The sequence below is a fragment of the Alligator mississippiensis genome, chromosome 5 (genome assembly GCF_030867095.1).
Source record: "Alligator mississippiensis isolate rAllMis1 chromosome 5, rAllMis1, whole genome shotgun sequence".
Taxonomy (NCBI): Eukaryota; Metazoa; Chordata; order Crocodylia; family Alligatoridae; genus Alligator; species Alligator mississippiensis.
Genome location: NC_081828.1, coordinates 171,578,126 through 171,650,214, shown reverse-complemented (window position 1 = coordinate 171,650,214; position 72,089 = coordinate 171,578,126).

Here is a 72,089-nt window from a genome sequence, read left to right as displayed (position 1 = left end):
TGCACAAACCAAACCCTGTCTCATTTTCTTTCTCCTGGGTTCTTCTTCAGCCATGACTGAGCTTTGTTTAGTCCCCGTGTGTGATTCCTTGCTTTTAGTCCTGGTTCCCAATCCTTGGTTTCCTGTTCCCTTTGCCTCACTCCTGCCTGCCTCGACCCTCGGCTCTCAGACTCCTGGTATTGTGAAGTCTCTGGAGTTCCCAGGCTTGTGCCCTTAGCCCAGAAGCCTGACTCGCATGATATCTGAGTCAGCCCCTGATAGTGTATACATTTTTAGACACCCTGCACAGTTTCCATTTCGACCAAAATTGCCTTTTCTTGCTCATCTTAAAATTTTTCTGACTAGCTCTGTAGTAGTACATGTCACAGAGCACTTAGGTTCCCTGCTCTTTTAAAGAGTGGAAACTGCTAGGCAAAGAGCCCTAGCAGTGAGTGGGGAGCCCCCAGTTGCTGGTTACCAGGGCAACCAGAGTGAGCTAGTGGCCCACACCTGCTGGAGGTCAGCTGACCAGAAGGGGCAGGGCCTGGCTCACATATAAACCCCAGGGCTGAGGCCAGGATGGCAGTTCTCTGCCAGCAGCCAAGGGGGAAGGAGCTCTCCCAAAGCAAGCAAAGGGGAGAGTCCTGACTGCAGGTACAGCCTCTGATACTGATGAGGGATGGAGCACCCCTGGTGTGGCTTGAATGGTGTTCTAGCTGGGCAGCTGGAATTTGTTACAGCCTAGGGGCTTGTGTTTTGTTTACTGTTTAAGACTGGTGGCTTGGATGAGGCTATTAGGAAAAAGAGGAGGCCTCATAGGGAACCCACAGCAGCATGGGGACCCCAGCGCCAGAGAGGGCGCAGCATTTGGGATGTACCACCCCCAGCACCACTTCGCAGGGCTGCGGAGAGCCCAGGCACCAGGGAAGCGTGGAGCAAGACTCGGCCGCAGACAGCCCGAGCGCCAGGGAGGCGCGGAGCGAGACTGGGCCGTGGAGAACCCAGGGAGGACAAGGGGGCCAAATTACAACAAGACCCAGACCAAACGATGTCAGTGCCATTTGTGAGGCTTGGGGTGTGGTAAAGGGTGGTTGGAGCCATGCATAGCCCATAAGACTAGGGTGCCCCAAAACACCCGTTGTGCCATCTATCTTGGAGCGGGACCCACCAGGCCTCCAGGAGTCCATGGGGTCAGTGTGTACAGCAAACCGTGTCCAAGAGGATGTAAAGGCAGCCTCCCATATATGTATTTTCCATCAAAGATGTGGTGGGCGAGAATCGAGGGTGCCCATTGTGCCAACTTGGCACAGCAAGGGGGCTTTGGGGAGATCACGGCCATCCTGCAGGACCCCGTGCCGTGACAGTACACAAAGAGGTTTTTTTTTGTTTTGTTTTTTTTCTTTCTTTCCCTGCTCACTATTGAAGCCTGAGGACAGGAATCATGGCTCTTTTCCACTCTCATGGAAGGCCATGAACATGGTATGCCCATTCCAACGCTTTTTTTCTTTCTATTCCTGAATAGAGGTGAAGAGATTTCTTGCACACTGGTTTGGTGAGACCATTTTTTCACTTCCTGTTTCTCTGATGTCTGGCTGAAGTATGCTAATTTAGGTAGAAATAGGTGTGCAGCTCACAATAGACATGTGAGCCAAATCATAGAAAACAAGGGTTGGAAGGGGCCTCAGGAAGTCATTTAGTCCAACCCCCTGCTCAAAGCAGGACCATCCACAACTAAATTATCCTATCCAAGTTTTTGTCTTGCGGGATCTTAACCTCCAAGGATGGAGATTCCACAACATCTCTGTGTATCCTGTTCCAGTGCTTTACTACCCTCCTAGTGAGAATTTTTCCCAATATTTAACTTAAACTTTCCTTGCTGCACCTCCAAATATAGTCTGCTGGCCAGATATTTTTAATATTCATACTGTTTTTCTAATGTAATGGTGGTGATTTTCTAGCAGTTCTTTCCATGTATACAAACTATTGTACCGAGTCTATTCTGTATTGTGTACAAAACAGGCAGATTATGGACCTGAATTATATTAAAATGTCTCTTTCTCTTGATGTTTTTAAGTAATTTCAGTCCTTGTATATCAAAGTAATATACTCATACAAGCACAGACTCTGAGACCTATCTGGGTAAAACTATTTCTACTATAAAAATTACTGAATCTGTAAGCATAGATTACTCATTGCCCTTCTTGTTTCAACTTTTTCTAGAGGAAATTAAATAAATAGTAAAAATGTAAGAGCAAAATCATGTTTGCTTCCAATTGATTTAGTTGAGATTCCTGACATGGGAAAACAAGAAGGATAAGTTCCTATGCCACAGTATGGTTTAAGTGTTCTGTTCAGAAAAGATATAGATAAATGTGTGTTGTCAGCAGTACTAGCTCAGCCACATTGTCTTCCATTTTGCTACACCTGGTTCTGTTCTCCACTCCTCTTTGTCTTACACAGGAAAAATCTATTGATTTGGTCAAATTAAATATTAAAATCTATTTGCTTAAACCTGGAATGTGCTATACTAATGTGCAAAATTAGCAAATGTGCAGGACAAAGTGAAACTTGAGATGGAGACCTGGAGGAAGAGCAAGCAGGAGGGGACAACAGGAGAGGTATTCTCATACTTCCTGAGAAATCAGGGCAATCTATTAGTTACCTCAGGTGCCTGTACAGAAATGCACAGAGCCTGGGAAACAAGCAGGAAGAACTGGAAGTCCTTGCACAATCACGGAACTAAAACATGATTGGAATACCAGAGACTTGGTGGGATAGCTTGCATGACTGGAGCACTGTCATGGATGGGAACAAACTGTTCAGGAAAGACGGGAAGAGGAGGAGGAGTTACACTTTATGTAAAAAAACCATATGTATCCTCAGAGCTCCAGTATGAAGCTGGAGATTAGCCTGTTAAAAGTCTCTGGGTTAGAGTCAGAGAGGAGAGCAGCAAAGGTAATGTTGTGGTTGTGGTCTGCTACAGACCACCAGACCAGGAGAAAGTGGTAGATGAGGCTTTCTTCAAACAGCTAGTGGAAGTTTTCCAATCACAGGCCATAATTCTCATGGGGGACTTAAATCACCCTGATATCTGCTGGGAGGGCAATACAGTGCTGCTCAGGCAACCCAGGAAGTTTATGGAGAGTACTGGAGACAACTGCCTGGTACAAGTACTGGAATGGCCAAGTAGGGCCCATGCTGTTTTTGACCTGCTGCTCACAAGCAGACTTCAACTAACTCGAGGAACACATGGGCAGGATCCCTGGGATGGCCTGACTGATGGGGAGAGGAGTCTGGGAGAGCTGGCTGTACTTGAAAGAAGCCTTAATGAGAGTGCAGAAACAAACCATCCCTATGTTCAGGAAGACTAGCAAGAATGGCAAAAGGCCAGCTGGGCTTAGCAGGGAACTCTTCAGTAAACTAAATTACATAAGAATGATTATAAGAAGTAGAAACTTGGACAAATAACTAGGGAAGAATATAAGAGCGCTGCTCGGGCATGCAGGGTTGAAGTCAGGAAGGCCAAAGCACGATTGGAGTTTCAGCTAGCAACAGATGTGAAGGGTTTCAACAAGTATGTCAGTAGCAAGAGGGAGGATCAGGGAAAGTGTGGGTTGTTTACTGAATGGGGGAGGCAACCTCGGGACAGAGGATGCAGAAAAGGTTGAAGTACTCAATGCCTTTTTTTACCTTGGTCTTCTCAGGCAAGGTCAGCTCCCAGATTACAGCACCAGGCAGCGCAGTTTGGTAAGGAGGCCCTCAGTGGTGAAAGAACAGGTTAGGGACTACTTAGAAAAGCTGGATGTGTACAAGTCCATGGGGCTAGATGGAATGTACCCGAGGGTGCTGGGGAAGTTGGCTGGTGTGATTGCAGAGCCATTGGTCATCATCTTTGAAAACTCATGGCAATCAGGAGAAGTCCTGGATGATTGGAAAAGGGAAAACACAGTGCACATATTTAAGAAAGGGAAAAAGGAGGATCTAGGGAACTACAGACCAATCAGTAGGCCATGCAAATAGGGAAGTATTCAATTCAGATTTGGCCTATTCAGAAGACAGTGATTTGATTCGTATCACTGTCCTGAATCAATTTGGCTAAATCAGCTTTGGGAATTCAGCCCTGATTTGGAGAGATTCGGTGATTTTTGTATTGCCTGGGGAGAGGCAGGCACAGCCAGGTGGGGGGGAGCCTTGAGAAACCCCCATGGCTGCCTCTCCCTGGGTGGGGGGAGCCTTGAGAAGCCCCCATGGCTGCCTGGCCCCAACCTTCCGGCACTTAAAAAAAGCCCTGCGCTCACCAGCTGCAGGACTGGTGATCAGGGCCTTTGGGCACTGGTGGCAGAGCCCCCCTGCACAGTGTGGACCAGTAGGGATAGCCCCCCTGCCTAGCACCTGCATAGCAGCTGCCCCATGGCAGCTCAGCGGGGCACCGCACACTGTCTGGGAGCTGGGGGTGAGTGCTGCCAGGCTCTGTCTGACACGTGGAGCACCCCAGCTCCTAGGCAAATCAAGCTGGAGGCTGGAGAATTGAACGGGGAGCTGGGGAATCAAACTGGTTTGATTCCCCAGCCCCCAGTTTGATTTGCCTGGGAGCTGGGGTGGCTCCACATGTCAGCCAGAGCCCAGCAGTGCTCAGCCCCAGCGGCCTCAGCTCCCAGACAGTGCGCGGTGCCCTGCCGAGCTGCACTGCATCCGTGCCACAGGGCAGCTGCTGTGCAGGTACCAGGTGGGGGGGGGTGATCCCCACTGCCCCACACTGTGCAGGATGGCTCTGCCAGAAGCTATCAGAGGCCCCGATCCATGCTGCCAGAGCCACTGAGTGCGCAACTTTTTTTTTATGTGCCAGGAGGCTGAGGCCAAGCAGGAGATGGAGCCAGGCACGTCAGCCATGAGGGCTTCTCCTGTGGCTCCTCCAGCTGTGCCTGCCTCTGCCCCAATGGGGGGAGCTTTGGGGGCTCTGCCCTGCTGCCACTTCCCAGCTAGCATGGGGGGGCAGAGGGGGGCTGTGATGCAGGTGTGGCTCACTCTGGGCAGCAGCAGGGCAGAGCTCCCAATCCCAGCACTGTCATGCCTGCTACGCCTGCATGAGCACTGGGAGTGGGGGTTCTGCCCTACCACTGCTTGCCAGCTGGTGCGGGGGGCACGGGATGTGGGTGCAGCAGGGCTGGGAGCAGGGGCTATGCAGAGCACCTGCTCCAAGCACTGCCATGCTTGCATCCCATGCCTCCAACCCCCCTCCCCGAGTAACACGCTCCCCACCCTGGCTGTCAGCTTGTCCCAGCCCCAATCCCTCCCTCCCCCAACCCCAACAGATTTACCAGCTAGAGGCAGCTGTCAGCTGCCTGTTTAGTCTATGGCCAAATCTCTGAATCAGTTAATTTTTTTTCCAAACCTTTTCCGAATCAGTTCAGATACTTTGAATTGATTCAGAGCTTTTACTTGGTCTCCTGATTCGATTTGGATTTGGAGATTCGGTCCCCGAATCGAGCCAAATCTCCTCCGAATCGAATCAGCTACAGAAGCTTTGCACAGGCCTACTCGTCAGCCTCACTTCAGTTCCTGGAAAAATCATGGAGCAGATCATCATCAAAGAATCAATTTCTAAGCACTTGGAGGAGAAAAAGGTGATTAGGCACAGTCAGCATTGTTTTACCAGGAACAAGTCATGCCTGACCAACCTGATTGCCTTCTATGATGAGGTGACTGTCTCTGTGGATGCAGGGAGACTGGTGGATGTGGTATACCTTGATTTTAGCAATGCTTTTGATATGGTCTCCCACAGCATTCTCATAGGCAAGCTAAGGAAGTATGGGCTGGATGAATGAACTGTATGGTGGATAGAAAACTGGCTGGAGCATCAGGCTTAGAGAGTAGTAATCAATGGTTTGATGTCTAGTTGGCAGCTGGTATCAAGTGGAGTTCCCCAGAAGTTGGTTCTGGGGCCAGTTTTGTTCAATGTCTTCATTAACGACCTGGAAGATGGCATAGAGTGCATCCTCAACAAGTTTGCAGATGACACCGAGCTGGGGGGAGTAGTAGGTATGCTGAAGGAATAGGGCTAGGATTCAGAGTGACCTAGACAAATTGGAGGATTGGGCTAAAAGGAATCTCATGAGGTTCAACAAGGACAAGTGCAAAGTCCTGTACTTAAGACAGAAGAATCCCATGCACTGGTACAGGCTGGCAACTGACTGGCTGGGCAGCAACTCTGCAGAAAAGGACCTGGGTATTAAAGTGGGCAAGAAGCTGAACATGAGCCAACAGTGTGCCCTTGTTGCCAAAAAGGCTAATGGCATACTGGGCTGCATTGGTAAGTGTGTTGCCAGTAGGTCAAGGGAAGTGATTTATTCCTCTCTATTCATCACTGGTGAGGCCACATCTGGAGTACTGTGTTTAGTTCTAGGCCACCCACTACAGAAAGGATGTGGACAAGCTGGAGAGAGTCCTGAGGAGAGCAACGAAAATGGTGTGGGGGCTGGAGGACATGATTTAAAAGCAGGGATCCTGGTTTTCTTTGATTTTAAAAAAATCCCCAATTTTTGTTTAAAAAAGTAACCCCCAAGTCCACATTTTTCCATGATTATAATGAAACAACGCAAAATACATACCTCTATATTAGTGACATTTCATTTAAATCATGGAAAAATGTGGATTTGGGGTTACTTTTTTTAACCAAAAATTGGGGATTTTTTTTTAAATCGGAGAAAACCAGGATCCTGCTTATAAGGAAAGACTGAGGGAAGTGGGCTTATTTAGTCTAGAGAAGAGAAGACTGAGAGGGGATTTAATAGCAGCCTTCAACTACCTGAAGGATGGTTTGAAAGAGGATGGAGCTAGACTGTTCTCAGTGGTGGCAGATGACAGAACAAGGAGCACAATAGTATCAATTTGCAGGAAGGGAAGTTTAGGTTAGATATTAGGAAGAATTTTCTCACTAGAAGGGTAGTAAAACACTGGAACAGGTTACCCAGAGAGGCGGTGGAAGCTCCATCCTTGGAGGTTTTCAAAACCTGGCTAGACAAAGCTTTGGCTGGGATGAACTAGCTGGGGATGGTTCTGCTCTGAGCAGGGGGTTGGACTAGGTGACCTCCTGAGGTCCCTTCCAATGCTAATTTTCTATGATCCCCACCACACAGGCAGGAAAGCCATTCAGCTAGGAAGAATCGCACTGTATGTCAGCTATATAAAAATCACTTTGGAATCTATGATAATTTTTAAAATACATTTTAATTACTTACAAAACACTTCTAAAGGGCTTTTGTGAAACAAAAAACTGAGAGAAAAGCATCAATTTTTAGAAGCACTTAGTAGACTTGGAAACCCACGCCTTGCATAAGCTCTTTCATTACCTTTTTTTTTTTTTTATTGAGCATAAAATAGCTCTCCTTCTTTAATATCATCTCTGAAATTATAAATCTCACTTTTTGTGCTCAGGACACTCAGATATTCCATCATGTATACAACAAAAGGACTGAGGTAGATATATAAACTGCCAAAGGTGAATTCCTGACGGTGCTTCATGGGTGCAGTGGGAAGGGAAGAGAAAAGACCTTTTTATGGCTTGGAAAAGCAGCAACCAGGCTCTCACCCTTGGGTTCCACTGTGTGCTAGGAGGGTGTAGTGATAGAAGTTATAGTTTACAGATGCTCCCTAACTACGAAGAATGAGGGAGTTGGGAACTGGGAGATGGCCTCTTGCAGTAGATGGTTGATTAGTGAGAGACAGAGGCTTGCCTACCCCTCCACAGTAAATGTTGTTTAGTTCTACTCATTCATGCCTGACTGTCTTTACTGAACCCTATGACCACCATGTCAAGCAGAACAGTGTCCCAAATGAATGTGACCTACTAAGTAGGAAGCATATCCAGTTTTTCTAAGGAGGATATGCACTATCACAAGCCAGATGCAGTAGGAATAAATGAAGCAAAGGTTCTGTGGGAAAATACCTACTCCAGTAGGAAAAGACGATCATAAAGCCAAGGGGGCAGGATAAAAACTGAATAAATGCCCTGAATGTTGGCATTCCCATTCGGGGGTCTGCATTGTTTTTGGGCAGAGTGCCAAAAACACCTGCAACCTTGACTTGTAAGATGTTGGTGTGCCAGGGGTGGATGGTAGGGGAGCCACAAGGGGCCTGACCCTTGTTGTGGCAGTGCATCCTCAGTCCCTTCCCCAAGGCACAAGTGCCAAGCAAAATGCCTTTATGTACCACACTCTGGCACGTGTGCCGGGGGGGTGCCTACCACTGCCCTAACTATTGAATGTTTTCCCATTAAATTCAGGAGTGTGTTTTTTAACATGGAACTAAGATTTAGTATTTGACAGGAAACTCTTCATTGGAAGGTTTAAATGGAGAGCCTATCCCAATGGATCTTGTAGTTGTAGGGCTTATATGAGTTAGGCAAACACTTTGGTGTGAATGTTAACTTTGGGCTTGTTTCCTGCACTGCATGAGTGTGTCCTAGTCACTCTGGATGGCAGACAAACTCCAAACAGAGAACATCCCTTAGAAGGTACTCTGGGAAATCCCTTTCCACTTAAAGGAGATTTGGTTAACCAAACCGATTCACAAAGCCATTAAATTCTTTCAACAATCAAAAAGAAATGGAAAAAGTCTAAATGCTTTGTTTTGACATATTCAAAATGGCATTTTATTTGGCATTTTACCTGAATTAATTTAAAAAAAATAGTTTAAAAAATAAAAAGATACAAAACATTGCATTTCAGTTTGGACAACTCATTTCATTCAACCTGAAAACAACTTTTTGTACTTTCCATTTTTCCTGAAAAAACAAAACAAAGCAAAAACTAAAATCAATTATTCAGAAGGCCCAAATAATATCCATCTGTGATTCAACATACTGATGCTGCTTTTGCCTTAAATTAGCAACAATATATAAAGAAAATTGTACAGTGTGTATAGGATTCCCCCATTTTGAGACTGGCAAGCAAAGATTCATTTTCTTAACAGACCCAGAAAGAAGAGCACAGGTAATTAAAGTGCTGACAGAATAGGTGAATTCCTCCTTTCTGCTAGAGAGAGTGGAGCCTCTGCTTAGATGCAGCAGCTGTCACTAGTTTTTTTTCTTTTGTCCTTTCAAGTCAGCTCTCTTGACAGTTACTGTTTTTTTTTTCCTAAAATGCCGCAAATTCAACTTACAAGACTTCTCAACTCTTCTTATGTAAAACTCAAGCCAAATTTCTGAGAAAAAGGAATAAATGCAGAAAGGATTTTAATAATTTCAGTATTAAACAGGAGATTTCCTAACTATTGCATGAATTAAAAAGAAAACAAACATTGCTTGGATTTTAATTTCTATAAAATAGATTCAGAAGAAGAATGAGAATTTTAAATAAAGGCCTGATGTATGCAAGTATATAGGCATAAGGATGATAATTTGTTCCTTGTCATTAATCCATAGTTTTATTATAATCAGTGAGATAATCTCACCGATTTCTCTTTCAACAGATGTGTTCAGTCCTGCACAAATATTTTCTTTCTGCCAAGCCAGGCATATGCAAAGCTCAGCTGCTTTCTTACATTTTTTATGAGTCCTCAACCACATGCATAGAAAATTTTTATTTTATGAGTGCAAAATTGTCTCCTGTGGATATTTTGCTTCAGAGATTAGCATAATGAGTATTAGAAGAGCAGTTTTATGCTGAGAGTGTTAGATTTTTCCTTAATTTTTAATTATAATTTCTGACCTTAGGAACCAGCTGTGCAGAGGGAATAGTCTTAGAGTAAAAGCACCTTTCTTTTGCATCATTGTCAGTAAACGGACTGTCTAGCAAAGCAGTGTCTATCTACTACATATGTTGCACTGGGTTACGTAGAGCACAACTCTATCACTGCCACAGAGCCCCAGCACAGGTATGAAAGGCAGCCTGCATAAGAGGAGAAGGGGAGAGCACGCTTATCATGTTCCAAGCATGAATACAACAGCTTGGCTGTTACAGATTCACTTGCGGTCGGGCAGTTACTTCATCCCCAGACCAAGAAGAATTGCACCTGAGTTGTTAGTAGGTGGGGAATCAGAAATTAAAAGGTGTCATGTGCCTTTATATGTATGTATCGCCTCAGACTGAGGAGCTGCTGCTCATACATCTGATCCCTCGGGGTTAGTGAGCAAGCAGCCAAAGCAGCCCATATCAGCAGATCTGAATTGGAGAAGAAGAAAATGTCTCCTGGCGATGGTTTAATTTTCCTGAAACCGGTAGGTGGTTCATAAGTATTCAGGCTTTGCAGCAGCTCCCAGAACTGTTTGCTTTCATCCTGGGACCTTTTATAATTTTCAGACTAATGAGACCAGCCTCCAATCCTGCAAAATCAATCGCTCTTGAGGCCTCAGAAAAAGCTGCTCTCCTCTGGTGCAAGCATGAAACAACTTTTTTCTATTGCTTTCCATTTATCTAGTTAGCATTTAGTCAATAGATAAATTGAATTTTGACCCATCTCAAATGATATTGACCTCACTCCATTGTAAACCTGAATTATACATAATCTGCACTGACTGACAGATTACATGCAAGATACCAATTACAAAGTTTAAACAAATATGGTATTTTATCCCAGCTAAGGTTTGGGTAGTGATTATACAGATTCACTTATCATAAGAAAAGAGAGACTGATTCATTTCCTTTCCTTTTCCTCAGTATTCACTGTATGTAGTTTGACTAATATGGAATATCGGTCGCACAGACTGAGTCTGACAATTCTTATCATTTCATCTCTCCACATAGATATTTCAAAAATTGATTGAGGTAGATGATGCAGGAAAACATTCAAAGGAAATGATAGGAAAAAAAAGATCTCTTCTGAAAGTTTGCTTTTCTTATATAGCAATTTCAGTGTCATAAAAATGTATCTTGTAAAGCTGAAGATAAAGTACAGAAGCACACAATGTAATTCTCATAAAGCAGTCCAGAGTCTTACATGAATGTGACTGATATTGTGCTTGTCTAACACTCTGTTCCTTTACATGTGGGATGCTTAATACTAAGTGGCAAAAAATGAGTCTAAGTGAGGAGTAAGGTAAAAACCAAATGAAGATTTCATACTTGGGCCCTCAGACAATAAAAAGAACTGCTTTTGTTAGGAGTGATCGAAATACCAGTAATCAACTGTGTGCAGATCAAAAAAATAGACTAACAGCAAGGAAACACTGTGGTTTTTTTTCTAGTCCCCATTACAACCTGCTAAAAAATATCTCTTGATAATAGAAAGACCGACACAACTGTTACTGCAGGTCAGACCAAGAGAATCCTTTTATATTGTGTACATCTGGAAATAAACCTTTTTGCCCTGCTAGTACAGAATGTGTTTTCCTTTGTAGACTTTGCCAGGCATGTGACAAATACCACTTATTAAATAGCTGCCTTTTTGTTCTGCACTTACTGAGTATACAGAACATGGAGAATAGTTTCAATTCCACTTGTTGCTAGCAGCACCACTGTAATGTATTGGTTGGTTGTGCTAATAAAAAAACCCTCATCATTTCAGATTGTTCCCATTTTCTCCTCTATCTGGAGAATGTCTCATTCCCTGTTATTATTAAAGCATCTTAAATAGGATGTGGCTGATAAGCTTGGGGGAAAATATGATAGTTTTGGAATAGCCTTCCTTTTGGAAATAACAGAAATGGCATATAAACTTTTCTTGTGTTAGAGTTGTTGCTAAATCACTGAAACTTTAACAAATATTCCTTTTACAAACAAACTGTTTACACTGTATATCATTTCCCCAGGATTTTTTTCTTTGCTAAAAAAATAGCATTTGCTTTTGCTGCACACATCCTCCTGTGATAAAAAAAAAAACAAAACATTCAAGTTGCAGCAAGGGAGGTTTAGGTTGGATATTAGTAAAAACGTTCTCACTAGGAGGGTTGTAAAGCTCTGGAATGTGTTACCTAGAAGGGTGATGGAATCTCCATCCTAGGAGGTTTTAAGGCCCAACAAGACAAAGCCCTGGCTGGAGTGATCTAGTTGGGGATGGTCCTACTTTGAGCAGTGGGTTAGACTAGATGACCTCCTGAGGTTCCTTCCTACCCTAATTTTCTATTGTATGATTTATTGTTCAAAATTTAGCAATAGCCTTTTATGATATCCCATAAGGTCATAGCTTGTCATGGGACAAAAAAGGAAGCAATTAACATTAAAGATCTAGTTCAAATAACTCAGACTACTTAGTAATTAAGAATGAAGAGAAAGATACAGTTTCTTTTTTTTTTTCTTTTTCAGTATTAGTTGTAATTTTCTTAATTTAATTACTTCTTATTGGAGTACAATCCTAATGAAATAGGGAGGGAAAGGGAAAATATTAACTGCCTCTAGTTGAATAATTCAATATGCTGCTTCTACTTATGAGATAGCAAGTAGGCTCTTCCATTATTTCAGACTCTCCTGGTATGGAAGAGTTAATTTTGAAGTTTGAAAACTTCACATTCTAAACAGAAATAAAAAAGATCCCTGTTAGAGCTCCTCTAGATGTTCAGGTAAAGGCATGATAGGATCTGATGCGTGATCCACACAGTCATGCCTCCTGCTATGCTAGATGTGATGAGATTGTATCCCACAACTAACGAGGCTTTCAGATGTGGCAGCACCCCATGGACTGCTGGGAGTCCTATCAGCTGATGAGACAGCTACAGAAGTGCGTAGGGCACTGACATGTGCAGGGGCATGTGCATGTACAGGGGCATACCTTGTTACACATGCAAATTAAAACTGGATAGAAACCAGCTATCAAGTTGTTATACATTTTTCAGCTCTAACTTGGTAGTTGGTTGGACCTTCTTATGGTGTGACAGTAAATTTGCACATGTAGCTGATCTAAATTTAATTGTGCAGTTAACCAGGTAATTGCATAATATATGCAAAGTGTAGAGGGAGCCTCAGTGAAAGCATTCTTTTATCACTGAATACGAAAAAATGGATTTTAGGGTGAGACAAGTTTAACCAATTGAGCACCTGCTGGGAAATCAGTTGGAAAAAATGCTCAGGTTTTCTAGTGGAGAAAGGGGGAATGGAAACATTATGCAATGAAGTACTCTGCCCTCCAACAACTTCCTTGAATGAAGAACTTTTATATTCTATTGAGTACATGTTTACAGGCATTTTAAGTTTTTCCCTGCATATTTTCTGTACAGTCCACTTCGATTTTCACATGGTTTTTATGTGTTTTGGCCTAAAATGTTAAATCTTTTTCTAATAATAATCCTTTTTGACTACACTGTTTTATGAATAGTCATTTTCAAAATGTATTTTAAAACCATTGATGGGATTGGTTGTTTTAAGTAGTGAGACAGACTGGAGAGTGCACCTTCAGTACCTAAAGCAGGGGTTCTTATCCTTTTTAGATTCAAGGCACCATTTGTCAGAGTCAGAGCATGCCTCCATTACTGTTTTGAACTGATCAGCACCCCATTTAAGCTATTTAATTATTACAGGGTTTAGCTCTTCGCATGTAAGAGCCGGCAATGGGGGCAGGAGAGCAGCTAGGCAGGGAGAGACTGAGCCTGCCCTTATCTGCTTATCTTTTCATACCTGAAGCCTGAGCCTGTCACACCTCACTTATCTCCTCCTTCCTTTGGCACCTTTCAAAGGATCTCTTGGCACCCAAAGTACCCCAAAACCTTGGTTGAGAATCACTGTTCTAAAGGCTCTTATTAATTTAGCTGCACAGGAAGATGGGAGTCTGTAGTTCTGTGGTTCAGTCACCATGACAAAGCCCAAATTTTTATTGATAACACATACTGAAGAGACATGGAGAGAAGATCAATAATATAAGTATATGAGGGAAATTCTTTGTAGAGTTTCTATGAGACATCACTGGTTCATCTCGTAGAATAAAAGACTTTAAACTTTTACAAGTAAAGTAAACTTTACAAGTAAAACGATACAACAACAGACCTTCATCAAGAACACACATCTCTTAAGTATACCTCATCTGGAGAGACCTCACTCGTTTTAGTCCAAAAGTTACATACGTTCCACACACATTACTTAAGATTATTTTAAGTAACAATAAAAAACCTCACGAAAGTCATGAGAGAGAGAAATACCAGAGCAGTGATACATATAAAAAAAAAATTATAATATGTTCCCTTTTATTCAGCTAATTCTCCCTTACACAATTGTACCTGAAATATCTGCTGCACTTTGAATGCTAGGTAGAAAAACACATTCCATTATTGGTCCAGTAAAAAACATTTTTTTTTCATTTGCATGCCACTGTAACATTTACAAAAATAAATACCTCAGCAGAGGATGCCAGTACATTATGGAACAGAAAGCCAAACTACAACAGTTCATGTGAAGAATGTAAATTGGACAAATAGCAAAATGACAAAGCTTCAGAAAAACAAACCTAATTTTTATTCTCATTTTATCTTAAAACACTAAATAAGTTCACCTTCGCTGTGTTACAAGAATGAAATGCTTTGCAGTATATGGAATTTCCTTCCTTTTCCCTAGGTTAGCACTCATCTTAAAAATAATTGCTGGTGTCAGTTCAGGATAAGTTTCCTAGATTTTTTACTCAATGGTAATCTGCAATCAGAGGAGGACATCAGGGAATGGATAATTAGGACCTAAAAAGTCACAGTGGTGGCAGCAGTTCATTGATATGTGGATGACAATCTTCCAGTAGATAGGAAAGTCATCAGTGAGTCAAGAGATGACTGAAGAGGCCAGCCTGAGATCTTCATGTTCTCATACAGGCATGGGAAACAATTCCAGGAGGAAGTAGTGGGTCTTGGTTCTGTCTGGCCACAGCTTTTGCCCTTTGTCTCTAGCCTATTCACCTCCATAGTGAGGTGAGTTTGCTTGAAATGATCAATGCCTTGTCTTACTTCAAAGCACCATGGGGGATAATTCACTGCTGGAGTCTCCCAGGTTTTGATGTTAATATTACATTTCTTCAGATTGGCCTTTAAGATATCCTTAAATCTCTTTTGCCCACCTCTAGAGCTGTGACTATTGGCTAGTTGGGAATATATAGCCTCTGTTTTGGGAGCTGGTTGCCAGGCATCCTCAGGACACCTCGTGTCCAATGAAGCTGGTACCATATGAAGATGGCTTTGATGTTGATGGTCAGAAAGAACCTTAATATAACCATCTTCAAAGACGATTGAAATCTTTGGAAGAAACAATATAAAAAAAATGTCAACCATAAAGAAACAACTATCTCATTGCAACTCGAATTTTGTTGTTATTGCTTACATATATTATTAAAAGTGTTTCCTTTCAGAATATAAGTTATAAATAATTGATGGACCAAATTCTTTGTTTTTGGGCATATTACACCAAAATCAGTATCAGCAAAAGGGTTTCATGTTCATGATTAACTAATATTTATTAGTAAGTACCATTTTCTGTTGACCCTGACATACACATTCTTTTAACTCATTCACTGTATGTCAGGGTCAATAGGGCAGCATTTTCTATGTTTTCTTTCTTTTGGCTGTTGCCAGCAATGTGCTTTTGTTTCTTTGGGCAATTACAGTATAAAATAGCAATTATAGTTTCACTCTGAGTTTCATGTAGTACACTTTTACTCTCCTCATGTACAGATTGATTGGAGCATTGCTTGTAGTTAAAGACTTCCATAGACTTTGGATTTTGGCTGAAATTCCTAAAATTCTAATGCCCATGATGTTTTTCTAAAAAAAAAGGAAAAAAAATGGTACTTTTGGCTAGAAGAATTTAGTGTTCCTATTAGCTAATGAATAACAAGACTCACACAAGAACAGTGAGTGTGAAATATTTTTAAGGACAGAATAACTCCTGGTTATTGAGCTGGTGACGGTGACCTACCATACATGAAAAGGCAGAAGGGCCTCAGTATTTAATTTAGCATCTATCTTTTGGGAAAAGTTGCTGTCAATCAATATTTGGTTAGAATGTGGGAGGGGGTAAGAGAAAAAGTTACCACAATGATGGATTTGACTTGCATTTAATACTATTGGAAGGCACTCAGATATTCTGGTAATGGAAGGCAAGAAAAAACATGTATAAAGCAGAATATTTTATTTAGCTCAGTTTGACCTTTCAGCTTTGCAGATATTAAGTTTGTAGATTTCATAGATTTTCAAGACATTAAGGCTGGAGGGGACCTCAGAAGATCATTGAGTCCAGCCCCCTGCCCCAAGGGCAGGAAATCAGCTGGGGTCACAGGATCCCAGCAAGATAAATGTCCAATTGACTCTTAAAGGAGTCCAGAGTAGGTGCTTGCACAACTTCTGGCAGCAGTCTGTTCCAGGACTTGGGGGCTCAGACAGTAAAGAAGTTCTTCCTTATGTCCAGCCTGAAAAGGTCTTGGAGGAGTTTGTGACCGTTTGACCTTGTCATCCCTTGGGGTGCTCTGGTGAACAGGTGTTCCCCCAGATCCTGATGTACACACTTATAGGCAGCCACCAGGTTCCCCCCTGAGCCTGCGTTTTTCCAGGCTGAGTCCCATGGCTCTTAGCCTCTCATCATAAGACCTGTTCTCCTGCCCTCTGATCATGCACGTGGCTCTTCTCTGGACTCTCTCGAGCTTCTCCACATCCTTTTTAAATTGTGGACCCCAGAATTCAATGCAGTACTCTAGCTGGGGCCTCACCAAGGCCAAGTACAGTGGGAGGATGACATACTGGGATTTGCTACAGAAGCATCTATGGATGCAAGCCAGAGTTTTGCTCGCTTTGCCGGCTGCAACATCACATTGGTGGCTCATATTCATCTTGTGGTAAATCATGACCCCCAAGTCCCTTTCAGCCATGATGCTAGCAAGCACAACACTGCTAAGCTTATAAGCATGAGCCTATAAGCATACTGTGGCTTTTTCTCCCCAAGGTGGAGTACCTTGCATTTTTTGGTGTTGAAGGCCATCGGGTTTTCGTCCACCCGTTTTCCGAGCCTGTCCAGGTCGGCCAGGATCACCATCCTGTCCTCGGGTGTGGACGCTTTACCCCAAAGTTTGGTGTCATCAGCGAACTTGGCCAGTCTGCTCCTGACACCAATGTCCACATCATTTAATGAAGAAGTTGAAAAGAATAGGCCCAAGGACGGAGACTTGGGAGACCCCACTGGTTACGGCGCACCACAATGATTGATTTCTGTTGACTACCATTCTCTGGGTCTGACCTTGGAGCCAATTCCCCAGCCAGTGGACTGTGATGTAGCCGAGGCTGCAGTTGGCCACTTTTTCTATAAGATGATTATGGGATACCAGATCGAAAGCTTTTTTAAAATCAAGATATAGGATGTCAATCTTTTCTCCCTTGTCCAGTTGATATGTCACCTGGTCGTAGAAGCAGATAAGATTGGTCAGGCAAGACCTACCCACAATCAACCTGTGCTGGCTATCCCTCAAGATGTTGCCTTCAGCCAGTTTGTCAAGAATGGTCTCTTTGATTTTTTTTCTAAGATCTTCCCCAGGATAGAGGTCAGGCTGATGGGCCTGTAGTTCCCTGGATCTAATTTCCTCCCTTTCTTGAAGATAGGCACCACATTGTCCTTCTTCCAATCTTCAGGCACTTCTCCTGAGTGCCATGAGTTATTGAAGATCTGTGCCAGTGGCAGAGCTATGATGCTTGCCAGCTCCTTAAGTATCCTGGGGTGTAAGCTGTCTAGGCCAGCTGACTTGAAGGTGTCCAGCTTCTCAGGATGTTCCTTCACGTGGTCAACATTGATGAAGGGTAACACTTCTCCCTTGCCCTTGACATCCCATATCATTATTGAGCAGGGCCATTCCTTGGGGCTGGTGAAAAACCGATGCAAAATACCTGCTAAATAGGTTGGCTTTTTCCTGGGTGTCTGTTGTCAGTTGACCTATATGGTTTAGCAGGGCTCCAGTGTTACCCTTGCTTTTCCTCCAGCTCCCCACATAATAAAAAGTATTTTTTTTTATATGTCTTTGATACATGTAGCCAGTTGGAGTTCAGTCGCAGCCTTAGCTTTCCTGGTTTGCTCCCTACAGTTCTGGACCAGTGCAGAGTACCCCTCCTTTGGGGTGGATCCAGCCTTCCATCCTTTATAGGTCTTTCTTTTTAGATGCAGGAGGTCCACTAGTTCCCTGCAGAGCCAAGGGGGCTGCTGTGCCTTTTTGCTGCCTTTCTTCTGAGACAGGATAGACATTGCTTGAGCTTCCAGAATTGCTCCCTTGAGAAGCAACCACTTTTCCTGAGCTCCCCTCCCCTTTGGGTTGAGGTCCCTTAGGGCCTCACCAGCAAGCCTCCTGAGCACGTCAAAGTCAGCTTTCCTGAAGTCGAGGACTTCTGTATTGCTGACTGACTTGCCACCTTTACAGCGGATGGTGAAGGTGATCAGCTCATGCTTGCTGTCTCCCACCTTCCCTTTGATTGTTAGGTTGCTGCGTTAAGTCACCCCCCATTGCCAGTAGCAGGTTGAGCAGCGCTTTGGCTCTCGTCGGTCCATAGACTTCTTGAGTCACAGCTCATCCACACACGAGGAACCTTCTGCAACCATTTGGATGTGGCTGAGTGCTCTTCCCACGAGATGTCCGGGTAGTTGAAATCTCCCATGACAAGCATGCACTGGGAGTGCGCAGCCTCAGCTAGTTCCCTGGTGAATTCCTGGTCAAGCTCTTGATTCTGGCTAGGAGGTTCTATAGTAGACTCCAACCACTGTGTCCCCTGTGCCTTGTTCACCACAGATTTTGACCCAGAGAGTCTCCAATTGTTCCCCCTGGGTGCCAATGCCAGCTTGCAGGGATGTATAGCTTTACTTGACATAGAGAGCTACCCCCCTGCCCCTTTTTTCCACATGATCTCTCCTGTACAAGGTATAGCCATCTATACCTCTGAGCCAGTTGTAGGTGGAGTCCCACCAGGTCTCTGTTATCCCTATGAGATCGTAATACTTTTTGTTTAGCAGGGGCGCCAGTCCTTCCTGTTTGTTCCCCAAGGTCCTGGCATTGGTGTACAGGCATGTAAGTGTCCCACTGGGGGCCCTAGCCTTCCCTACAGATTGCTTTGGGGCTGGGGTAGGGCTGGGTTCCCTTGAGTGCCTTAGCCTGCTGGGTTTACAAAAGCTGCCCAGTGGGCTTATAGTGGTGGTAGTGCACCCATCCCCCGGTGGGCACAGTTTAAAGCCCGGTCGAGCAGGTCAGCAAGTCTGGCTGAGAAGAGCCTCCTCCCTGGCAAAGTGAGGTGGAGGCCGTCTCTTTCCAGCAGACCACTGCCTCTCTCACCAAGAGCAGACTGTGACTGTGGAAGCCAAAGCCTTCATGATGACACCAGCACTGCAGTCTTTGGTTGACTACCTTGACCCGTCTCTCCCTCCTCAGCTTATGACCCATAACTGGGAGGAATGGGGAAAAGAGCACCTGTGCTCCAAACCCCCTAAGCCCTGCTCCCAGAGCCCTGTAGTCTCTCATGACCCAGCTGGGATTGCTCCAAGCCATGTCATTCATGCCCACATGGATAAGAAGCATAGGGTAGTGGTTGGAGGGTCAGATAATCTTTGGGATCCTCTCTGCTATGTCTCAGATGCAGGCCCCTGGGAAATAGCAGACCTTCTGGGCTAAGGGGTCGGGGCAGCAGATTGCCCCCTCACTCCGCCTCAGGAGGGAGTCTCTCACAACGACCACTCTGCATTTTATTTAGGGAGAGTAGGGATGGGTGATCCTCCCTTGCCTGCAGGAGCTGGCATCTCTGCAGGCTCTACTGGGACTAAGAGGTTTGTACCTGTTGCATAGCCCCAGAGGGTAGGGGACCTTGGTGTGGCAGGTCTTGGGGCCCTTGACCACCTTGGTCCAACCCCCTGGTTGGACAGTATGGGAGATCCCTGAGTCCTCCCTTGTCCTGGAAGGTGACCTTGGTCTACCTGCCACTTCTAGGGGGTGAAGGGCCTGGCAGTAGGAGTCTATCTCCTGCTTACCATCAAGGATGGTGATCAGATTCTGGACTGTGGCCTGGAGCTCCTTTATCTGGCACCCCAGAGACTCCAAAGTGGAGCAAATCTCACAAGGGGAGGTGGCCATGCTCTCAGTCCCACGAGCCTGGAAATGTGCCAGGCAGCCCCCTCAGCCAAGAGCCAGAGGCTCCGTCTGCATGGAGCCCAGAACCATGGGTTCCGTCTGGGTGGAAACCTCTGAGGTACCAGAGGAGGAGGCCACAGACTCCGAGGGGACCCTCGGGGTGCAGCATGTGCCCATCCGCATCATGTCGCTGGTAGTGTGGCTACTGATGGGACTAGTTTCCCTAGGGCTCACTGGCAGGGCCACGGGCCCTACCACTCACCCTCCTGCACAAACTCCTGCACTAAACTCATGTGCCAGGCTCAGAAGCGTGCCTGTTTGCACATCTTGTTCGTGAGGCTCTAGTCGCATGGCTCCCTGGGGGGCAAGGCAAAGTAGGAGCCAGGCGGGGTGTGACCCTCCTTGGCTCCACTTAGCTGCCTCCCTGCAGCTGAGCTAGGCTACGTCCCACCCACCATGGGCCCCTGCTTACCTGCGGGAAGGCTGGAGCTTGTTGGGGGTCCTGGCATCACTTGGGGGGTCTCTGGGCTCATGGGGGTGCAACAGACTTACACCTGTGTGTCTCACACCAGAGCCAGGCCCTGAATGTGGCTTTTGCCATTGTCAGGCCCTTTTTTAATTGCACATGTGTGCAGAAGGGCCTGCCGGCACCACACCACTCTTGGGGATGCTAGGGGTCCCCCCCCACCAAAGGAGGGGACAAGTAAGTGCCCCCTCCACCCTGTCTCACGCAGTGGTCGCATGGCTCCCTGGGGGGCTGGGCCAAGTAGGAGCCAGGGGAGGCATGACCCTCCTTGGCTCTACTCAGCTGCCTCCCCGCAGCTGGGCTACATCCCTCCCACCATGGGCCCCTGCTTACCTGTGAGCAGGCCGGACCAGGGCTCATCGGGGGTCCTGGGGTTTCTTGGGAGGGTCCCTGGACTCATGTGGGCACAATGGGCTTGCACCTGTGCATCTTGTGCTGGAGCCAGGACCCAATGCGGCTTCTGCCATTGCCAGGCCCTTTTTAAACTTGCAGGTCAAAACACTGCATGTCAAAAACCCACCCAAGGCTAGTGGCCTACAGAACTAATATGCTTAAGGCACATGAGCTTTTGTAGCCAAGAGCATGCAAGGGAATGATATGCCAAGTACCATAGTCAGCCACCCTTGACCCCACAGCTTCTGACTAGCTACTTACTTCCAGGCTGTGTTCGAGGATTCATTTCTAGCCATGAAAACTTTTTACTGAGATCTGGCAGCACCAGTGTTCAGTCTGCAATTGCTCCCTGCTCCTTCTGACTTCCCAGGACTGGGGTAATCTTAGTCTGGGGAAGCATGGGCTGCTTCAATCCTCCCATGCTTAGAGGGACTGGAGCAGCAGGAAAAAGCTTCCTGCCTGCTTCCCATACTGGGGTCTCCAAAGTGAAAGCAATCAGGGGACTTGTGGCACTACTCCCTTTGCTTGGCTCCTGGTGCTCAGTGGATAGAACAGCAGGGCAAAGCCTACTGCCTGTTTGTCATTCCAGGTACTCTAGGGAGAGAGGAGCAGCCAGCAGCCAATCTACAGGAAGGATGGGAGCAGCTGCCCCCCATCCCTTCTACAGATTGGCGTGACCATGGTCTCCAGAAAGCAGAGAACTTTCCCCTCCACCCCACTCCATTCCTCCTGATCCCCAGGAGGAGTTAACTCATGGGAGTGTGTACAAAATGACTTCTGATTGGATTCAGGTTATTTTTCTTACAGAACTGCCATTTTTGCTTTGGGTAAAAAGCTGTAATATCTGTACCATCCCAGTTTGTACTGGAAGAGCAACAATTCTCCCAGTAGAAATCTATATGTGTCCATAGTTGGATTAACTGGAAGCAGCCTATAAATTGAAAATTAGACTGAAATTCAGACCTCCAGCGCCCTAGCAAGATGTTTTAACATCTCTGCTATTGTGTCCTAAATTTTTTTGAATAAAGCATCCAAACAGAAATAATGAAAATATATGTATTATAATATTTGTATTACTTTGTCCAATAAAGGTGACGTATTTTTCTAGAACCTGATGATTCCACTATAATGATATAATACAAGTAGTACCTACTTTTAATTTGTGTTACAATGCAAAGAAAAATGTATCTATTTATGTTATTATATCATTAATATCTTACACTATTTCATAAAATAAATCATACATAAAAAGAAAATAAATCACATAGACAGACTAAAAAGACATCCTATCTAGTGGTTTTAAAATAATCAACCACAAAAAATGGATCAATTTTAGAAGCCACTCTTTTCAAGCTGCTAAAAATAGTAAGTTGTGTTCAGTTATACCAGAAGCTAATTTAGCCATTTACATGCAGAATATGGTTCCAGCCATCATTGAATTCAATGGTGTTCTTCCCATTCAGGCTAGCAGTGGATTGGGTTCCAAATGTTTTAGACCTGTACTAAAAGAATCCAGAGGGTGGAAAATAAATGGTCTTGTTTTCAGAGTTTTAACCCTCAACGGCCACTGTGGCCACTGGCTGTTGTGGACACTCTTCGTATTGTGGGCATCATATACAAATGTATTTCTCATATGTAAAACACAAACATTCTTGTGGATGATATATTTTATTGGACCCGCTGCATGGCTGGATAGACATCGGCAAGCTTTCAGGTATTATAGTACCCTTCCTCAGACCTCTTGACCATTATGGCAACATAATCACCTCAACACTAACTTTCTCGTTATATATACTTGTGTTGTATTTTGTATAAGAATGTAACATAAGGATAGTTTCCTGGCTAAAAAAGTATGAATTATGTTCCCCCATTTCAAATGTCCGTGAACACACAATTCTTATGAAGAAGGCATAAGAAAAAAAGATTGTATATAGATGCATTGTTACCTGGAGAATATACTTTTCTAAATTCAATTTTCCAAATAAAAACATTTATGTATTTTAAGCCTGGTGCAAAATCTCTTGGTAATTTGCTAAGAAACCATTTTTGGGGTTCCCTTTAGTGTGTCTTTTTAGTGTTGTCCCTCATCTTCCTAAACCAAAGGTTTTACTTTACAGTGATTTACCTATTTCTCAACACAGGCAATGTACCCATCTATTTTGTTCTTGATCAAAATACTCCAGTGTCAAAATTCATGAATCTGTAGACAAACGCCCATGGATTTCTATTATATTATTACCCTCACACTCCTGTGAATAAGAGGTACTTTCAGCATGACTCCATTGACTTCAGTAATGTTAAATGTACTGCAAGAGAAGACTGAAATACCATGGTGATGAGAACAAAAAAAAAAAACTAGAGTAGAATCAGACTCATCATTTGTATGTTTGTGCATCTACTGAGAGAAATAAAAATGATTTGTAAAGTACTTTCATATTAAATGGGAAGAAAAGCATCTTAGTAAATGTAAAACATTATAGTTATTGTTATTATGCCCCAAGTGCATGGCACATGCCAGTGCACATAGAGAATATGACAATCATGAATGGCAGACCATGACTAATACTTGCAGGGGGATGATTTTGAGTAGTCCATGCTGTTTGTAGGAGTACAACTTTTTGAATGTTTGTCACATTTCTAGCATTCTTGGGCACATCCGGATGTGCATAGATGTTTGGTTCCCCAAGGACAAGTAGCGGCGGGGCACCTTGCACTACTGCTACTTGTTCCCAGAGAAAGCCCATGCCATGTGCACTTCGGCATGTGGCAAGTTGCCCCAGCAGCCTTACCTGGGGGCGATTCTGCCATGTGGAGCCTGGGTGGCCGTGGAACATAGCTCTGGGCTGCCAAGCTCTGCTTTTGAGCAGCTCACACTGGTCCAGCATGCGTTGCTCCAATTTTTTTTCTGCGGTGGCGCGCGCGCGCGCGTGTGTGTGTGTGTGTGTGTGTTATTATTTGACCCCTGAATATCCAGGGGTAAAAAAAAAAAAAATGGAAAAAAACCTATGCAGCACACGCTCAGGCATTGTGCCCTTCCAATGTGGAGAACACCAGACTGTGTGGTATGTGGAACTGCAAACGTGTTTGCAGTCACCACATACCGCACAACTGTGCTCATCTGGATGCATCCCTTGAGGCCTTTTCATTCAACTTGGTATAAATCCATTCTGCTTGAGACAAACTCATTAGACAAAACTGACTAGCCCCATTTATACAGCATAGAAACAATCTTTTGAGTGACGGGAAAATATAAGCAAAAAGCTGGAGTTAACCTCAGGATTTTGCTTGTCTGCATTAGGAATAAATTGTAATTAATTTTGGTCCTTCCATTTTGTAAATGCCAATTTTGTCTCAGTATGTTTCCCTTTCCTGTTGTAAATTCCTCATTCACTTCTCTTTTCTCATGCAGTAGATTAGATCAGGGGCACTCAACTCCTGGCCCATGGGCCAATGTGGCTCATGGAGCCTTGGAATCTGGTGCATGGAGCTCCCCAAGGGTCAGGAAATTTGGTGGTGGGGGAGCAGTAGTAGTTAATACTGCCACCCCTCCCTGCTGCCAAATTCCCAAGCCCCAATCAGTGGGTCAGAGCTGGGCCATGACCGTCCCTGCACAGGGCCAGATGGGGGCTCAGCAAAGACCCTTTCCCTCCATGTGGTTGCGTTGGAGCTGGGCCACACCTCCCACCCCCACCTTGCACAACTGGTTTGGGGCCAGCCCCTGCCCTAGTTTGGGTTGCACCCCCTTCCCTCTGCCCAGCCAAGTTGGGTCTGGGCTATGCCCCCTTCCCCCTGTTGGCCTGGGCTGTGCCCCTTTTCCTCCTGCCCAGCCAGGCTGGGGCTAAGCCATTCTCCCTCTCCCTCTGGGACTAGATTGGGATTGGATCATTTCCCCTCCTTTCTGCAGGGCCAGGTTGGGCTGGGTCAAGCCCCCTTTCCTCACATGACTGGATTGGAGCCTGCTGCAGGTGCTGGATTAGGTCCACCAGCCAGATCTGGCCTGCAGAGGGACCGGGCACTACCCATACAGTCTTCTGGATGAGAAGGTTGAGCACCACTGGACTAGACTGTATACAAGTCATTACTTATAGGGTAGTACCCAGAGATCACGGACTAAACATAGACATTGGATTTTTGATACATTATAATCTGCCTGGCAACTGACTCCCCAGCCCAGTCCAGCCCCTAGCTTCTTTACTTTTCATTCCATCCAGGAAGAGCACACACCAACTGCTGAAACTTCCTCTGCCTGACGAAGGGTTTTTGAACCTGAAAGCTTGCTTAATAACTATTCTCCAACCATTTGGGTTGGTCTAATAAAAGATATCAAATTCACCCAAGGAACCTTGTCTGCCTATGTCCTTAGACCAACACGGCTACAACCCAAACCCCTGCAACATGGAAGATATCGAATTCAGCCATCTGAAATGGAAACTGTACAACATGAAAAAGAAAGAAGCCAAACTCAACAGTGACATATATTTTCTAAGCCTTTGCAAGAAACACAACTTCATTCCCCGAGGACTAAACATCTACAATCCCCTGACTACTACACACAACTCCAAATATGCTGCACAGCTATGCAGAAGAACTTCAGAGAAAATTAGAAATCATCTACTTCACCTACTCTACTCCAAAAGAGACCAACTCAGGAAGGAAATTGCCATACACTACAACAACTTAAAAGATAGAAATCCATGCATGTTCCCTGACAATATACAGCAGATACAAAGAGACTACAAAAAACTTTCTACAGCATTCATCCTACATAAAAAAGAAGAAATGGAACAAATTACTCCAAGAACAAGCTCCCCAGCCACAAAACAACCATCAGAGGAACAACACCAACACCTTCCAACCTTCCAACCTCAGACTCGATGAAACTGAAAGCAGCAACCAACCTACAAGTATTATCAATCTCTCCACACACACGCTTACCAAAACTGAAAAATCTGTCCTTTCTAAAGGCCTAAATTTCTGTCCAGAAAAACATCCTAATAAAATACTTCAATGTGGAGAACTGGAAGAATTCTTCCGACGCCTGCGCCTCAAAGAATACTTCCACGACCAAACTGAACCCACTCCCAACAACTCATCCTCTGACAACATTCAGGAAAGGATCAATGCCAAAAAGCCCCAAAAACCATCAGATTGGACACCTCACAGTGGACAAAACTCTAACCTTGACCACTACATTGACTACTTCAGGGACAGAATGAACAATGAAATAATCAGCAACACACGCCACCACAACAACCTCTCTCTACCAGAGAAAAAGGCCATAGAATCTCTAAGATCTAACCACCAAATAGTAATAAAACCAGCAGATAAAGGAGGAGCCATAGTCATCCTAAACCGTGAGGATTACATAAAGGAAGCCAAGAGACAGCTCTCTGACACCACCTACTACAAAGAACTACAAGAAGATCCTACTCCTCTTTTCACCAAAAAACTCAACAATACCATCAAATCATTTCCATCAAGACTACAAGAAAAACTACAGACCTTGATCTCCCCGCTACCTAACCCGGGGACTTTTTACATGCTCCCTAAAATCTACAAACAAGGGAACCCTGGCAGACCTATCATATCCAACCATGGGACCCTAACTGAGGAAATATCAGGTTTCGTTGAATCAATCCTAAAACCGCTCGTCACCCACAGAGCAAGTTTTGTACAAGACACTACAGACTTTCTACGGAAACTTAAAAACATAGACCACCTTCCCAGCAACACACTCCTAGCCACCATGGATGTTACCAGCCTATACACCAACATCCCACACCGGGATGGCATCCAAGCCTGCTTAACATATCTACAGGAACAAGATTACAACCCAGAATACAGGCCCAAAGATATTACTGACCTTATACACTTCATCCTCACACACAACAATTTCATTTTTAATAATCAACACTTCCTCCAGACGATGGGAACAGCTATGGGCACTAAAATGGCCCCACAGTATGCCAACCTTTTTATGAGCCACCTGGAAGAAGGCTTCCTCAAGAACTGCACCATCAAACCCTGGCTATACTTAAGATACATCAATGACATCTTCATCATTTGGACTGAGAACCTGCAATCTCTGACTGAGTTCCACCAGAAGTTCAGCAGTCACCATCCCTCCATCCGACTTTCTTTAGAATACTCCAGCACCAACACCTCCTTTTTAGACACAATGATCAGTATCCAGAAGGGTAAAATACAGACCACAGTATACAAGAAACCCACAGACCAACATACATATCTGCACAGAACCAGCAATCACCCTAAACACACCAAAAAGGCTGTGATACAGCCAAGCCCTCAGATACCACCGCATTTGTACTAAAGAGAACACCCGGGATTGCCACCTCACCAATCTTAAAAAGGCTTTCACCCAGCAAGGACACTCCTCCAGAGAGGTAGATCGCACGTTTGAAAGAGCCACCTGGATACCACGTGAAGAACTGCTGCAGTACAGAAGAAAAACACCCACAAATCGCACACCGCTGGTTATGACGTATCACCCATCCCTTGAACCTGTACGGAAAATCCTCAAAAAATTGCAACCCATATTAGAAAAAGACCCTATTCTTAAAAAAATCTTCCCAGAGCCACCCATCCTAGCCTTCAAACAAGCACCGAACCTCGCCAACCTCATCACCAGAAGCAAACTTCCTCAACCTCAGAACACACCAAAAGGATCCAGACTGTGCCATGACAAGAAATGCAAAACCTGCCAACACATCTCCACCACCCCCACAATTACTACACCCCACAACAGAGCCATCAGCATCCCTGGATCTTACAGCTGCACCTCCAGAAATGTAATATACCTCATCCAATGCACCAAATACCCTGATGGAAGATATGTAGGAGAGACCAAACAACAACTGTGCACCAGAATGAACGCACACCAGAAATCTATCAAAGACAGAAACACCCAAGTACCGGTGGGGGCACATTTCTCACAGGAGGGCCACTCTCTCTCCAATCTCTCAGTCCTGATCCTCAAGGGAAACTTACACAACACTTCCCAGAGATGAGCCTATGAGCTCCATTTCATCAACCTGCTGGATATTAGAGATCAGGGACTAAACATAGACATTGGATTTTTGATACATTATAATCTGCCTGACAACTGACTCCCCAGCCCAGCCCCTGGCTTTACTTTTCATTCCATCCAGGAAGAGCACACATCAACTGCTGCAGCCTCCTCTGCCTGACGAAGGGTTTTCGAACCCGAAAGCTTGCTTAATAACTATTCTCCAACCATTTGGGTTGGTCTAATAAAAGATATCAAATTCACCCAAGGAACCTTGTTTGCATAGTGAGAGAGAGACTCAAAGAGCTTGGAGTATAAATTGACAAGACAGACAAAGTGAAACTATTCCTATTCTACAAATGCCCATGCTTACAATCAATCCTTTCACTGTAGAATAGCCGCTGCCTCTCATTCCAGCCTCAAGTGTACAGTAACAGCTTTTAGGAAAAATGCCAGCAGTCTCTTTTATCCATGCAGATAATCAATAGGTTTTTTTTATCTTTTCTCCTTTGCTTTTGTTCACAGACAAGGAAGAATATTTTATTCAAAGATAACAGATACCAGTCACTGAAGTGAACAAAAAAAGATATTAGAAAAGAAAGACACAGGCTTTGGCTCATAGAAGCAACCTAGCAAGCCAACAGGCAAATTGGGAAAGGTCTGGTAAACTAGTAGGGAAACTTTACAATGCAATACACACTAGATGTTTGAATTCATCTTTGCCATTATAAATGGTTTCTCTCTCCCCCATGCTCCCTTTTGGGAATAGGTCTGCCAGGACAATTATACCCTAACACCAACACTTTCAAGCATCAGTCAGAAGTTAAGCTTCCAAGAGCGAGCTTTTCAATGAGAGTTCTGTTTTTACACCTCCAAAATGCTTTGAGAACCTTCTTCTAAATCCATATTTGAACTGCTTGGTCTCACTTCCAAAAGGCAGTATGCACATGCAGCTGCCAGTAAATGCTTGGGAATTTATCAGAATTCAATAATTGTGAAGATCAAACCACTTTTATTTAGAAGCTAATTTAAGAACCTAACTTCAGGTGTTCAGGTTTTATTTACAAGAACTATTTCAAGCCCCAAAGATGAACTTTTCCCTAATACACTCTTAAAATTAATCTCTTGTTCAAATGTGGAATAACACAATAAAGTTATTTTCCTTCAGACAAACTTCGTCCCTCTCACAGTTAGGTTTCTGCAGAGGGGATCACGTACCAGTTTTCTACATCAAGATGAATTCCTTTCAAAGAAGCCATTGCTTGTTACAGTTCTGTGCAAGGACAGATCTTTCAAAAGTGTACATTGCAAATAGTTTTTTTACACTTAATTAGGGCAACCATATGTCACGTTTTAGCCAGGACAGTCCTGGATTTCAGAGGCTGGTCCCAGCAGGTTGTTGGGAATTATAATGGGCATCTCAGAAATGCAGGGGTGTGGGGCGCAGCCTGGCTGGGAGTTGGAGCAGTCTCACCCCTGCTGACTTGTGAGAGTGGGGGGGGAGGGGGGCAGTGTCCTGGATTTCCCAGATTTTCATATGGTCACTTAACAGACATAAAAATCATGCAACATAAGTACAAATAAATTGAGTTAAAAATCATTGGTTCGTAAAATAAATGAACACAAGCTCTTATAACTAACAGTTAAATTTCCATGTGTATAGAGTTTCACATTGTCTCAGCTTCTATGTGCCAGAGTTCTTGATTGGCCACAATTTCCCTGTAAACTTCAATGCCGACAACATTCTTCTGCTATAAATAGCATTATTTTGGTTGGGTGATTGGTATATTAGTATATTCTTCTGTCATTGCTATAAACTTATGTAAAGAAATTATCTGCAGTAAGTGGTGCCCTGAAGTCTTTAGGGGGAGATTACTTCTGAGTAGATTGCTTTTCAAAGGCCAGCCCTGCTCCCCTACTTAAAAAGTAAATATTTTGATTTATTTTTTTTAAACCTGCAATTTGAACTACCTAGGAAAGTCACTGAAGGAAGGCCTCATGTAAAACTCTGTCAAGTCAATGGAGTTTCTGTAACTTTTTTCTGGATCTTTTAACCTTTATAACTTCAGGCATTAGCCGTAAGGTCACTGAGCCACTTTGCAGACAGATGGCTGAGATGGATTTCTGTCCTCACACGTTGTGTCATCTCTCATTAACAAGCTAACAGTAACCATTAATCTGCTAACAATCGTAACCTTATGACTTCTTATGAATCAGAACCATTTGCCAGCAGGGATTAAGGAATGTGTAGTAGGTAAGCCAAGAAAAATATAAACATTCTTCACCTTAATCACCTAATTTTTGCAGATTCCAGATTGTGTCCTTGCAGTTAACAGACAAAGATTAATAATTTATTTATGACAGTGTCAGAATAGAGTTCACGAATTTTCTATTTGAGAATGTGACTTGGTTTGCTTACTGATTTAGGAGAGGATGACCATCCAATCAAGAACTGTCAGTAACTAGCATGTTTTTTTTCTACGATCTCAGTAGAAGATACAATACAGAAAGAAATTACAGTATAGAAAGAAATTGCAATTCTGGGGATTACAATACAGAAAGAAATGTGAAAGAAAGGCTGCTTGTTTGGATGACAGTTGCTTTGAAAAACAAATTTTCCTGGAAAATGTCAAATGTGTATTTAGAAAAATAGTCCACATGTGTGAGAACTGGTAGAATACAACCAATTGGACATGAGTATAACAAACTACGTGTAAATGACAATCCAGTGGGGAAAAAAGTAATGTTAAAACAAAGTTAAAATTGACCAATGGTATTTTTCCCAGACAGGTGAATTCAGCAAAATTCAAACCTCTGAGAACCAGGATAGAATCAAGGCAGAGTCTAAGGCAGGGGTGGGCAAAATGCAGCCCGGGGGCTGGATGTGCCCAGCCAGGCCATTCTATCCGGTCTGCGGGGCCCCTAAAAGATTTAGAAAATTAATATCTACCCTGGGATGCCTGTCATGCAGCCCTCGATGGCTTGCTAAAACTCAGTAAGCGTCCCTCTGCCCAAAATATTTGCCCGCCCCTGGTCTAAGGGCACTTTTATATGTGATGCCATGAATGTGTACATGTGACAAAAATGTCACTTTGTATAGCTTAATGGCATCACAGTGTACACGTGCAAGACTTTTCAGGGTTTTAAAGGACTTTGTATTGTTGCAAACTAAACTAAACGTGGTGACGGACAGGGGGGACAAGGCTGAACTCCTCAATGAGTTCTTTGCCTTGGTGTTCCTAAGAGAGGGGCACGACACGTCTCTCACTGGGGTTGTAGAGAGGCAGCAGCAAGGCGCCAGACTTCCATGCGTAGACCCTGAAATGGTGCAGAGTCATTTGGAAGAACTGGATGCCTTTAAGTCAGCAGGCCCGGATGAGCTCCATCCAAGGGTGCTGAAGGCACTGGCCGACATCATTGCAGAGCCACTGGCAGGAATATTTGCAAGCTCGTGGCGCACGGGCCAAGTCCCGGAGGACTGGAAAAGGGCCAACGTGGTCCCCATTTTCAAAAAGGGGAGGAAGGAGGACCCGGGCAACTATAGACCTGTCAGTCTCACCTCCATCTTTGGCAAAGTCTTTGAAAAAATTATCAAGGCTCACATTTGTGAGAGCCCGGCAGGACAAATTATGCTGAGGGGAAATCAGCACGGGTTCGTGGCAGGCAGATCGTGCCTGACCAGTCTAGTTTCTTTTTATGACCAGGTTACGAAACGCCTGGACACAGGAGGAGGGGTGGATGTCGTATACTTAGACTTCAGGAAGGCCTTCGATACGGTATCCCACCCCATACTGGTAAACAAGTTAAGAGGCTGTGACTTGGATGACTACACAGTCCAGTGGGTGGCGAATTGGCTGGAGGGTCGCACCCAGAGAGTCATGGTAGATGGGTCGGTCTCGACCTGGAAGGGTGTGGGCAGTGGGGTCCCGCAGGGCTCAGTCCTTGGACCAATACTCTTTAATGTCTTCATCAGTGACTTGGACGAGGGACTGAAATGTACTCTGTCCAAGTTTGCAGATGACACAAACCTATGGGGAGATGTGGACACGCCGGAGGGCAGGGAACAGCTGCAAGCAGACCTGGACAGGTTGGACAAGTGGGCAGAAAACAACAGAATGCAGTTCAACAAGGAGAAATGCAAAGTGCTGCACCTAGGGAGGAAGAATGTCCAGCACACCTACAGCCTAGGGAATGACCTGCTGAGTAGCACGGAAGTGGAAAGGGATCTTAGAGTCCTAGTGGACTCCAAGATGAACATGAGTCGGCAGTGTGACGAAGCCATCAAAAAAGCCAACGGCACTTTATCGTGCATCAGTAGATGCTTGACAAATAGGTCCAAGGAGGTGATACTTCCCCTCTATCGGGAGCTGGTCAGACCGCAGTTGGAGTACTGCGTGCAATTCTGGGTGCCACAATTCAAGAGGGATGCGGATAACCTGGAGAGGGTCCAGAGAAGGGCCACTCATATGGTTAAGGGCCTGCAGACCAAGCCCTACGAGGAGAGACTAGAGAAACTGGATCTTTTCAGCCTCCGCAAGAGAAGGTTGAGAGGCGACCTTGTGGCTGCCTATAAGTTCATCACGGGGTCACAGAAGGGAATTGGTGAGTATTTATTCACCAAGGCGCCCCCGGGGGTTACAAGAAATAATGGCCACAAGCTAGCAGAGAGCAGATTTAGATTGGACATTAGGAAGAACTTCTTCACAGTTCGAGTGGCCAGGGTCTGGAACGGGCTCCCAAGGGAGGTGGTGCTCTCCCCTACCCTGGGGGTCTTCAAGAGGAGGTTAGATGAGCATCTAGCTGGGGTCATCTAGACCCAGCACTCTTTCCTGCTTATGCAGGGGGTCGGACTCGATGATCTATTGAGGTCCCTTCCGACCCTAACATCTATGAATCTATGAATCTATGAACAAGTGGGAAAAGTGCAATTGTAATAATACTAAGGGGAAAAAATACCTATTATTGGAATTAAAATGTTCAAGACAATGGGGTTTTCATTAGGATGGTCTCATTGAATGGATAGAGGTCCAAAATAGTTGATTAAGTTTGAGGACACCTGTCAGGAGTAGGAAGCTGTCATAAGAAAATGCAAGGACAAAGAATAGAGCTGAAAGAAACCAACCATCTCAACTCCTATGTCAAGAAAAGTTCCTCTCTCCCTAAAGCAGTAGGTAGCAGGGGATCTGGGTAGGCTCACAGAGCTGAAGAACCAAGAGAATGCAGACACTCTGACTGTAGGAAAAAAGATGCAATTTTTCACTGAGCGTACATGTGATTAAGCACTCTACAGTGAGGTATACATTTACATGCATCACTGGTAATCCCCATTCCAACTCCTTGATGGAAAACTGGGCTGAAATAACAACAGTGCCTATTTAAAAATCATGTGAAATTGTACTCATTCATATTTAGCACTGTTAAATTACAGAATGGCTCCAATGAAGTGACGGTTGTCACCTGCTAACATTTTGTTCAACAGAAAACTAAAAACAAAAATGCCTGCACTGTTACAATCTTGTATCAGAGTCAGTTGGGGACTTACAGAGGTAGAGAGACATATAAGGTATAACAAGAAACTTGACATGAGTTGGGATGCCAGGAGCTGCCACCACTTAATGACAATAACATCATGTGCCTCTAAGCCATGCTTGTAAACAATGTGTTTTTACAAGAGGTAGCTCTGTGGCAGTCTGAGACTGTCAATCTAGTGAAGAAATAGGCAAAACCTCCAGACTCCAAAAGGGGCAGAAAGGAGATAACTAGCATCAAGTTTACTATTTTTTTAGATTCTCAAATAGGCAATAATGACAATAGGTTGCAACTCCTAGTCCACATCATGTGATAAAACCAGAACTAGTTGATTGATTTATTACTGCTTGACCACGGTGTAGTGATGTTGCAAAAGAGACCCTGCACCTGGCCCACACCTCAGAGTAGTCCTCTCAGGACTCCTTAGGAGATCTAGTGTTGCTCTATACTACTAGCATTCTCAGTTTCATCATTATTAGCAAGGAAAATGAGAAGAGCTGAAAGATCCAGGGCACCGATTTGGTTTCAGACACCTACATTTGTGGGTTTCCAAAATGTCAGAATTTTGGGGTCACAGGAAATTGAAAACATTTTTTGTTTTGGTCAAGTTCATACAAAAACTATATTTAAAGAAGAAAGAGCACAATTCCCTGTAAACTGGAAACCCACCCCTGCCTCCATCTCCATTCAGGATGGTGTGTAAGTTACCTGGTTGTTATGTCCAGGTATGCAGAATGGAGCTGGCTCTGTCATCTCCCTCTGGAAACAGGAGGAAGGGGAGCGGGCAGAGCACTGAACTGCACTGAACACTGCACTCACTGCACTGAACTGCACCGAACACTGAACTCACTGCACTGAACAGAACAACTGCAACCGGTGTCAGAATCTATTGGTCGTATACACTAGGGAACTTCTCCATGTTTCCATCAAGACCAAGGGAGTAGAACATTGGAGTCTGACACCCGTTCTTTAGTCTCTAGGTAGCTGTTCCAAATAGGATTGAGAAAAATGTTAACGTGACTTAATGGACATAATCCTCTTCTACCTGCATCTCTACTAAATTCCTCATGTATGCTGATGTAAGGAGGAAGTGAATTAGGCCCAATCCACAGGCAGTTCTGTCCCTGGGAGACAGAATTAAATGAACTTTAGCGCAAAAGTATACTTATGAAAAGAAACAATGAGGGAAAGTATCAAAAGGAGGCCACTTAATTGCTCAAAGGCATCTCTTCAAAGCTATGCTCCAAAGCATAGGAGAACCTAGCAAACCTGAATGGAAAGATTATTCAGTTCATGTTATTCAGAGAGACAACCTATGTTTGTTTTGTCTTGTGAAGTGAGGAGCAGTAAAAAATTCCAGAGTCTTTGTAAAGAAGCCTTAATCAACAAGCATTGAGGGAACATTGCGATCTTCAAAAGAAAATCAGAAAGCAACTAAAAGTGTAAATTAATTCTAGTCAAAGAGAAGTTTAGGAATAACAACATGAGAAAAAAAATTCAGACAAAGAAATTATCTACAACTGGGCCCCAAAAAGACCTGGAGGTTAATCTGAATGCTACAAATGAATCCTGCCCAATCATTTCCAAAGTGACAAGTGAATTTCAGCACCTAGATTGAGATGCTTTAAAAGAGCTGTGATTTTCAGATGGTGGGTGCCCAGCAGTTTAAGGTGTCTCAAGTTGGCGACTCAAAAATTGAGGCACCCAAAATCACAAATTATCTTTGAAATCTCTCCCCCCACCCCACCCCGTTCACCTCTCCCCAATGCTTTAGAAGGCCTAAACCAAAACCCTGCACTGGAACTACCCTAAACCTTTAGGAAGGGCAGCAGCCTGGATTTGAACTGGAATCTGTAAGCTGATTTTGGGCACATCTTCAGTCTACACATTCTTTTCCTTTTTCATGTCCTAGTGACAAAGTACAGGAAACCCTTGCTATTCGTGGGTTCGACATTCACGGTTTCAAATATTCACGAATGCCAAACCCACATTGTAATACACTTAAAGGAGCTTATCGGGAGCTCTGCACTTGCCACCGCTGGGCTCTGGCCACTGCCACCTTCCCCCCGCCATCGCCAGCACAGCCATGCCCACCCACCCCCAGCCGCCTGGGTCACTATGTTCATGAATGCAGTGTCTTATTCGCAGATTTTGCCATTCGCGGGGGATATGAAAACGTATCTCTCATGAATGGTGAGGGTCTCCTGTATTTAGCAGAATTCACAGATTTTGTTGGAATCTGAGAGGCCACTCCATGAGCACTTCTGCTGTGGCTTTAAATTTACAACCCCTGAGCTGTTAACTGTGTGCCTTAGCACCTGCACCACCCCAACCCCAGTTAAGATAGTTATAGAAAAGGGTGAGTTCTCTTAGAATTAGGTAGACACAGTAAATCTGAAGTCTTGGATAACTTTTTAAATTAGTATAAGTATCAGAAGATACTCTGATTTTATCTTCCCTATGAGAACAAAATTTCCTGGATGTACCACCATTACAAGCATTGGTATCTGACTGATCACCACTATCAGGCAGATAGACATCAATGAAGTCAGGATGCTGCAGCCCATGAGAGTTGCTAAATGTATACAGACTATGGTCTCATCCATTCAACACACGTGTCAAACCACTACCTAGTCAACACTCCTAGACAAAAGGCCTCTGAAGAAGCTAAATGTCAAAAGACTGAAGATGATACTATAAAACAAGCATCATGTAAAGCAATGAAAAGGCAGCTCCGGAAGAAAACCATCAGGGGATATCCTCACTAGTGCTGCTGGCAAGAACTGCTTTCTTTGTCTTACATCTAGGAAATGTTTGTCTCACAGCCAATGTGGTTTCAAAGAAGGAAGAGGAACAACAGATATAATCCTTGCTGCATGGCAAATGCAAAAGAGAGGAGAATATTGATCTTTACTGGGCACGTCTACACATGCAATTAATGCAAAGCAATAAACTCTGGTGTTTATTGCTTCAGAGTTTATTGCTCCCAGGCATGCTGTTTGAATGTGCACCTGGGACTGCAGCACATTGAGCTGGGGTGGAGCAGCTCCAGCAGGCAGGGAGCCCAGGGGTCAGCCTGCCAGCCCAGGGTTGCTCTCCCCCCACTCAATGTGCTGCAAAGGGGCTGGCTGGGGCAGAAGGATGTTCCAGTGTAGGGCTAGCTGGTAGGCAGCCCCCACACTGAAGCACCTTCATGCCCCAGCCAGCCAGGGCAGCATCTACACATGTGCTGCTGCAGAGTAAAACACTGTGCAGCAGGATTGTATTTGTATTTACAAGTACTATCAGGCTGTGGAGTTAATTAGTTTACTCTAGCCTAAAAGAGGTGCACATGTATATGCATGACATTTACTGTGGAGCTAACTAGTCTACTCCACAGTAAATGTCTCATATAGATGTGCCAGCTGTATCTTTGTTGGTTTTACAAAGGTGTTATTATAGACCTGGCTGTTATTTTAGGGTGCTTGTACACGTTACAGGGGTTTAATCCCCAAGGTTTTATTCTGTGACCCCTTAAGAAAAAAGGTGGGTCATAGAATAAAACTCTGAGAACTAAACTGTTTCAATTTTTCCATCACATTATGGTGAGGGGCCCGATCCTTTTTTTGTTGTTGTTGTCAGACCCGGAGCCTGCCCATGGCTGGGGGGTAAGCTGCCGGTGGGCCAAACAGCCCTTGAGACACAGGAGGCCCTGGTCCTTTCCTGTGCAGTGGCAGCACCCCACTAGGGCCACCTCGGTGGGCTGCTAGCAGGCCGGGTGCTACCCCAGCTTGGAGGCAGCACATGGCCCAATCCAACTCTTCCCCAAGTCCACCCAGGGAGCAGCGCCCGGTAGGCTTCCAGTGCATGGGCTTGGGGAACAGTTGGATCAAGCCAGGTGTTGCCTCTGAGCTGGGGTAGCACCTGGCCCACTAGAAGCCCATGTGGCACCACTGCTGCGGAGGGAACGACTGGGGGCCCTCACAGCTCAGGGACCTCTCAGCCTGGTGACAGCTTGTGCCTCAGCCATGGGCAGGCTCTACTGAAAAAAAGGAGGATCAGGCCCCTTGCCGCTGCTGCCTTCAGCAAGTGACTACTGAAGGCAGAATCAATGAGTGGCCTGATCCTTTTTTTTTTTTTGGCAGAGCCTGCCCACCTCTCCTGCAGCCAGGCATGAGCTGCTGGCAGGCTAAGTGGCCCATGAACCATGGGGGCCCCAGTCCTTCCCTCTACAGCGCCCCCCTGTGTGGGCTCCTAATGGGCTGGGTGCTGCCCCAGCTCAGAGGCAGCACCTGGCCCAATCCAACTCTTCCCCAACCCCAAGATGAGGCAGCACCCAGCCCCTAGCAATCTGCCTAGGTAGCCTCTGGGGGCGCCGCTGCCATGGAGGGAGGGCTGGGGCCCCCCGCAGCTCAGGGCCCACTTGGCCTGCTGGCAGCTTGCCCCCCAGCTGTGGGAGAGGCTCTGCCAAAAAAGAGGACCAGGGCCCTCACCACTTCTGCCTTCAACAGGTACCTGATCCAGGGGCCTGATCTGTTTTTTTGGGTTTTTTTGAGCAGAGTCTGCCCATAGCCAGGGGATGAGCTTCCCTGAGCTGCAGGGGTCCCCATCTTCAGATGCCTGATGAAGGCAGAAGTGGTGACAGGCCCAATCTTTTTTTTTGGTGGAGCCTGCCTGCCTCTCCTGCAGCAGCTGCTGGTGGGCTGAGTGGCCTCTGAGCTTGGGGGGGTGGGCCTCCAGTCCTTCCCTCCCTGGCAGTGGTGCCCCCCTGGCACTGCTTGGGAGGCTGCTAGTGAGCTGGATGCTGCCCCAGCTTGGGGTCAGGGAAGAGTTGGATCAGGCCGGGTGCTCTTCCCTGACTCCGAGCTGCGGCAGCACCCAGACTGTTAGTAGCCAGCTTTGGTGGCCCCAGGGGGATGCTGCTGCCATGGAGGGAAGGACTCAGGCCCCCTGCAGCTCAGGGGCTACTTGGCCTAGCAGCAGCTCACCCCCCAGCCATGGGAGAGGCAGTCAGTCTCTGCCAAAAAAAAAGGGGGTCAGGCCCCTTGCCAATTCTGCCAACAGCACCTGCCCTCCTCTCTTGTGGCCGGGGGGCGAGCTGACAGCTGCATCATTGCAATTTGCAACATCCAGGTTTATAGATTCATAGATTCATAGATGTTAGGGTCGGAAGGGACCTCAATAGATCATCGAGTCCGACCCCCTGCATAAGCAGGAAAGAGTTCTGGGTCTAGATGACCCCAGCTAGATGCTCATCTAACCTCCTCTTGAAGACCCCCAGGGTAGGGGAGAGCACCACCTCCCTTGGGAGCCCGTTCCAGATCCTGGCCACTCGAACTGTGAAGAAGTTCTTCCTAATGTCCAATCTAAATCTGCTCTCTGCTAGCTTGTGGCCATTATTTCTTGTAACCCCCGGGGGTGCCTTGGTGAATAAATACTCACCAATTCCCTTCTGTGCCCCTGTGATGAACTTATAGGAGCCACAAGGTCGCCTCTCAACCTTCTCTTGCGGAGGCTGAAAAGATCCAGTTTCTCTAGTCTCTCCTCGTAGGGCTTGGTCTGCAGGCCCTTAACCATACGAGTGGCCCTTCTCTGGACCCTCTCCAGGTTATCCGCATCCCTCTTGAATTGCGGCACCCAGAATTGCATGCAGTACTCCAACTGCGGTCTTACCAGCGCCCGATAGAGGGGAAGTATCACCTCCTTGGACCTATTCGTCATGCATCTACTGATGCACGATAAAGTGCCATTGGCTTTTTTGATGGCTTCGTCACACTGCCGACTCATGTTCATCTTGGAGTCCACTAGGACTCCAAGATCCCTTTCCACTTCCGTGCCACCCAGCAGGTCATTCCCTAGGCTGTAGGTGTGCTGGACATTCTTCCTCCCTAGGTGCAGCACTTTGCATTTCTCCTTGTTGAACTGCATTCTGTTGTTTTCTGCCCACTTGTCCAACCTATCCAGATCTGCTTGCAGCTGTTCCCTGCCCTCCGGCGTGTCCACATCTCCCCATTAGTTTGTGTCATCTGCAAACTTGGACAGAGTACATTTCAGTCCCTCGTCCAAGTCACTGATGAAGACATTAAAGAGTATTGGTCCAAGGACTGAGCCCTGCGGGACCCCACTGCCCACACCCTTCCAGGTCAAAACCGACCCATCCACCACGACTCTCTGGGTGCGACCCTCCAGCCAATTCGCCACCCACTGGACTGTGTAGTCATCCAAGTCACAGCCTCTTAACTTGTTCACCAGTATGGGGTGGGATACCGTATCGAAGGCCTTCCTGAAGTCTAAGTATACGACATCCACCCCTCCTCCTGTGTCCAGGCGTTTCGTAACCTGGTCATAAAAAGAAACTAGATTGGTCAGGCACGATCTGCCTGCCACGAACCCGTGCTGATTTCCCCTCAGCCTAATTTGTCCTGCCGGGCTCTCACAAATGTGAGCCTTGATAAATTTTTCAAAGACTGCCAAGGATGGAGGTGAGACTGACTGGCCTATAGTTGCCCGGGTCCTCCTTCCTCCCCTTTTTGAAAATGGGGACCACGTTGGCCCTTTTCCAGTCCTCCGGGACTTGGCCTGTGCGCCACGAGCTTTCAAATATTCCCGCCAGTGGCTCTGCAATGATGTCGGCCAGTGCCTTCAGCACCCTTGGATGGAGCTCATCCGGGCCTGCTGACTTAAAGGCATCCAGTTCTTCCAAATGACTCTGCACCATTTCAGGGTCTACGCATGGAAGTCTGGCGCCTTGCTGCTGCTTCTCTACAACCCCGGTGAGAGACTTGTCGTGCCCCTCACTTAGGAACACTGAGGCAAAGAACTCATTGAGGAGTTCGGCCTTGTTCCCCCTGTCCGTCACCAATTGTTTCTGCCCATTTAGCAGGGGTCCTATTCCTCCCTGGGCCTTCCTTTTACTCCCTATATATCTAAAAAACAATTTCTTGTTGTCTTTTACTTGGGTTGCCATCCTCAGCTCCACGGTAGCTTTGGTCCGTCTAACTGCCTCCCTACAAGCACGAGCAGAGGAGGTATATTCGTCTTTGGTGATCTCTCCCTGTTTCCACTTTTTATGTGCTCCCCTTTTGTCCCTTAGGCTGCCCTGGATTTGTCTGGTCAGCCAGGGAAGCCTCCTGGCCCATTTCCCTCTTTTGCCTCGCTCGGGGATTGTCTTGCTTTGTGCCCGAAGGATCGTTTCCTTAAGGCACAGCCACCCTTCTTGGGCTTCCATCTCTTCAAATCTCCTACTCTGCAGTGCATCCTCGACTAATCGCCTGAGTTCATTGAAATCAGGTTTCCTAAAGTCTAGCACTTTCACCCTACTAGTTACCTTACCCAGTCACCGTCTTATGTAGCCATACCTTTAGTTCCTATACTCCTTTACTGGTTTACTCACTAGTTATACCCATTTACATTCTACAGTCTGTAGCTTTTCTTTTAATGCTATTATCACCAATTCCAACACTGTATCACTGGTGTGTGCACTTGTGTGAGATTAATCAATTTGCTTCCAGGCTGGAAGTCCATTCATCTTCTGTAGCAATGTTATCCATTGTTCCTTTGAGGAATTCTGCTGAGCTAAGGGAGCTGTTGTCTTCAGTCTGTCCATGTCATCTACCTCTACTGGCACTTGCAAACTCTTGCAAAGTGATGAAATCTATTGCAGTTCTTCCAGCCTTTTCAAAATGGTGGGCATTATGTTATTTGCTACTGAGCGAGTAGCTCCATATAGTGAGGGGGTTGGATCTCAAGATGTCTTTCTGCCTGCCTTCTCTTTGTTCTTTCGTTTCACTTCTGAATAACATTCAGTGTCGCAGACCTGCCCATCCTCCATAAACTTCAGCCAGGACTGAATGGTTTCTTTTGTTTACTGTGTTTTAATTGTTTTGTCAAGGGTTACTTCTGGATCTCTTAGCAGTCTCTTTGAGTATTTGGTCCTAGATACCAGTCTTTATCTCATCTCTTATCAGGGACTCAGTCCCCAAATTGCAAACTGGTTCTTCAGCCTAAGATCATGCCAAACTCTCCTATTTTTTTGCCTTTTTGTATTCTCTGTTTAAAAGTATGTGAATCATATTGTACTTCATGTGAAACTGAAATATATGATGCACGTCTAAACTATAGTTAGCATTCCCTTCTTTAGTCGACAGAAAACTATGAAAACACACATAGCTTCAGGAAGTTACTTTTTGTCTGTCTGCTTTTTAGCTACAACCCATTGTTTGCAGACACAAACTGAAGCATTATTTAACATTTCTAACAGCATTTTCTACATTTATGGGGTTTCAACTCAGGAAGGTTTTTTTAACTGCTCAGTTCTTCCATTCCAGGTATTTTCTGAGTTTATGTTGCACAAAACCAAGCAGTCTAACACAGCTTTGCTTCATTCAGAGCCCGAGTTACTACTGCTTCAGCAGTCCTTCAACAACTTTGTAAAGATACAGCTCCCCACAAATGATGTAGCAAGGACTGAAAGGATTCTGTATGTCTCTCTATTCCTTAGCTTCCTACAGAAGCTGCCAAGAAGGTTGTCAGTTAGTGCCAAACATGATGGTAGTTTCTGAAATTGGATCAAACTGCTCATTTCATTTTACGTAAGCCTCTTGACAGCCATCAGATAGTTAACATTTTTTGGTCCTGTGCTTACTTGGCCTGCATTCAAATGGCAGACTAGCAAACAGAGAGAGCAAAAGGCTCTACATTTCATTAGCAGGCTGCCATCTACTCATTAGCTGCAGCATTCTGAAATTACCTCAAGACATTTATAAAATATTATATGATTCTTGTCTGATCAATCGGAAGATGTAGCAGTATATGTAAGGAAGCGTCTTAGCTTTTTATAATGTAAGCTTGAACTTCATTCATCCATTTTAAAATAAGTAACACATTTTTCAGGCCAGAACTGTTTCTTGCAATCTTTAAATTAGGTTTACTGAGTCTGCACTGACATGTTACTGTCTTTCCACTGACATTTTACTGTCTTAGGTATTTAGCATTCAGTAAAACATTTTAAACAGGATCATTCTTAATGAACATTGAACTGCTAGGCAGAGCCGGCCTTAGAGAAAGTGGTGCCCTGAGAAAACTTATATTTTAGTGACCCCTTCCCTGGCACATACCCCCCAACTCAGCAGCCACTGCTGCAGGCAGAGGCATGCAGGAGACAGAAAGAGGGGAAGGAATGGGGGGGAGGGGGGAACATGGCTGCCCCATCCCTGGCTTGTCTCTCAGAAGCTGTCAGCTTGGTCCACCACTGCCTGAGTGCCCACATGGAGCCACCACTGAGACTGGGAGTGATCATGACACCCCTGGTAGCCAGCTCTAGGCAGCAGGTGGAGGTGGGGAATGTGCTGGGGAAATGCTCCCCCTCGTGCCTCCCTGACACTGGCGCCCTTGGCAGTCACCCACTTTGCCCACTCCTAAGTCCAGCTCTGCTGCTAAGTGCATTTCTCCATATGTGAAATGTGTCTGTTAGTGCTTTTCCCCAAAAAGTTCCAGTGTCTTTTCACTGAAAATGGTTAAGAAGAAAATGTAATTATGCAGTTTCAAGTATGATTGTTTGAGTTTCATTTTAGAGGTCTTAGCTGTTTGGTGAGAGTATAAGGTTTGGATTAGGCTGGGCATAACAACAACAACAACCTCCCTACACCCTAGTATTTTGGAAATTTGCATGTAAGGGTCAATTAAGTTAGCTGCTACCTGACCCTAATTCTTGGCAAAGGGCCAGGCTCTTCTTTGTAGCTATTGCTGCTACTGCCTCGCTTTGCTTGTCTTGGAGATGGCGAAGAAAGGGATTGGCTGTGTCTATTGAAGTGATGAGCACTACAGGGTTCTCTTTTTCTACCCATTCCTGTACTTTGCCGGGCGCTCTGCTGTACAGGCAAGCAGAGCCTGAGAATGCCTGAGGATCGAGGCATAACAAGCTTATTGAGAACTTGGGGTGGGAGGAGAGGATGTGGGGGGTGGGGGTGCAGATTACTGTAGACCTGGGGGAGATGGGGGACATGGGTGAGTGGAAGGGAAGGATTACCTTCTTGGGCTGCTGCTGCTGCTACAGGGTCAGCTTCATTTGATGGCAGCGGCACAATGGACGGATTCCCTGGGAACTGACCATGGTAGCTTGTTCACCCTCCCACATACATACATACTGATTGTGGGACTGTACCTGCTCCAGCAAAGGCTCTTCAGGATGGCAGGTGGGAGCCTTATTACATTTGATCTACTTGCTTCCCACCCTGGAGATACGATGTTTGGTGCAGCACTTGCCTGGCTTCTATGACTGGGCAGGGGCAGTGCAAAGCTAACCCTGCCATGGTAAAGACTCCAGGGGGGGCAGTTCCTGTGCCCCCTTCTAGGTGGTGCCTGGGGCTAGTGCTCCACTCATCCTCAGCAGTAGTGTAACTAGGGATGGAGTGTCTTAAATTGGGAGGGAGGGGGCATGAAGACACACTCATGTTCTACTTGGATGAGATCAGGTCTGCCTTTGCTGACATGAACAGTCCCCTCCTTTCCTTTTCCCTGGAATTTGAGCAGCCCCTCACTGTTCTAATCAAATGTCCACATGTGCATACACAAGTATGTGCAAGGCACATTCTCAGCTGGGGCTATTGGAGCAAGAAGACCCAGTTTTTGTACTTGGAAATCATTGGATAGAAAGTACTCTGAAAGCACAAACTGATAATGTTATGTATCATAATTCATTCTATACAAACTAGATCAGCCAACTATTAACACATATGGCCATATCTGCACAACCACTCATCTACCAGCTCTTACTTAGTCACCTTTGTGAAGTGGTCTGATTTTTCAAAACTGCGTTTCTCAAATCTTGTTATTTTCACCAGGAGTTTGTTCATGCTAAGCACTCTGACCTCAGCTGCCAGTGTTAAGCACATTTAGAAGTCTGGCACATGATCCTCTGACTGGCTGCTGTTGTTGAATTTTGAGTTAAGTAGGTAGTATTAAAAACAAATGCAGGCATTAGCTGATATCTAAATATATATATTGCTAAAGCAAGTTCTTTCTTAATATATTTTAAGTGATATCAAATTATGGCGACACATTTAAAATATACAAAAATATGGTACATGGACACATTTAACTTTTCAAGAAGAAAGAAAAGTAGGCGCATAGCAGATTTTATTCAAGCTATCTGACAGGTAGTTACAAACTAGTATAAAAAATCCCCAAAGGTAAATATCTGCATGGTATTTGAGGTGTCTATACAGGAAAATGTGCAATATACCAAATTCATCTCTTATTAAATCTAATTATTTCAGTAGTGTAAGGCAGGTGTAAACTGACAAGAAGCTTTGATGGAATTAAAATTTGTCTCTCTTTAATCACTCAATTGTTTGAAAAATTACATCTACTGTGTTTTCATTATACATGTATTTAATATTAGTTTCAGTTTCTTATTGTCTCTGGTTACCTTAATAATTACCCCTACTTACCTTAATTTGGGTATGTTATAAATCCCTCAACTCCTCACTTTCTATAATTTTAAAAAAATGAAAGTTTGTGCCAGGAGTTGTTATGACTGGATTACTCTTTTATAAAATAGTATTGGATGCAATCCATGAACAGACGCTAAAAAATTTGCAGTGGAAAAACTCTTGAGGTTTGTTGATAGTTGGAGCCCCGCTGTGCTAGGTACTATAATAATGCAAAGTAATGCCTGCTTGCAAAAACTTCCACACTACTTGTAATATCATTATTACAGTACTTTGCACATACGTTTATTGATCCCCTCTAATCTCAAATCCCCCATGTTATAGTTTCTTATAATAACAGTAATTTATATTATGTTGTATCTAAGGGCTGCAGGGAAGGGATAGAACAGCTCTTCAGAGAGAATTAGCCTGTTGTATCTGTTTTGCAGACATTTGTCTGGTATATTAATTCCTTCTGCAAATGTGTGAACTCAAAATTATTACACAACTTAACAAGTCTTACCAGGATCCTGTCTACAGATACAAAAATAACCCACTGCTGCTAATGGGTGTCAGCAACTGAGACAGCTAAATTGATGCTTGGCATGGTTTGTCCTTGCAGTTAAATCATATTCAATATCAGTTCACCTGTACTTCTCTTGTCAGCAATGGATAACTTTCATAGTGTATACCAGGTTTATTCATGGTTTGCAATGAGACTAGATGCTGTATTAACCCACTGTGAACTGGAACTGGAAAGGTTTGTTGCATAGGTCTGGAAAAATAATATCTGCACTCGCAGCACCAAGGTGCTTAAATGACTGAGATAGCTTTTCACATAGTAGAATCATAAAGTTGGAAGGAACATCACAAGTGATCTATTTCAGCCCCATACACAGAGGTATTATTTACTATTCATAATTTATCCCAGAAAAAGAGCTATCTATCTAGCCTCTTGAAAACTTTCAGGAAAGAAGGTGCTACAATGTTCCTAAGCAGCTTATTTCATTGTCCTCTGGTTTCTACAGTTAGGAAGCTTTTCCTGAGATTTGATATGAATCTGCTTTGCTGAAATTCAAATCCATTGCTATTTCTCCTTCCCCCTGTAGCAAGGGAGGGGAGAGTTGTTCTCCATCTTGCCCATGGCAGCCGTTCACATATTTTAGGACTGTCCAACTTCCAAGCAGCCACCCACCTTCCCCTCAGTATGAGGGTGAGATGAATTTAAGATGACCCTCCAATAATTAGATTCTGTACATGGAACATTATTTAAAAAGTACACATTTCCCATTTATGGAAACTAATTATTGAGGAGTCTTAAATTTGAAGTTGTCTTGGGTTTAGATAAATATGGTATTTGAAAACTGCTGTCATATCACCCTTAACTCTTTTTTTTCTCCAGACTAAACACATCTGGTTTTTTCAACCTTTCCTCACACCAGCTTGTATTCCAACTCCTTTATTGTCTTTGTCACTTGCCTCTTGAACTTTTCTAGTTTCTCAGTATCCTTTTTAAACCCAGAACTGCATGCAGTGTTCCATCTGAGGCCTCACTAGACCTGAGTGAAGTGGTACTATCACCTCCTAAAGCTTGTACAAAATACTTTGTTAATGCAACCCAAAATTATTTTTTTCTTTGTTGACACATTTCACATTGCTGACTAATACTGCGTTTATGATCTACTGTAACCCCAAATATTTTTTTTTACTAGTGTTAGTGCTTTTTAAGTTATCCCCCAGTTTGTATTTATGCATTCAGTTTTTTCTTCATTAGGTGTAGCATCTTGCATTTTTTGTAGAAATTTTATTTTGTTGTCTATAGCCTAGTTCTCTAATTTTTCAAGATCTTCATCACTTATTGTCCTATACTAAAAAGTGTCTGCATGTCTTCCTGTTCTTGTATCATTTACACATTTGATCAATAAGTTCTCTGCTGATGCATTCTGGTAATTGATAAAAATGTTAAATAACACCAGAACCATACTTGAAAACTCCTGCCATTCTGACATTGATCCATTTGTGGTTACTCTTGGCTTGTAGTTATTTAGCAAATCATACCCCTAACAGCAATTCTGTCCAGCCCACATTTTTCCAATTTACTTATAAGAATGGCATATGGGACTGCATCAAAAGCCTTACTAAAGTCCATGTATATTATGTCCATCACATTCTTTTCATTCATCAAACTAGTGTCCCTGTGAAGAAAGAAAATCAAATTAGTTTGATATGTTTTGTTCTTAACAAATTCATGTTGCTTCTAAGATGCCTTACTCTTTTTTCCCTGCCTCATGTATTTAGACAATCCCTTCTTGTTGTTTTTGGGTACATGCAGATGTTACACTTAGATCAGCCTAACTGGGAATAAGTTGATCTAAGTACTGAACTGTACATATATTCAGGGGGGTTAGAGTGGGCAAAAATGGCTGTCCTGATCTAACTTAGTGCACCTTAGGAGGTGCACTAAGGGTACAAACAGAAGTGCAGATCCTAGTTGTAACTCAGAATGATTTTTGCAAAGCGTTCTGAATTACAACGTTACCCCAGACCAAACACAAGTTCACTGTTGGATCTAAAGGGAAGGGGAATCTGGCTGCAGCTGGGACCCTGCAGCGAGGTTCCCATAGGAATGGCCATGGCTCTCTGCCAGTGAGTGTTGTTTTCAGAATGGTAGGGGGGAAAGGCAGTGGAAGGAGCTTGTTCTTGGGGCTCCCCCAGCTGGTGCTGAAGGGTGGCCACCTGGGGGAGGCTCCAATGCACCTGCCCACCCTCTGGGAGGGGTGAAAAAACCCCAGACTGAACCCCTTCCTCTTCCTTTCCCCCCTCCCATTCTGAAAACAGCAACAGACTGGGAGCTTGGTAGACACAAGTTACAAAAGACACTACATTTTGAAGCGTCTTTATCTGATACCCCATGCAATGAGGGGCCAGATTTTCACCCAGTTGGACATTTTAAAGCTGTTTGTAGCCATGCACTTGTGCTTGGTCACAGCTTTAAACTGTTTTCTGTGGCCAGATTGGGCAAAAATTGTCACTTCCATCTGCACCCTAAGTTAGACGAGGCACAGGTTAGGTTCATCTACTGAATATGAACATGTTTGGATCACAGATCTGGGGTTGGGAAAGCCCAGCTGCTCACCCCAACTGTAAGGCTGACCTTTTCCTATGTCCCCACAATACTCACCAGACTATTTTAGTCCTCCCACCCCCTCCCATCCCCAGACAGACAACCTGACCTGCAGACCCACCAACGCACCCCAGCCAGTACCTCCAAATCCACCAACCGTCCACCTCAGACCTACCAAACCCCCCTTCACAGACCCACTCCTGCCCCCCTTGATCCTGCCTGCCCTTCTCTCCACCCCAAGTTATTTAGATTGTGTTTCCTATGTGGCATTGGTGCACAAGAGGGACCCTATCTATGATCACATGGCTTAAAGCCAGGCACATGATTGTAGATTGGGTCTTGGGAATGTCTGCATGTGCCCTTGGTACTTGCATTTTATTTTCTGTCTTTGCTTTTTTATTTTTAACTCTGCAAGTTATTCCTTGGTATAGTTCCTTAGTGATTCACCTTTCCTTCCACTGTCTATTTGCTTCCCGCTTGATTTTGAGGCAGTTAAAAAACTTCTTATGTAGCTACATTAATATATGATGGCTCTCATCATTCCAGCAAATTGGAATAGCATCTTATTATGCCTTTTTATCTTTCAGTTAGTCTGACAAGTGTATTTTTACAGACTGTGGTGAGTCAGTCAGGAATTAAGGAATAATCTGGGTTCACTGCAGAAAGGTGAAAAACACTACTTCTTTCTTCTCTTGACAGACTTTTTCTGAGGACATTTTAAACTGAAGGAAATAAGCTTAAGAGTGGAGGCTGCAGATGTCAAGGGAAAAGGGTGGGGCTAATGGTGTGAGCTACAGTCAATGACAGGAACTGGTTTCAGCCTTTGCAAGTCTGTGGCCAAATGTGAAGTGGTGCTGAATATTCCCAACTCCCATTTGTTTAGGCTGCTCAGCATCTGTCAAGATCAATCCACTAAGGAAATAGAGAGAGAAACAAAAATGTAATTACTGTTCACAGCAATAATCATATAATGTATAATGGGTCTCCTATTCTATCCTTGCTGCACATTTGAAGAAGATAGGTCCCTTAAAAGGAATATGACATACAAACCTATGGTTTACTTTTCTACTGTGCCTGCTTTTCCTTGGTTGCTATGCAAAGGAAAATTTTCCTTTCCTTCAAGCCTATGGTATCTAGAAAACAGTTCATTCAATCACAGCCTCAGTCCCCAAAGTTTCATTACTGAAATCATGAGATATTCATGCCATTTTCTTTGCCATGCCTCTCAAATTCTATTTGATATATCAGGTTGTTCATGCTATATGGTGTCAAACCATTATATTTTCAATGACACTATCGATAAGTGACAATGAAATATCAAGAGACCAAGACAACAGAGAGGCTAAAGTAGAGAAACAGTAAACTGGGTTTCAAAAATCACATGACTTAAGGTCTTTCACCTTTAGCAGATGAAAATCTTTTTAAAGATTCCAGAGTCCCTGAAAGTCATAGTTTGAAGATTAAAAGAGACCATTCTTGACAAACTAACTGGTGGCAACATCCTGAGGGAAAGTCAACACATGTTTGCTGTGGGTAGGTCTTGCCTGGCCAATTTCATCTCCTTCTATGACCAGGTGACATATCACCTGGACAAGGGAGAAGAGATTGACTACATATATCTTCATTTTAAAAAAGCCTTTCATCTGGTGTCCCATGATCATCTCATGGAAAAATTGGCCAACTGTGGCCTTGGCTACATCACAGTCCAATCGATGGCTGGGGAATTGGCTCCAACGTCAGACCCAGAGAGTGGTAGTTGACAGAAGTAAGTCATCTTGGTGTGCCGTGACCAGTGGGGTCCCCCAAGGACAGAGCCTTGGGGGACCCCACTGGTCACGGTGCACCAAGATGATTTACTCCATCCTAAAGGGGACTCTTTAACATCTTTATTAATGATGTGGACATTCGTATCAGAAGCGGACTGGCCAAGTTCACCAATTATACCAAACTTTAGGGTAAAGCGTCCACACCTGAGGACAGGATGGCGATCCAGGCCAACCTGGACAGGCTCAGAAAATGGGCGGATGAAAACCTGATGGCGTTCAACACCAAAAAATCCAAGGTACTCCACCTTGGGGGAAAAAAACCCCGCAACACACTTATAGGCTTGGCAGTGCTATGTTTGCTAGCACTACAGCCGAAAGGGACTTGGGGGTCATGATTTACCACAAGATGAATATGAGCCACCAATGTGATGTTGCAGCCAGCAAAGCGAGCAAAACTCTAGCTTGCATCCATAGGTGCTTCTCAAGCAAATCCCAGTATGTCATCCTCCCACTGTACTCAGCCTTGGTGAGACCCCAGCTGGAGCACTGCATCGAATTCTGGGCTCCACAATTTAAAAAGGATGTGGAGAAGCTTGAGAGAGTCCAGAGGAAAGCCACACGCATGATCAAAGGGCAGGAGAACAGGTCTTATGATGAGAGGCTGAGAGCCATGGGACTCTTCAGCCTGGAAAAGTGCAGGCTCAGGGAGGACCTGGTGGCTGCCTATAAGTATATAAGGGGTTTACATCAGGATCTGGGGGAATACCAGAGCACCCCAAGGGATGACAGGGTCAAATGGTCATAAACTCCTCCAAGACCTTTTCAGGCTGGACATAAGGAAGAACTTCCTTACTGTCCGAGACCCCAAGGCCTGGAACAGACTGCCGCCAGAGGTTGTGCAAGCACCTACTCTGAACTCCTTTAAGAGACATTTGGACATTTATCTTGCTAGGATCCTTTGACCCCATCTGACTTCCTGCCCTTGGGGCAGGGGACTGTACTTGATGATCTTCCGAAGTCCCTTCCAGCCCTAATGTCTATGAAATCTATGAAATAAGGGTCACTAAATATATGTAATGAACACCAAAGGACATAAGTTCTCTTCTTAATTATGTATAGTTCTGCTGGAATCAGTGAAATTGCATAGGTGTAACTCAGACCAGAATTTGGCCTGGAGGTATTCAAGACCAATTATTTAATTTTTGTTAACAGAGAAGCTCATTTTGTTGTGCTACTTTTATTTCTGCTGCTTTGTTTCCAAGCCATCAAGAGCATTTTTCTTGTCTATTTCTGTAAGTTAATGCCAATGCTCTGTGAGATCTTTTTTGCATCTTCACATTCTGGTTTCACCTAAACCCAGGAGTGTTGTGGCTCCTGCTTGACAGTACTGAGTGATTCTGGAACTTACATCCTTTTGTGTTTATTAGCTTTAGAAATATAGGGTGTTGTCACTATAACACAGTATTAGATTGTCAGCTCTGTTCTTTATGAGCAGAAAGAGTTAGTCACCCATGCAAGTATGAAGTCAGGCAGAAGGCAAGGTAGAAGAGTATCTCCTAGACTAACTAACAGAATAATTAAATAAATGCATCTCAGTAAGTCTGGCTTATAAGGTGTACCTTCACCTGGCTTTGTGAATAAACATTTTCTTGAGGGGTTGGTTCTGAGAACACTGGCTAGTAAGAAGAGCATGCTGGCACAGCTTCCAGAGCTTGGGAGCCAAGTGGTGTAGGGATATTGGTTATAGGCAAGTGTCTTGATACCTTTGTGGAAGGGAAAGCTCCGTCGTATTCCTTTCATTTTGGGAATAGGTAAAACCCTTCTGGATGAACTTACAGGAAACTGTAAGGTAAAATTTGGAGTTTCCTGTTGTCTTCCCTAAATGGGTTTTTCCTGTGTAAAAACAGCCTTGTCCCCATTATTTTTGATAGCCCTTCCTGCTATGTAGGAATTACATATGGATTAACCTTTGGATTTACTTTTGATTAATCTTTGGATTTTACATCCCAGAATAATCATTGTTACTTGTAATGATGTTTAGAAATAGAAGGTATATGTATTTAACCACTAATTTTATAGTAATTTAAATGGCTGATATATACTGTTTTATACAGTAAGAAAGAGAACAAATGAAATGGAAATGGGTATCTCAATTAGTTATGTTTCTGGTGGTGAAGGTCATGAGTTTGATCTTTGCATGTCTAATGATCAAACATATGTTGTACTGACATTAACTATTCCATAATTTGTGTTCCTGGAAGATTAACCAGATCATCCTGCTTGCTGAAGTAGGCTGGGCAGAGATGCATAAGGGGTGACTCCAGATTCAACTGATGCATCTGGAAAAGGACTCCCTCATGGTCAAGAAAAATGGAAAATATTCTGAAGCAAATACTCTCCCCTCATTTGTAAGCACAGAGGTGGTTAGCCATGTTTGTCTGAAGTCAGGCAGAATGCAGGATGCAGGGTAGGCTGGAACATTTAGGTACATGCACACTTTTGGAGGACCCAATTTACAGTAGTATGTCTGACTTGAAGCCATGTGATTGTAAATCAGGTCCTGCTTGTGCAGGCATTCACTAGTGTTGTGAGCCACCAGGAACCTGATCTAAGTAAATCAGATGTGGAGGGGCTAGTGGGTCCCTGGGGGTTTGGCAGGTCTGGGAAAGGGGGTTGTTGGGAGAGGGGTGTCCATTCAGGGGTGGGGAGAGTTGGGGGCTAAAAATAGCTCAGTCAGGAAGGTAGGAAAAGTGCAGCCCTAGGGCCGAGGCAAGTGCATGAGTTTTCCCAGTTCTGGAGCTGTGTTCTGAACGTGTACAGATGTTCATTAGGTAAGACTAAACCATTCATGATCTAACTTAGTTCACCACCTTGGGTGAACTAAGTTAGATTGGGCTGGCCATTTTTTGCCTGATCTAACCTCCCCAAATGTGTGGACAGATTGGTATTTAGATCAACCTAACTTGGGCTAGGACACTCTAGGTGTAGTGTCTGTACATACCCTTAGAGACTAACAGGTTCAGAGGGGCATGGTCTTTCATAAGCAACAATCTACTTCAGAGATGGTCAATTCCTAGCATCTGACAAAGTAAATTGTTGTCTATGAAATCTCATGCCTTTCTGACCCCCGCTAGTCTCTGTAGTGCTATCCATCCTATCTTATGCCCTTCTTGTCTTCTGAATCCCTACATCAAGGTACCCTCAATGTCAGAAAAAATACATTGCATACATTGCCTGTAACTTGTTCCCAAGCAGTCACATAGGGTCTGATCCAGAGTTATTGGGAATCTCAGGAATTCAGTTGGCTCCACTAAGACCATAGAAATTAGGATAAAAACAAACAAAGTATTTCAGTCTTTGCTAGCTAAACTTTTCAAAAGAATCCTGATACACAATCGTTTACTTTGCTGTGTTGATTGATAGACCTAAATATATTTGTCAAGCAGTTTCAATTATATGGTGAGCATTATAGCCATAGCATGAAAACCATAAACCAAATAACATAGCTTCTGTGTGTGCAGTATAGTAGATATTTATGTCACACGGAGCTCACTTAATCATTGAAAATCAACTTCCTGCATTATTTCTTCTGTCAAATAGAATGCCTGGAGTCAAAATATCTTATTACATTTCTGTAAAGGAGTGCAAAAGTCCAGTGATCAAAAGAACAAACTTCTTAAAACATGGCCATAGTTTTCAGCTGATGTACATCTGAGTCTCTGCTGATTTCGGTGATGCTTTGAAACTGGTTGATGTTCTAGCCTGTGGTTTTAAACTTATTAATGACATTTAATGACAATTAATGACATTTTTAGAAATTGTGGGGTAAAGGAGTCTCTTTTTTTAGCTCCAAATGTGCAGATACAGGCAGAATTGCCTCATGATGGCAGCTTCCATAATTTACCTGTTACATTTTCAAGCGTCACTGTGCTTTCTCCCATATAGTCCTTTATACTAGGGAAGAGCTCTTTGTAAATATCTATGAAGCTACCTCACTTTTCTTCCTCAAATCCCTTCTGTAAAATCCTGTCTCTAATGTGCCAATGCTCATCATTTCATTTTTCTTTCTGTATCCATCTCTTATCTCTAGCCATATTTATGTTGCAAATTCCTTAGGAGAGGGACTGGACATTAATTTTGTGTGTATACAGCACCTACTCCAGTGGGTTGCTGCTTGGTGACTAGTGCTCTAGTTACTACATGTAGCAGGGACCTGGCCAAGCCCCATACTTACCAGGGTGACAGCCGCTAGTGGTGGCAGACTTCCATCCAGCCCTGAGAAAAGGTGGCGAGTCCATGGGATGACAGCATGCTCCACAGCACCCTCTCTTCGAGGGTGGGACAAGCAGCCAGCAGGGATCATGCTCTCTATGGGCCCATCCTCTGGGCCAAAGTGAGAGCCAGAAGCCAGGCTCCCCATTGACATGGAATCCAGCCTGAGAAGAGGGCAGCTGGCTAACACAGACAGTGCTTCCTAGGGTCTGGAAGCCACAGGTGCAGAGGCTGATGAGGCCCTCTCGGGCTCTCAGCACCTGGTGTTGGCCATGAGACATATGGGGGTAGGCAGGGGTCCAGGTTGTCCCAGGCCACCCCAGAACTTCCTATATAAGACAGCACTGGCCCCAGAAGGTGGGGAACACCAGCATAGGCATTGGCCCATGTCACAGCCCTCCACCAGTGCCAAGGACCTGGGATCAAGGACCAGCATGACGTTGGCTCTCCCTATGGAACCCTGACCCATCACACAGCCGCTGGAGGTCAGGTACCTTTAGGGGCCCCACAGGGGTTCATAATACCCATGGTCCCAGATTACCTGAAGGTCTTGGCCCAAGGAAGGCCAGCCTGCTTGGATTGGGCTCATAGCAGGGGGTAAACCCTGAAGAGCCCTGACCAGCTGGAAAAAGGTGTCTGAGGTATGCTGCTGGGTCAAAGCAAGGCCTGAAGCAGGCATGGACACCATTATTTTAAGTTGTATTAGTTTATTCATTTTCTTATGCAGGCTGGATGCCCTGGACCCCAGAAATTTACCAAGACTCCTGGGCTCAGCTGACACATGCTGACCCCAGGCAACTTGGTTTCCTTCCAACATGGACCCTTCTGCCTAACAAACAAATCCAGATGCCTAGTCAGACCAGGCGTTTACTCCGATTACCAACAGAATACCTGAGTGGAAAGGGGTGGGGTGTCGGGGAGATGGAGCCCCATAGAAGATCCTCAGACATCGTGAACCAAACCAATTTCAGTGAACTCTGTATGATCAGGTACCACCTCCTAACATCCTTTTCAGTTACACCAAGCAGGTAAGATATGAAAATAGGGGAATAAGACAGCTTTTGAGCATGCAGCACCTGGGCCCCACCCCGGTGTGCCCACTCAGGTCAGATCCCTCTATAAGTGGTGCATTGGCCAGAAAGGGCTACAGGACCTGTAAGATAACAGTCCTAACTCATGGGCAGGGAAGGAAAATGATGGAAGGAACACTCATTGGCACAGCTGGGCCTATGGCCCCTAGGCCACAGCCGCAGGAAACCATATGACAGTTGTTCCAAGAGCTGGTCCAGACCCAGGTGAGTGACATGGATGCCCACTGTGCCTTGTTTTCATGCCAGCAAGACCTGGTGAAGAGGTTAGCTGAGATGCAGACTATAAATATCCAGGGTCACGGGCAGCCTCAAATGACAAAAATGACTAAAGAAGATTACCCTGAGGCCTACCTTGAGTCATTTGAATGCACTGCCTCAGCAGCAGAGTGCGATGCCATCATATGGCTATTTACTTAGAACCCTTGCCGACCAGCCATGCTCATACTGGATACCAGGCCCTGTTGTGGACCTAAGCACTCGACTGGGGAAAGTTAAGGAGGCCATATTATATCACTTCAGGGTTTCCCCAAAACATTTTTGTTTTCAGTTTCAGGTGAAAAATAAAACGGGAGGGAAAAATCTTTGGATGCTGGCCCAGACACTCAAGGATACTGCGGCAAAATGGCTTAAACCCAAAGAGAATCCACCCCTCTGGATGTTCAACATGGTAGTCCTTGAGCAGTTCATCTGGGATCTCAAGGAGTAAACTCAAAAGTGCAGAAACGGCATCATCCAGGCATCCTAGATGATGCAGTCAAGTTAGCTGATGCATTTACAAAGGTAGATAAAGAGGCACCCAGAGAATGCGTGCAAGAGCAGAAACCCAGGCTAGAGCAGAGGGAATTCAAGGTCAATAAGCACAGGGCAGTGTTCCGAGAGAATTGGTATACCCAGTGTGGACTCTCTCAGCACACTACATGGAAATGCTCCAGGAGTTTCACAGGTTGCAACTTAGGATGCAACCTGCCCCATAGACCATGTGAAGCAGAACCCACTGATGCCAAACAGATTCACAGAAGTTTAGGGCTGGAAGGGACCTCATGAGATCATCAGGTCCAGCCCCCCTGCTCTTGGCAGGAAAGCAGGAAAGACTGCTGGGGTCAAATAACCACAGCAAGGTGTGTGTCCAGTCTCTTTTTGAAGATCTCCAGGGTATGTGCCTGCACCACCACCACTGGGAGTCTATTCCAGAGTCTGGTCACTCAAACCATGAAGGAGTTTTTCCTTATATCTTCTGAAACCTAGTCTGAAACCTTCCTCTAGGAGTTTATGACCATTGCTCCTGGTTTTCCCCTGGGGCACTTTGGTGAATAGTTGTTGCTTAGCCAGGAATAAACAGACTGCAGTTTCAGGAATGCATACCCTGGACAGACACCCACGACCCATTGTGGACATACATGTGGGTTAGATGTACAATTACTGCTATGGTGGGCAGTGGGTATGCTCAGTCCATGACATGCTGGCACCCTACCACCTTGACTGGGATTCCTGCAGGCAAGACAACTGTAGTCTATATGTATGGGATACCTACAAAATATGAGGGGTGAAGGCTTTGGGTCATGGTAGTGGGTAGCACACATAAGATGCCTATCAGGACCTCCAGTGACCTCCCATTCCCTATGATATTAGGGCAGGGTTGACCACATTTCCAGGAGGTCTCACAGCACACCTTAAAACCAGAAGCAGCAGCTGTCTGTGAGACCATAGAGCCAAGCCGTCATGTGGAAGGACTTGTGGTGGGGACAACTTTGGAAGAAGAAGAGGCCCCTGAGATCCCACAGATAGATATCAAAGAGCTGATGGAGTCTGGCTCATTCTGGGAGGACCAGTTGGATGAATCAGCATTTTTCTACATGTACAGCAAAGGCCTGGTCTGGTGTAATGAAGAGTTGCTGCAGCTGGAGAAGTCAAGCCAAATTCCTCAGCCTGAGATAAGAAGCAACCTTCTTTACAGAATAGGAAAGAAAGAAGTCCCAGGGGAGGTTGTCCAGCTCCTAGTGCCCCAGCGATACCGAAACAGTTAATATAGCTGGCCTACAACAGACCCCTGGGTGGGCATCTCAAATGTGATAAGATGGTAGCATGCCTGATGTGGAGATTTAATTAGCCAGGGTTATACAAGGAGGTCAGGCAGTACTGTGAAACCTGCCCAATTTGCCAAAAAGCCTCAGCAGCGAAGCTTCTAGTATCCCCCTTCATAGTGATGCCTGTTACTGGGAAGTCTTTGAGAGAATAGCTTTAGACATCGCCAGGCCCCTCTTCCCAAAAGCAATGTGGGTATCAATATATATTAGTAATCATGGATTACACAACACAGTTCCCTGAGGCTATCCCACTAAGATCTGCAGCGGCCCCCAGGATAGCCGATGAGCTGCTTTAGTGAGTAACCAGGATAGGCATCCCTAAAGAAATTATAACTAACCAGGAAACCAATGTTATGACCTGAGTGATGCACAGAGTGTGCAATACCTCACAGATAAAACACCTGTGCACCTCCACATACCACCTCTAAATTGATGGCCTTGTCAAGTGGTGTGTGTGTGTGCAGGCGCATGCACATGTGTAGCACAATTAGAGAGAGATTTCAAATATATGTGCATACACACACATACACAGAGTTAATTCCTTGTGTATGTGTGTAATACACACACACACACACACACATATATGAGACGTATACATGGCTCTGTGTGTGTGTCTACACTTTGATTAGTCTAATAAGGTGCAAATCTATCCTGCCTTCTGCTTGAATTCAGACTAACATGGCTAATTATGTGTCTCCATCATTTTTCTTACCCACAGTCCGGATCCATGTGATTGACACCTATTTTAATGTTGAGTCTAAACTAATCGTGTTAAAAAGAGAAATACATGAAATAGCATTGTAAATAAATGTGTTTTACTGATGCAAATTGGCCAAATGCTTTGGGGAAGAAAGGATAAAAAACGGAAAACAGATAATATTGTTTTTGCTCAAAACTGGTTTTAACTGGGCTGCTTTGACAAATTAACTGTGACAGAAATACCCAGAGTTCAAAGGTTCACTAATGCAAACTGATCAGAGGCAGACGTTATGTGACTGAAAAATGTACGACAACCATTGTCTACATAATGCTACTTTTACTGCCATTAAGCTTAATGAAAACTATGTAAATAGACCCAGCTTGAGAGATTAATGCTGCATCAAAAAGGATATCATTTTAGCCTTTAATGAAATAATTTACCATTTTTCTCTCGCAAAAAAAAAAAAATCTAATATGAAAAACAAATGTACAGTAGTCTAATGATCTCTCAATATCTGTGATACATATGGCTGGAAAAGGCACTTAGCCTTATTAACATTTCCAGTCAAATGGGAGTTTTTCTCAAAACACTAACATTAAAAAAAGGAAGAGATAAAGGGGAAGAAAGAATGATCACATTTTTCCTCTGTAATACAGAAGTTTAGGTGCACAAACACGTCATTGATATGTGCTTAAATAATTTTTATTATGTGGAAAGGAGAAGGCTGAGCAGGGATAAAAAAGAGGTATATAAAATCATGAAGGGTATGGACCAAGTGAGCCGGGAACTGTTTTCACCAAATCCTAGAATACTAGAACTAGAGGCACCCAATGAAATTAGTAGGAAACCAGTTTAAACCTAACATGAGAAAGTATTTTTACACACTGTTTAGTTAACAAATGGAATGCATTGCCACAGGAGGTGGTAGGGGCAGATAGCCAGGTTCAGAAAGGACTAGATGGATCCAGTTGTTACTGTACAGTCATTTAGTATCTGTATAAACAAGTACTTAATGACTGCACAGTAATCAGAGTTACTTGTGACTAATGTGTAGTAGCATCGTGTTACACTTCCTGCCATGTGATGCTACTGCACTGTAGTCACAGGCTACTGCACAGTCAGCGTCTTGTGTAGACACAGTCTTTGTTAATCAAATATAACCAAAGTGCAGTTGAAGAGATTCTTGATGCCATGAAATATATTAATGGTTCTAATAGATTATTATAATAGATAATTAAAAATCAGTAACAGTGCTCATTTCAGAAAAGTATATTTAAATGGACTTACATGCCATCAACTATTTTTTGCTTAGTCATAGGTAAACAAACAGATGAGTCTTATGAAGCTCTTTTACTCGTTTCAAACATCAAGGAGTGTACCAGAAGGGCATTCTGCCCTACCATTGCCAACACTTAGGCAGTATACTAGAAAGAGCTGCTACCAGCAGCAATCTAGAACAGCAGACGCCTGGTAAGACATATGAATCTTACCTTTATATAAAATATAAAATATATAAAGAATCAGGTAGTGATCAATTTTTATTCAAAACCTGGAGTGTGGGGCAAATATAATAAAATTTGAGTTTTTATAAACTTATCCAATAATTTGGTGTTTATAAAACCAGTTTGTGGTTGTAAATATTGTTCTTCCTATAATTTAAAAACATGTTTTCTCCAGGAGTGATTCAGTTAAAATTACTTTCCAGCTATACAGAACTCTATGCTAATACAAGAACAACTTTCAGTAGCAGAGCAGAAATAAATGGATGTTTCATACTTATGTTACATTTGCTGAATTTGTTTTTCATTAGAACATATATAGTTTCCCTTTCTTCTCTGACCTTAATCTTTGTTTTTTCATGCTTATGCCTCAGCTCCATTTTCCACTGTTTTTTGTTCCTCTCTGATTCTTCCCACAACCTTTATTGCATAATCACCTTGAAGAGACTATGTCCTGCTAATGACTGCAGCTGAGTTCAAGTTTTGAACCTTGAGGTCCCAAATGGATTTTAGGCATGGTAAACATGTCCTACCCAATACAACTCCCCACCCCCTCCCCTCTCCTCCCCTGGCATTTTTCTTTCCCACTTTTGTTAACTTAGACTAAGAGGCTTATCCTAAAATACCATCAAGATCATTTTACAAGTTGAGTTCAGTAGGGAGTTATTCACAATAGTAAGAGCTACATTCAGTTGTGTTAGTAGGATTAGATCCTCTGGGCCTGCACAGACAACATATTAACCCCAGTATAATTTATGTTTGTTTTGTACCGGAATGTAAGGTACACCAGTGTCCAGAGTGGACACATGACCAACTATCATGGGTTGTTGCTGTCATAGGAAATATGACGGATTTGCCACAAGGGAGTAAAGGAGCAGGAAATAAACTGTTGGTCTTGAGAACATGGCTACCCCTCAAAAGAAGTGTCATGACTACTGCTGGCCTGCTGAGCAACCCTTGCAAAGCCAGCAGGTCAAGGCACTTAAGGGAGCCCACCCCTGCCGCAGCCCTGGAACAATCTGTGGGCAAGGTAGGGGCCCCCAAAGGGATGCCTGCCTGCCTGTACACAAATGCCAGGAGCTTGGGGAACAAACAGAAGGAACTTGTCCTCCTGCTCAACACAAACAATTACGATGTCATAGGGATAACGGAGACCTGGTGGGACTCCACCCATGACTGGGCCACAGGTATAGATAGCTATACTTTGTACAGGAGAGATCGAGTGGATAAAAGGGTGGGGGTGTAGCTCTCTATGTCAAGGAAAGCTACGCATCCCTGCAAGCCGACACTGGCACCCAGGGTGGATGAGTAGAGATCCTCTGGGTTAAAATCCGTGGGGAATATGGCATAGGGGACACAATGGTGGGAGTCTACTACAGACCTCTGACCCAGGATCAAGAGTTTGACCAGGAGTTCACCAGGGATTTGGCCGAGGCCGCATGCTCCCAGTCCATGGTTGACATGGGAGACTTCAACTACCTGGACGTCTCATGGGAAGAGCACTCAGCCAAATCCAAACAGTCACAAAGCTTTCTCACATACGTGGATGAGCTCTACCTGATGCAAGAAATCTACGGGATGATGAGAGGCAAAGCACTGCTCAACCTGATACTGGCAACAAGGGACGACCTTATCAGCAACCTAACGATCAAAGGGAAGCTGGGTGACAGTGACCACGAGCTGATCACCTTCACCATCTGCCATAAAGCTGGCAAGTCAGGCAGCAATACAGAAGTCCTCGACTTCAGGAAAGCTGACTTTGACAAGCTCAGGAAGCTTGTCACTGAGGCCCTAAGTGACCACGACCCATTGGCGGGGGGAGTTCAGGAAGAGTGGTCGCTCCTCAAGGGAGCGATCCTGGATGCACAAACAAAGTTTATCCCATCTCAGAGGAAAGGCAGCAAAAGGGTACAACAGCCCCCTTGGCTCTGCAGGGAACTAGTGGACCTCCTGCTTATGAAAAGAAAGGCATGCAAAGGATGGAGGATGGGATCCACCTCCAAGGAGGAATACTCTGCACTGGTCTGAACCTGTAGAGAGTGAACCAGAAAAGCCAAGGCTGTGACTGAACTCCAACTGGCTACAAGTATCAAGGACAATAAAAAGTCCTGTTTTATATATGTGGGGAGCTGGAGGAAAAGCAAGGGCAACATTGGACCCCTGCTAAACCAGACGGGACAGTTGACAACTGACGCTCAGGAAAAAGTCAGCTTGCTAAACGAGTATGTCTTTCACCAGTTCCATGGGATGCCCCTGCCCATTAAGGGATGGGAAGGCCTGGGTGAGGGAGATTCCTTACCCTCCATCAATACTGACCTTGTGAAGGAACACCTTGAGAGGATGGATACCTTCAAGTCAGCTGGCCCTGACAGCTTAAACCCCAGGGTACTCAAGGAGCTGGCAAGCATCATAGCTCAGCCCCTGGCACAGATCTTTGAGACCTTTTGGTGCTCTGGTGAAGTGCCCGATGATTGGAAGAAGGCCAACGCAGTGCCTATCTTCAAGAAAGGGAGGGAAGTGGATCCAGCAAACTACAGACCCATCAGCCTGACCTCTACCCTGGGGAAGATCCTAGAAAAGATTATCAAAGAGACCATTCTCAACAGAATGGCCCATGGCAAAATCCTGAGGGATACCCAACACTGGTTTGTCATTGGTCTTTCTTGACCAATTTTATTTCTTTTTATGACCAGGTGACCTATCACCTGGACAAGGGGAAAGAGATTGATGTCAGATATCTTGAGAGATTGATGTCATATGCCTTCGATCTGGTATCCCATGATCACCTTTTAGCAAAACTGGCCAACTGTGGCCTCAGCTTCACCACGGTCCGCTGGCTGGGGAATTGGCTCCATGGTCGGACCCAGAGGATCATGGTTGATGGAAGTCAATTGTTGTGATGCCCTGTGACCACTGGGGTCCCTCAATGCTCTGTCCTTGGGCCTATATTATTCAACATCTTAATTAATGATGTGGACATTGATGTCAGAAGCAGACTGGCCAAGTTCACCAACGACACCAAACTTTGGGGTAAAACGTCCACACCTGAGGACAGGAGGGCAATCCAGGCTGACCTTGACAGGCTCAGGAAATGGGTGAAGGAGAATCTGATGGTGTTTAACACCGAAAAATGCAAGGTTCTCCACCTTGGGAAGAAAAACCCACAGCATGCTTATAAGTTTGGCAGTGCTACACTGGCTAGCACTACGGAAGAAAGAGACTTGGGGGTCATCATTGACCACAAGATGAACATGAGCCTGCAATGTGATGCTGCGGCTAGTAAAGTGAGCAAAATGTTGGTTTGCATCCATAGATGTGTGCGGGCCGGGAACGATCCGAGGCCCTTTTTTTGCGCTGTGGCCATCACCCCGGACACGCCGGGTCGGGGAAGGCAGGCGGCGCGCTAGAATTAGGCACGGACGCTTAATGGTTGTTTAAGATTGTTTACTTACACTGAAGATGGTCACGGTGTAGGCTGGAACGTTTCCAGGAATACTTCACTTAAATCCTAGTTTAAGGACTCGGAAAGAACTCTGATTCACTCACACGAAGTTTTCGAGGCTCCATGGAACTTTGCGCGCAGGGAAGGGTACGTCGAGGGATTGTTCAGCGACGGGGAGAAGAATCGATAGGTGATCAGTCTATCAATCAGCTAGCCGCAAGTCAAATAGAGGCACTCTGCAGCATGCTCAAAGTTCTCCGACTTGGGTGGAAACCACTCAAGCCTCTTATATGGCTAGCAAGCCAATCGCTAGCCGCCACGTAGGAATAATTTAGAACTGACCAATAGTGGGGCACGAATTTAAATACAAATGGCGGGAACTCCTTGCAACGTGTATTTCTGTGTTGCAACGAAGAAATGCACCCTGCAAAGAAAGCTACAAATGGCGGGAAAATAATTCAGCAGTGCCGAAGCGCACACGAACAAAAAATCACACCCTTGGGTTGTGACATCCCCCCTTGCTGAAGGCATAGCTGAATATTGCTGCACGCTCGTTATTCGAGTAATTAAGAGTTCTTATCACGAGTCGTCGAGCAGAACGAATAAACACAAAATTTTTCTAACATAAGAAGTTCATCCTCCAGGGATCGAATCAAATAATTACCAACACAAATACATATACACATAATCAGATTCATAACAAAAAAAACTGCACGATCAGGGCTTCAGTGGGCGTTATGGCGAAGTCGCGCGTCAGGCCCTCACTTCTTTCGATGATGTTATCCTTCTTGGGGCTTCCCTTCACCACGCACTCTGAATTCCGGATCTGTAAACAAAACTCTCAAAAAAAAATAAGTTAACACATCTCAACATATTTACAAAATTTCCATGGAACTATACTATCATTTCTATATAATACAAGTGTTTGCTACTCTAAACTACCCTCTCTTGTACACTCAACTAGATGAAATCGTCGAGGAGCCGTTGTCTAATTCTTCTAGGTAATGGAAACCTAACTCATAGGCCAGTTGCCATTGGCCTGCATCCCCTAAAATCTGAAGTTGCCACTTATTGAGTCCAGAACGCTGTAGGAGAAATCCAAACATGTATCACTCCTCTGGTGTTCTCTGTGGCAATGATGGAAGATCGGATTTGCAGTGTTTTGTGCCTTGAATTTTGGTCGGGTGTCGACGCTCCAGATCACCGGATAATCTTGGCTCCATCAGGATACGCAGTCGGGACAACTGATGAAGGAGGTTACTCACAGGCTGGTTCACCATTGGGTTGAGCAGAATCCGGAGGACGACAATGTTCTTTCGCCCATAAACCTCAAGGCAACTATCTATGCTGTGAACAGTCACTGGAACGGTTCCAGGATCTCATAGATGACGGTGAGGCCATGGTCTTATTCGCTGGAGTGATGTTAGTTCCAGCACACATGCTCTGGGGTTCCAGGCACAGTACAAGACTCCGATGATTGCTAGCATGAGATGTCTGCGCCGGTATGTTCTGGCCGTCTGTCATGCCATACGTGGGCTTTTTGACCGATCAGTCCTGCAACAAGCGCTGGCAGTGGAATAGGCCAGTGAACGTTAACCGCTACCATGTCGATGTCAGTGACATGTCCTCTACTCCATGAAGCTTGTCTAACTAGGAAGCTTGCTTATTCCTGGTTCAGCAGGTCGGATCCAAGTTCCACGACCAAACATCCCAACCATACAGCTAGAGTTTCTTCAGGTTGGATTCTTGATTCTCTGCACAAATCCTGTAGTTCAGTTCTGGTACGAGCATAGTAGGCAGTGGCAACTCGGTTAGTTGTGGTTGTAGGCTGAACTGCTGCTGCGGGAGTCACTGCTGCTGTGGGAGTTATTGCTGTTATCGCTTCAGGCAGGAGGGGTGGATGCACTCCTCCACTTGATTCTCCCTTTCGTCGGCAGGAAGGCATGGTCGTCAGAAACAGCGCTGCGTCGATGGGCGGGGTCGCCAGAAACGACACTGCATCGATGGGTGGAGTCGCTGACCAAACTCTCGCGGGTTCCTCCGAAGCTCCACCCTTCTTTTCCGGTTCTTCCACGCGGTCTCCCTCTTGCTCGGCGCCATCTTGGACTGGCGTTTCAGGATTCTTTTTCTCAGCCACTTCTTTGACCGCTCGAACAGCCATACGCAGCTGGGCTTTCAAACTTAAATTCTTATGCATTAGATCAGTTACAGTACAAAAAGTTGCAGTTAACACTCCCCCCTTGTCGTATTGCGGGGCCACCCGCTCATCTGCGGCACGTTCCTCCATCTCCAGATCTTCGCGGAGCTCGGATGGAAGCTCGCGACCCCTTAATCTAGACGCCACCATGAAGGGGGAGAACCGGCCGATCGGCACCGGTTCTTCACTCTCCCGAGCATATCTTAGGCAACGGGCACACTCCCAGGTGAGGGTCGGGTTCACTTTGCCCGCCGGGTTGACTCTGGCAAGGGACACAGTGTCGAGGGGCCTGAACAGGACCCGCTCATCGCCCATTATACACCCGAATGCCGCGGGGTGCAAATACACTTCCCTCTCTTTTGGGGCTCCATCTTCGGAAGCTCCCTCTTCTCCCTTCAGCGAAAGACGTCCGCTGATAAATCTCTCACCCGTTCCGCCCGCCTGGTGGTAAACGATATGCACCTCCAGTTCCATAAGGTTTTCTACTTGGCGTTTTCCACTGCGCCAAGGGCAATTCTTAACTAATTCTAGCTCCAGCGTGCCTTCTCCTGATCCCATCCTCGTTGCCACGTGCGGGCCGGGAACGATCCAAGGCCCTTTTTTTGTGCCGTGGGCTGTGGCCAGCAGCCCAGACACGCCGGGTCGGGGAAGGCAGGCGGCGTGCTAGAATTAGGCACAGACGCTTAATGGTTGTTTAAGATTGTTTACTTACACCGAAGATGGTCGCGGTGTAGGCTGGAACGTTTCCAGGAATACTTCGCTTAAATCCTAGTTTAAGGACTCAGAAAGAACTCTGATTCACTCACATGAAGTTTTCGAGGCTCCGTGGAACTTTGCGTGCATGGAAGGGTACGTCGAGGGATCGTTCGGCGACGGGGAGAAGAATCGATAGGTGATCAGTCTATCGATCAGCTTAGCCGCAAGTCAAATCTCCTTAGAGGCACTCTGCAGCATGCTCAAAGTTCTCCGACTTGGGCAGAAACCACTCAAGCCTCTTATATGGCTAGCAAGCCAATCACTAGCCTCCACATAGGAATAATTTAGAACTGACCAATAGTGGGGCACGAATTTAAATACAAATGGCGGGAACTCCTTGTAACGTGCATTTCTGTGTTGCAATGAAGAAATGCACCCTGCAAAGAAAGCTACAAACAGCGGGAAAATAATTCAGCAGTGCCGAAGCGCACACAAACAAAAAATCACACCCTTGGGTTGTGACAAGATGCTTCTCAAGCAAATCCCAAGACGTCATTCTCCCATTGTACTCGGCTTTGGTGAGGTCGCAGCTGGAGTACTGCGTCCAGTTTTATGCTCCACAATTCAAAAAGGATGTGGAGAAGCTTGAGAGAGTCCAGAGGAGAGCCATGCACATGATCAGAGGTTAGGAAAACAGACCTTATGATGAGAGGCTGAGAGCTATGGAACTCATTAGCCTGGAAAAGCGCAGGCTCAGGGGTGATCTGGTGGCAACCTATAAGTTTATTAGGGATGTTCACCAGGGTCTGGGGGAATGTTGGTTCACCAGAGCGCCCCAAGTGATGACAAGATCGAATGGTCACAAGCTCCTCCATGACCACTGCAGGCTGGACATAAGGAAGAACTTCTTTACTGTCTGAGCCCCCAGGGTTTGGAATAGACTGCCGCCAGATGTGGTTCAAGCACCGACTTTGAATTACTTTAAGAGACATTTAGATGTTTATCTTGCTGGGATCCTAGGACTCTTGCTGACTTCCTGCCCCTAGGGCAGGGGGCTGGACTCGAAGATCTTCTGAGGTCCTTTCCAGCTCTAATGTCTATGAAATCTATTAAATCTATGACACCCACACCAATAAAAGTATACACACACACACACACACATATATATATATATATATATATATATGTGTGTGTGTGTATACTTTTATTGCTTTTTTCCCAGGGTAACTCTATACAAAATTCTATTAAGTTACACTGGTTCATGACTTCACATCCTGTTTCCCCTTCCTTTTTACACCAGTGTTAGAGCAGACTACATAACTGCAAACTGCAAGTGTGTCCAGGCTCAGTGTTTATAAAAGAAAGGAAAGAGAGCAGAGACAACCAAATTAAGGGGAGAAAGTGACATAATTTAGCTATAGCACAGTATACTTAATCTAAATCACTGTAAGCTTTGTCAAATAAATAAATAAATTTAGCTATCCACAGTTGTTTCTCAACCAAGCCATCAGTAATCCTATAAGAATGATTTTCTTGACTCTTAGGCTTGACATAACAGTGGACATTAGTGTTTACCTAGTTGCTTTTTGAACGCACACCCTATAGGCCATACTGACACAATTGGCATAGAGAATACATAACAGTGGGCACATCTACTCATGACGATACAGCGCTGTAGCAATGAGCTATGGCAGCTTAGTGTTCCTGGATATCTACACATGACTGCTGCTACTTTGCCATAGTAGCATGCTCCTCCATTATAGTGTGCTGCTACGGCAAAGTAGCTGCTAAAAATAACTGTGTGCTGCACATACAGTGCAGTCTGGGAGGTTACTGTGCCGTGCTTTAGAACTTCCAAACAGAAGTACTGAAGCATGGTACAGTAACAATGTTGCTGTAGGGCAGAGTGTAGACACATCCAAAAAATACTAAAAATCTAGTAATCAGAAGTGAGCAGACATCACAATGGCCAATTATTAATCAACAATCCAGCCAACACAGTATTGTATAAGCAATAATTTGTCTGCTGACATTCTTCATTTTATTGATATACTGCTCCCAATAGAAATGGAATTGCCTGGAAAGGTCTGTTAAACAAAGCTATGATACTCTAGTGTGGGAAATTAAAGCAGATGCAGTTTTCTGCAAATCACTATTAAAAAGTATTACTTCAACCACTTTAAGTACAGTTGCCAAGAATTTCCTTTGCAAGTAGGATTCTTTACCTGTCGGAAGTGAGTCAGATATTTGTTAGCTTTTTGTGGATCTTGAGAAGGTACTAGGATACCAAAATGCAAAGTGCTTTAGCCAGGCAGAGGTATGTAAAAGGCAGAGTACTGTGTAACTCACATGGGACTGTAGGTATAAACAGATGTCACCAAATTAAGTGGATCAGCTATATCAGGATGTGTCCCAACACAGCCAATCCACTTCACTGGGTGAAACTCATGTTGCCTATTGTTCTGTCCATTGATCATGTGGGACATAAATGCCTGGGACATGTCTCTGTAAGTAGGGAAAGCCAAGCAGTCACACATGTCTCTGTAAGTAGGGAAAGCCAGGCAGGCTTGAGGGGGCCAATCCTATGCTAGAATTCCTGGTGTGTGAAAGATGAGATCCTTCAAGCCCTGAGAGCACATACCTGGGACAGTTGCAAAATGTGGATCAGCTGAAGAGTGGATCAGTCTTCTGAGCAAGGCACTAAAATTGTAGGCACTGCAACACTTCTGTAAGGAAACCTACATGATCAGTTTGGATGTGGCCCTAACTCTCCAGCAGCTGCTGCCCCCCTAGAACAGGTGTGGGCAAAATGTGGCCTGTGGGCCAGATGCAGCCCACCAGGCCATTCTATTCGGCCTGTGGGGCCCCTAAAAATTTTAGAAAATGAATATTTATCTGCCCCTGGCTGCCTGTCAAGTGGGTCTCGATGGCTTGCCAAAACTCAGTAGGCAGCCCTCTGCCTGAAATAATTGCTCGCCCCTGCCCTAGAAGCATCATTCCTGCTTCTAAAAAGCTGATGGATCAAGAGCTTGAGGAGTGCCCTTGATCCCTAATCCACCATTTTTAAATTTTTCAGTGAAGAGGAATTTTACCTCATGGTCAGATTGGTGCAGACTGACTGCGTTTACATGAGATGCTGACTGTGCTGTTGTTTCTGCACAGTCATTTTGTGCTTGCATGCCCAAGTACTAAATGACTGAACAGTAACTGGAGCTACTGCATAGCAGCATCCCCACATAACTTTCTGCTGATGATGACTGTGCAGTAGCTTATTACTACTGCGCAGAAGCACTGCATCACGGTTAGTGCCATGTGACTCTCCTGCGCAGTAGTAACAAGCTCTGTGCAGTAAGCGCCTAGTGTAGATGCGGCCACTGTGCGGGTTTTTGTCTTCCTCTGTAACAGGGGGCATGGCCCTCTACCCAGGATCTCTTGAGCATATATTGACAATATTCCATAGAAGCAAGACGTTAGCTGGGATGGTTCTCCTAGTTTACCTGTGACAGGTTAGGGTGCTGGGTCTGTGTTGTGTCAGGGTTAATGGTAGTCTTATGTAGAGTTTAGATTATGGATTTATATAGAATGGTTTGGATACGGATGATCCTGCCTCAGGGAGGGGGTTGGACTAGACCTCTGGAGGTCCCTTCCAGGCCTACTTCCATGTGGTGATTCTATGATTCTAAGAGAGGAAGTGGATTATCTGGTAATGTTTCTCTGCTGTACTAAAACTCAAGATAACTTTTTTAAGCAACTTAAGAATTGAGGGTATATGTCATGTGCTAGACTTTAGGAAAGCTGATCTCAATGCACTCAGGCAATTAGTCAAGGAAGCACTGCAGAGTAGGAGTTTTGATGGGATGGGAGCCCAAGAAGGGTGGCTGTGCCTAAAGGAAACGATCCTTTGGGCACAAAGCAAGACGATCCCCGAGCGAGGCAAAAGACGGAAAGGGGCCAGGAGGCTTCCATGGCTGACCAGAGAAATCCAGGGCAGCCTAAAGGCCAAAAGGGGAGCACATAAAAAGTGGAAACAGAGTGAGATCACTAAAGATGAATATACCTCCTCTGCTCGTGCTTGTAGGGAGGCAGTTAGGCGGGCCAAAGCTACCATGGAGCTGAGGATGGCAACCCAAGTAAAAGACAACAAGAAATTGTTTTTTAGATATATTGGGAGTAAAAGGAAGGCCCAGGGAGGAATAGGACCGCTGCTAAATGGGCAGAAACAATTGGTGACAGATAGGGGGGACAAGGCTGAACTCCTCAATGAGTTCTTTGCCTCAGTGTTCCTAAGTGAGGGGCACGACAAGTCTCTCATTGGGGTTGTAGAGAGGCAGCAGCAAGGCGCCAGACTTCCATACGTAGATCCTGAGGTGAGCAGAGTCACTTGGAAGAACTGGATGCCTTTAAGTCGGCAGGCCCGGATGGGCTCCATCCGAGGGTGCTGAAGGCACTGGCCGACATCATTGCAGAGCCACTGGCGGGAATATTTGAATGCTCGTGGTGCACGGGCCAAGTCCCAGAAGACTGGAAAAGGGCTAACGTGGTCCCCATTTTCAAAAAGGGGAGGAAGGAGGACCCGGGCAACTATAGGCCAGTCAGTCTCACCTCCATCCTTGGTAAAGTCTTTGAAAAAATTATCAAGGCTCACATTTGTGAGAGCCCGGCAGGGCAAATTATGCTGAGGGGAAACCAGCATGGGTTTGTGGCGGGCAGATCGTGCCTGACCAACCTAGTCTCTTTCTATGACCAGGTTACGAAACGCCTGGACACCGGAGGAGGGGTGGATGTCGTATACTTAGACTTCAGGAAGGCCTTCGATACGGTATCCCACCCCATACTGGTGAACAAGTTAAGAGGCTGTGATGTGGATGACTGCACAGTCCGGTGGGTGGCGAATTGGCTAGAGGGTCGCACCCAAAGAGTCATGGTAGATGGGTCAGTCTCGACCTGGAAGGGTGTGGGCAGTGGGGTCCCGCAGGGTTCGGTCCTTGGACCGATACTCTTTAATGTCTTCATCAGCGACTTGGACGAGGGAGTCAAATGTACTCTGTCCAAGTTTGCAGATGACACAAAGCTATGGGGAGAAGTGGACACGCTGGAGGGCAGGGAACAGCTGCAGGCAGACCTGGATAGGTTGCACAAGTGGGCAGAAAACAACAGGATGCAGTTCAACAAGGAGAAATGCAAAGTGCTGCACCTAGGGAGGAAAAATGTCCAGCACACCTACAGCCTAGGGAATGACCTGCTGGGTGGCACAGAGATGGAAAGGGATGTTGGAGTCCTAGTGGACTCCAAGATGAACATGAGCCAGCAGTGTGACGAAGCCATCAGAAAAGCCAATGGCACATTATCGTGCATCAGCAGATGCATGACGAATAGGTCCAGGGAGGTGATACTTCCCCTCTATAGGGCGTTGGTCAGACCGCAGTTGGAGTACTGCGTGCAATTCTGGGCGCCACACTTCAAGAAGGATGCGGATAACCTGGAGAGGGTCCAGAGAAGAGCAACTCGTATGGTCAAGGGCCTGCAGACCAAGCCCTACGAGGAGAGACTAGAGAAACTGGACCTTTTCAGCCTCCGCAAGAGAAGGTTGAGAGGCGACCTTGTGGCTGCCTATAAGTTCATCACGGGGGCACAGAAGGGAATTGGTGAGGATTTATTCACCAAGGAGCCCCCGGGGGTTACAAGAAACAATGGCCACAAGCTAGCAGAGAGCAAATTTAGACTGGACATTAGGAAGAACTTCTTCACAGTTCGAGTGGCCAGGGTCTGGAACGGGCTCCCAAGGGAGGTGGTGCTCTCCCCTACCCTGGGGGTCTTCAAGAGGAGGTTAGACGAGTATCTAGCTGGGGTCATCTAGACCCAGCACTCTTTCCTGCTTATGCAGGGGGTCGGACTTGATGATCTATTGAGGTCCCTTCCGACCCTAACATTTATGAATCTATGAATCTATGTTTTTCTTTCCTGGTTTTTGTGTTTATGTGTGTATGTGTGTTTCAGGAACTGCTCTTCCATCAGAGATTCTACTACTGTTCTCCTTTTGGTCTGTATTCCCACTAGGGAAGATGCCACTCTTTCTTAGTTTAAGGAGACTTTAATGACTTGTGAAAGAATCAGCCACATGACTCATGTGTTTTGCAGTGTCTTTGAATAAAGACAATATTGGCGCATCTACATGAGATGATTACTACCTAATAACTCTGAACAGTAGTGTGTCACAGCAAAAACTATGCTAGTAGCCTACTGCATAATGTTATTAGGCTGATGCACAGAAAGCGTCACTAAATAAATATGCGCTGGTGCTCCCGCACAGTAACTTTAGGTACTGTGCATTTAATTAGTACTTTATTAAGGAAGTACTAAACTAAATGTGGAG